Source organism: Lactuca virosa, chromosome 5 (assembly GCF_052849685.1).
Source record: "Lactuca virosa cultivar CGN04683 chromosome 5, Lactuca_virosa_CGN04683_v6, whole genome shotgun sequence".
NCBI classification, from domain to species: Eukaryota; Viridiplantae; Streptophyta; class Magnoliopsida; order Asterales; family Asteraceae; genus Lactuca; species Lactuca virosa.
In genome coordinates, this window is record NC_136430.1 from 179,410,007 (window position 1) to 179,482,095 (window position 72,089).

General features: G+C 34.0%; 1 protein-coding gene and 1 long non-coding RNA gene across 5 annotated transcripts; both read left to right on the plus strand.

The window, feature by feature from the left end:
- The first annotated feature begins 14,305 nt into the window (after positions 1–14,305).
- Positions 14,306–16,545, plus strand: LOC145116239 (uncharacterized). 3 transcript variants are annotated; one of them, XR_013711942.1, is made up of 6 exons: positions 14,308–14,625; positions 14,728–14,854; positions 15,099–15,282; positions 15,416–15,513; positions 15,647–15,808; positions 16,252–16,545. It is a non-coding gene; the product is annotated as an uncharacterized LOC145116239 (long non-coding RNA). The 3 variants fall into 3 exon arrangements; XR_013711940.1 differs by having other exon boundaries at positions 14,306–14,625; positions 14,728–15,282; XR_013711941.1 differs by lacking the exon at positions 15,647–15,808 and having other exon boundaries at positions 14,728–15,282.
- A 7,053-nt stretch (positions 16,546–23,598) lies between these two features.
- LOC145111240 (benzoate carboxyl methyltransferase-like) lies at positions 23,599–29,256 on the plus strand. 2 transcript variants are annotated; one of them, XM_079047538.1, is made up of 4 exons: positions 23,599–23,798; positions 25,203–25,613; positions 28,446–28,700; positions 28,788–29,256. In XM_079047538.1, exons 1-4 carry the CDS (start codon positions 23,628–23,630, stop codon positions 29,154–29,156), a joined length of 1,206 nt encoding a protein of 401 aa, XP_078903664.1. In that variant the 5' UTR covers positions 23,599–23,627; the 3' UTR covers positions 29,157–29,256. The 2 variants fall into 2 exon arrangements, with proteins under 2 accessions (XP_078903664.1, XP_078903665.1); XM_079047539.1 differs by lacking the exon at positions 25,203–25,613.
- Positions 29,257–72,089: the final 42,833 nt, after the last annotated feature.

Sequence of the window (72,089 nt, forward strand, 5' to 3'; positions counted from 1 at the left end):
AACGCAGGATCCTAGAATGTGGCTGGGTGGAATGAAGATCTAGTCAAATTAATTGGTAAAGCTGTTAATACCAGTCAGGATCCTAAATGGCAGTAGTCGATGGTGGGAAAAGAGGTTAAGATCCTGGGTGATGATAACTAGTCTACGGTTTAGGCCTAGTTATGGAAAATATTTTGAATGGTTTTTGTAAGACAATATTTAACTTTCCTTTTTTGTGGGGTTGGCGTGCATCCCTTTTAATCTATGCTTGTTGATGTATATATCTCTTTCCTTGCGTGTTTTATGTGATTATAGTAGTAGGATTTCTGAGGATTTTTAGATGATTAAGATCCTAAAGAGTTCAGGTTTTAAAAGAACTCTTGGGATCTCAATGATCTGTAATATTTAGTTATATGGTGATCTTTAGGCTTTATAACCTTTTACCTTAGGAAAAGTCTTGATTTATGATCCATTTAGTTCCCTATGATCTCTGGAGTTTGCGTAGAGAAGGATCACTATTAGGAGATCTTTGAAGATCCTTACTTTTCTTTCCAATTGGGAAAGATACTATTTAGAAAATGAATGGGGAAGATCCCTGGTGGGGAAGATCCCAAAATAACTGGGGAAAATCTCAATTTAGATAATAACTGGGGAAAATCCCACTTTAGAGAATAACTAGAGAAAATCCCATTTTAGATAATAACAGGGGAAAATCTCAACTCGTAAGATAACATGATAATGTTATAAACCATAGAAATTCACTAGGGAAGATCCCAACTTAGGATAACATGATAATGTTATAAGCCTTAGATTTAAACTTTAGGATCTTAACATATGTTCAGAAATAATAGGGTTGTCAAGTCACTAAAGCGTGAAATGATCCCCTTACTCACATCCCAAAGTTAGATATCGTGCATCCAAGAGAGGTGTAGAAATCTTAAATTATGTGAAAGAGGTTATTAACTCTTTAAACCGTAGAGGGGATTAAGTACTCTTAATAGCAGGAGAGATGTTCAGTCTCTATTCGCGGTTATTAGGATCCTTGGATTCCTGCATGTTGAAAACGTTAGCTAGGGGTGGGCGTTAGCTTGGCTAACACCCCTTCCGATGCTTAAGTCAGTAATGGTATTTGAAAAATTAAATGAAAGAACTAGATAAAAGTAACGGGTAGAGAGTGTGTACCTTGATTTTGTTAGAAAATGATTAATGCAACTTATATGAAGTATTCTTCTATATGTATAACATTCTAGGATCTTGTAAATACGTTTCCTTCAAGGGTAGGTAGCCAATATGCTCCCTTTCCTGCTTCTGAATCGATGCGATATGGTCCTTCCCATTTAGGTGCCAATTTACCTGCATTGGGATCCTTGGTATTTTGGAATTCCTTCCTAAGGACCGAGTCACCTATTTGGAATCTTCTTACTTTAATGTTCTTATTGTATGATTTAGTGATCCTTTATTGATGAGCAGCAATGCGGATCCTAGCAAGATTCCTGAGTTCATCGATAGTGTCAAGATCCTGGGCTAGGATCCTATCATTGTTCTCTTGATCCTGTAATTAGTATCTTGCCGTTGGGATCACCACTTTAGTTGGGATCATGGCTTCTGTTCCAAACACCAAGGAGTATGTAGTTTGGCCAATGATCGTTTTTGAAGTGATCATATCTTCCCATAGGACGAAAGGGAGTTCCTCTGCCCATCTTCCTTTGTTTTTGTCTAATCTTTTCTTCAAATTGTTGCCTATGACTTTCTTGCTAGATTCAGCTTCACCATTAGCTTGAGGATGAACAGGAGTAAACATTACCATTTTGATTCCCCAACTCATGCAAAAGTATCTATTTCGTTTGCTTATGAATTGGGATCCATTGTCATATATGATCTCGGTTGGGATCCCAAACCTGGTTAGGATATTATGTTTGATAAATGAGACTACGTCCTTGTCTCATATTTGAACAAAGGCTTCAACCTCTATCCATTTTGAGAAATAGTATGTCATTACTAGTATGAAGACCTTTCTACCAAGAGCTTTTGGTAACTTTCCAACTATATCCATTTCCCATTTCATGAATGGCCAAGGGGAGATGATAGGATGTAAAGGTTATGTTGGTTGATGAAGGATGTTGCTATACCTTTGATAAGCGTCACATCTTTGTGCGTCCTTAACACTTTGGAGCATAAGGATCTGCCCCCAACATGATTTCCATAATCTCCTTCGTGTATGTCCTTTAGTACTTCGGTATCTTCATGACTTTCCAAGCATCTCAAGTATGGACCAACCATGGTTTCTTGCATAATTTCCCTTGAATCATCACAAATCGTGACACCCTCATCTGGAATGCTCTATCGGTACTCTCTTCTTTTGGAATCATTCCATTATGGATATTCTCCACAGTGGGATGGATCCAGGATCTTGAGCTTTGCGGAGGATCCTAGATGTCGGGATCCTGACGATTAGGATCTTGAAGAAGTGATTGAGGATCAGGATCTTCGATCATTGCTATGTTGGTTCTTTGATCATGGTCATTGGGATTGTTTAGTTTCTTGGATGGATCTTCTATTTCTGGGATCGGTATATGAGTTATAGGGATCCTGATTTCCGGCGGGATCCTGAGGGAAGATCATAGGTTGGCTAATGCGTCTGTCTCGACGTTTTTTTTTTCTCTAGGAACTTGATCTAGGCTAAAACCTTCGAATCCGGAGGCTAATTTTTGAGGATCTGTAGGTATAATGCTAGTCTTTCGCCTTCTACTGCATTGGCCAACTGTAACCCCATGATCAGTGCTTCCTATTCAGCCTCGTTGTTGTTTGCATTGAATTCAAAATTGACTGCCTAGGGTAGGATGTCTTCCTGTGGTGATTTTAGTATGATACCTAGTCCTGTTCCTCTAAAGTTGGAAGATCCATTAGTGAAGAGTATCCATCTTTCCATGCTTTCTTTTTTTGGTGTTTCTTGCTTTTCAATTATGCTTTAGGTTGTAGATCATCACTGAAATCAGCCACAAAGTCTGATGGTTCTTGTGGTTTTATTGTTGATCTTGGTTCATATTTGATGTCATATGTGCTTAGCTTCACGGAACACTTTGCCATCCTTCTTGACATCTTTGATTTTCTCATAACATTCTTAGTGAGGTAATTAGTTCTTATATGTATAGTATGTGTTTCAAAATAGTGTCTTAATTTCATGGAAGCAGTTACTAATGCAAGCATTAGTTTTTCAAGGTGAGAGTACTTGGTCTCAAGATCCAAGATACTTTTACTTACATATTAGACAAGATGTTGGTCCCGGTTAAGATCCTTGGCTAAGACTGCACTTACAACATTAGAGGATATTAAAAGGTAGAGAAGGAGTGGTTCCCCATCTAATGGTTTCTCCAACAAGGGCATTGAACTTAAATATTTTTTAAAGTTCCTGAAAAGCATCTTTGTGCTCTTTAGTCCGTTGAAACCTTTTGTCCTTCCTCAAGATTTCATAGAAAGGTTTACACCTCTCTAACGATCTTGAGATGAACCTGTTTATAGATGCTACTTTTCCTGTTAGTTTTTTAATATCCTTTGTCAAGGATGGGGATCTTAAATCAATGATGACCCTTTATTTTCTCTGGACTTGCTTCTATTCCTCTTTTAGTTACCATGTATCCAAGTAACATGCCTGATCTCATTCCAAAATGGCATTTGGAAGGATTCATCTTCATGTTGTATTTATCTACTATGTTGAAGGCTTCTTCAAGATCCTTGAGGCGTTCTTCAAATTTTTTTGACTTGAACACCACATCATCGATGTAGACTTAAATGGTATCCCCTAGTTTGTCCTTGAACATCCGGTTAACTAGCCTTTGGTATGTTGCACCTATATTTTTAAGACCAAATTGCATAGAAGTATAGCAATATATATACCTATTGGGGTTATAAATGTGATATCCTCTTGGTCAGATGGTTCCATTTGAATTTTTTGGAACCCTGCAGATGCATCCATGATGTTAATAATTCATGACCAGCCGTAGCATTTATCATGTGTGGCAAGGGGGAAAGGACCCTTAGGGAAAGCCTTGTTAAGATTCGTATAGTCAACACATACTCGCCATTTACCATTCTTCTTCTGTACGACGACCACATTGGCTAGCCACCTTGGGAACTTGACCTCCTTAATCATCCCTATCTTAAGAAGTTTTTCCACTTCTTCTTGGACGATGTGATTCCTCTCGGGGTGCAAACTTCCTTCTTTTTTGATGTATGTGTCTGAAAGAAGTATCAATGTTAAGTTTGTGAGTTATCATATTTTTGTCTATACCTGTCATGTCTTCATGCTTCCATGCGAAGGTTTTCCTTATTTCTTTTAGGAACTTTATTATATCTTCTTCTATGTTTTCTAGCAATGAGGATCCCATGAGTACTTTCACATCGGGATCCTTAAGGTCTAGGACACTTCTTTTATATCTTGTTCTTTGGCTTCTAGTACATTTTGTGCCTTTTGCTTTAATTTCTATGCTTGTCTTGGGATTGTGGATGTCTTCATCGAGTTCTTGTAGCACTCCTTGGAATCTTGTTGATCACCTGTGATCTTCATTGTCCCTCATGGAGTGGGCATCTTCACACATTGATGGTATGTTGATGGGAATGACTTCATATCGTGGATCCATGGTCTACCTAATATAAATTATAGGAGGATAATGTATCAATTATGCAAAAGCATTACATGGAGTTTACCCCCTCTATGTTGACATGCAGCTTTATTTCGCCGACCGTATGTTTTGTTTTGCCACTGAATCCTATTAGCATTGAGGATCTTTTGACTATTTCAGACTCTAGGATGTTCATTCTTTTTAAAGCATCCAGAAGTATAATGTTGACTAAGGATCCTCTTGACAAATGGTTGACGATGTAAAGAGTGATCACCAATCCATCGTGGTGGTGATCATGGATGTCTACTCTGTCTGTTTCGTCGAAGGTGATATCCTTCTTGTTCATGATTGACATATTCTTTTGTGTTATTTCTTCTTTTTCTGTTTTTGACACTTTGGCATGCCCTTTTGCGGCAGAATAAGAGGTACCACAAATTTCAGAACCTCCAGAGATAACATTGATTACCTTGGCGTCTGCAGGAGGGGATCCTGGTTTTTCTATGATCTTATGAGGATCCTGATTCTTTTCTTTGGATCTTTCTTTTCTTCTCCCAAGTATCGCTTTGAGGTATCCCTTGCCCAGGAGGTAACTGGTCTCCTTCCTGAGGGCTATGCAATCTTGTGTAATGTGACCAAAGTCTTTGTCGTATGCACACCACTTGGACTTATCTTTCTAATCGATGGACTTTCCTCCCTTTCTTGGCCATCTCGATTTGTCGCCAAGATCCTGCATAGAAAATATTAAACCTAAAACATCCACAGAAAAGCAATATTCAGTGATCTTGGGAAATTCTTCTCCATCGTCTTCATCTTCAATGGAATTAACCATATGATGATCAGGTTTGGAATATGGTTTGACTTATAGGATCTTTGGACCGAGGAGTCGGCCTTCCTATTAAGGTTATCTTATGAGTTTGGTGGGTTGCTCCTCTTTTTGATCTTATTTTCTTCTTCGAGCCTTATGAACCTTAGTGGTCTGTTTCTTACTTCGTCCATTCTTTTTCATGGAGTCATTACAAGGTCATCGTAGAAAGGATAGTCCTTCTTTAAGCCCATTTTGAAGGCTTCTATGGCAGTTTCCATATCGAATGTTATGCTACAAGAAAGTTGATTGTTAAAAATATTAACTAAGTGAGCAAATGAGGTAATAGAGTAAGGATGAACATTAAGAATTCATTTTAAGGTTGATCATGTGAGGGTCGAACCAAAACCCTTGCATAGACAAGCTTCTTTCAAATGTGTGGGAATGGGATGATCTCCATTCCTTCCCTATATTGTGTCACATGTTCTTCAGGATCCGTAGTTCCATCGTAAGGCTTCATGCTGGGAGTTTGGAAGCGCTTTGGGACTTCAGTATCAGCTATCGCAGGAGAAAATCTTGAGATACTATGAATCGTGGGGGATACCTCTGGTATAGGTTGGACCACTCTGGGCACACTTAACATCATCTGCCTTAACTGCTAAAGTTCCTTGGCCATGACCAAGCTCATTCATGTATCAAGGTCCATAGAGTTAGTATTAAAAGTATTATTATTCATAAAGTTATCGGGATCCTTGTTATTGGGAGTGATGAAGATTTCGTCGGGATCGTGGATCACATGGGTTCGCTCGTTTGGAGTTTCACCCCTATTAGGAGTAGGTGTTGGTGTTGAGGATCCTATCTCCCGTCGGTTCCCTAAGGATCCTACATTGTCAAAGTTTAGGATCTTGGGTTGCAAGATTGAGGGTGTTGCTCCTTGGGTTGCAGGATCTTGGGTTCCTGAGGATACTCCCTCATTCTCTCCATTTTCTTGAGCACCATCCTGTTGTCCTCCTCCTGCTGAGTAACTCATTGTTCCAGTCTCTTCATCATAGCAAAAAGCTTGTTGTTGGAAATCACTACAGGAGGATCCTGAAATCCTTAGGTAGTGACCGGAGAGATGTTTTTCTTCGGTGCATCAGAAGTCTTTTTAGGAGCTCCGCTTGGAGGTTGTGAAAGGTTTTTAGAGGAAATGGAAGGAATAGAGGAAGAGGATAAGTTTGGTTTGGTAAACATGATTTCTAAACGATTTTGAACACCACGTCCCCACGGTGGATGCCAAATTGTTTTGGTCAAAAATTGATCAAGTATTATTCAACCAAATTGTATGATAGGTTGTGGTGTTTGAGGTAATGCAAGTATCAAATAATGATCAAAGTGAGACAAGTGAGTTACAAGGAAAGTCCTTGATCCTTTATAGGATCTCTGGCATAAAACCTTGGGACGTGATAATGATCACATGCCTTGTTGTTTTTATTGATTTGAATGTAAGATTATAGAAATGGTGATGGTAATACAAATATAAATACAAATGTTGTGGTAAAGCTAATTTTGTTTGTAGTGTGTGAATTACAGGTGTGTTTATAGTCTAGACTAAACAACAATAAGTCCGATATTTCCAGGATCCTCTTGAATGAGTATATGGTCGTCGTTTGACTTAGTATTCCTGTAAACGATTGTGAACACCACGTCCCCACAGTGGATGCCAAATTGTTTTGGTCAAAAATTGATCAAGTATTATTCAACCAAATTGTATGATAGGTTGTGGTGTTTGAGGTAATGTAAGTATCGAATAATGATCAAAGTGAGACAAGTGAGTTACAAGGAAAGTCTTTGATCCTTTATAGGATCTCTGGCATAAAACCTTGGGACGTGATAATGATCACATGCCTTGTTGTTTTTATTGATTTGAATGTAAGATTATAGAAATGGTGATGGTAATACAAATACAAATGTTGTGGTAAAGCTATTTTTGTTTGTAGTGTGTGAATTACAGGTGTATTTATAGTCTAGACTAAACAACAATAAGTCCGATATTTCCAGGATCCTCTTGAATGAGTATATGGTCGTCGTTTGACTTAGTATTCCTGGGTCTTTAGCCTGGTTGAAGCGATTCTTCATTGAGAATGAGTCTTATTTTGACCACTTCTACACATGCGAGAAAAAGAAATAGAAATATATCCGTTAAAAGTGTTAGGAAATAATAACTATAATGATCAGGATCTTCAGGTATGTTTGAAGATCATGAGGCTTCGTTAACATCAAGGATCCTAAATATGGTTCTGGTATCCTGCCCCTAACATATAGGTTTTAGTTTTTTTTTTTGAACACTCGAATATTATAAACGAAGTCTAACAAAATCACTAGTAGCATAGGAAAAATTATAATAGGTTTTTAGTTGATCAACCCAATTGAAATTACAATTAGGCATCCTCAAATGACTACCATGAGCAAAAAGAGTAAAATTATCAACAATATCGCTCTATTTTATTTTGCATTGTCCAACCATACCGAATTCCCGAAGCTCAATAGCATCCAATACATCATAATCCTCACCACTTCCAATCTTTGTTTATGCCATTACACTATATTCGCATCGCAACAGACAAAAATCTTACCACGATTCGTCTTTGATAAAGGAACACATGACTTTCAAATACAAATCTATGGTTCCAAGTGCCAGTAATGACCCAAACTGTTTTAAAGAAGACAAAAGTGCATATCCAAGAAGCTCTATTCACGCAGAAAGGATAAATTGTGCAACGCTCGTATCAACAACGATCAAACGAATTTTCACATACAACAAATTGTTTTGAAGACAAGCATTCGATCTCATCACCTCTATCCCATAGGATTTCTTTCCAATTTCTTTATATTATTTTATTATTAGTTTTATTCAACGAGAACGTTGTATCATTCAAGTGTGGGGTAGGAGATCGATTATATAGAAATACATGTTTATTGATTAATTTAGAAATACGTGATTAACTAGGCAAAGATTTAAAATTGAACTTAAATGCTAATATGATAGAAAGAATGTTATGAAAATAGTACTTAAGTTGTGTTTAGTCATTTTGAATAGTATTTATGTTCTTTTTAGAATTTCAAGTGAATTTTCAAAATGTAAAATTAGTCATTTGTTAAGTTAGATACCTAAGAGTTTTGCAAAATCAATGTAATGTACCCCTTGAAAATATATTAACCAATATAGGGAGATTTGGGTTTCCAAGTAAAAAGAAAAGAAAGAAAGAAAGGGAAGTTCCAAATGTTAAAATTGTGAAACATGGAAAAATTAAAAATTTTATAGTTGAGCTTAAAAGGAGAAGTCAATCTGTGACATTTGGGCTGAATAATAATTCATATCAAAGATATATAAATCTCTCATACTTTCATGAACTTCGTATAGCCTTTGGAAGGAAAAAGATCACATATCAAAAAAGCTTTTATCGAAAGTCATGAGGTAAAGTTATTAAATTGTTGTTGTGTGCAGTCAAAACACATCATCAAAAAGAAAGTTATGTACCAAGGAAAGTGAAAAGTGGTAGTATCATGGAAATATAATTCAAGGGATAGTATTAAACATCAATAAAAACTTGGAAACTTAGCAATATATCCGTGAGATGAGGAAATAGTTAAAGGATATAATAAATAAGTTGCAAAAATAATTAGTGTCCTATTTAAAAATAATATATCCGTGAGATGAGGAAATAGTTAAAGGTATGCTTGAGGTATTGAAAATACAATATTTATATTCTTGTTTGTTGAACATAATGGAGAATATTTATTTTTTATACATCTTTTTAGTATTGATAATGTAGTGATTGGTCTTATAAAAAAATGTTTAAGTAAACTTAACTACCTAAATGATTAATGATTTGCTTGGGGACAAACAAAAGCTAAGTGAGGTATTTTGATGTGTTCTAAATTATACATATTTTAAAGGATATTTTAGATATTTTCTAGACATTTGTATGATTAAAATAGGACAAAAGATGCCTAATTTCTTTATATTTATGTTTTGCAGCTAAAAACAACATATTGGTGAAACATAAGCTAAAATGATCATTTGGAGCATAGTTTCATCAAGTATTTAACAAGAAAATAGTTGGAAGATATCAAGGAAAGAAATTGGAAGATTCTGAAGAGAAATGTCAAATTGACAGGATCGCTCCACGACATCCTAATCGCATCACGAAATAAACTGGTTCCAAAAATCTATAAAAATATCCCTAATTTCGACCTAAAGAAAAATGTAAGAAAAAAATGGTGAAAAAACATAGAAAATTCAGAGCAAAATAGGAGGCATAAGAATAATTAATTGTATCGGTTTGCATTAATTATGCTTAACATTCAATTTAATTCTTTTTTTTTTCTTTTTTTTATTTATGGGCTAAGTTTCCAATACTTCTGTTTAGATGTAGATGAACTTATTTGATTATGCATTGATTCATTAAAAGGATATTAGAAGTGATTTAATATATTATGTCCATGAGTATTAGTATTGGTATTGTTATGTTTATGTAACTAGTTGCATAATTTAAGATTGATTTCAGACTATGTTTCTTGTATCATATATTGTGGTTGAAAATTAAGAGACAATAACTTGATTAGTTTAGGTGTGTAATGGTGATTAAAGGATGTCACTAGGTTAGACACAATAATATTTATATAATGTTTACGATTGCACTATTGATTTATGCAATTTGAGAGGTTAGCCATTGACGCATGAGACCAATCATAGAAATTAAATCTTGTATAATACGAATTGATATAATGGATCTAGGAAAGTTATCCATACTAATAAATAACTTAGACACATGATTAAAGATATGGAAATTGAATTAATCACTTTAGATATAGGTGAATGATTGAAAATATCTATTGCATTTCATCTTAATCAACCATAATCATTAAGGGATTCAAAAAGGGATTCAAAAATCTAAACAAAACTATATTTTCTTTATTTTTATCAAAAGCATATTTATTATTTATGTTCTCAGTTATATTTAGTAGTATTGCTTTTATTTACATATTAGTTTGAGAATCAAATTCATAATTTACCTTATTATATATATATATATATATATATATATATATATATATATATATATATATATATATATATATATATATATTTTATAATCAAATTCCTATTTTACCTTATTATATATATATATATATATATATATATATATATATATATAATACTTATATATATATAATAAGTATTATATATATATATATATATATATATATATATATATATATATATATATATATTAAAGTTATGAAGAAAAGTAACAGTAAACTTGCCCATTTTTTGTCAATTTTGGTCCCCATACTTATGTTGGTTATTTCTACCAATGTATTTGTCATTTTTTTATTTTTATTTTTCTTCCATCGTTGTTTTTTTGTTAAAGCTGCTTCCTGTCAAATGTTTATGGTTTCCACGTGTAATTATCTACATTGGGATGGACACGTGTTTCTGTTTTCGAACGTATGTCCAGCTCCACCGCCTTTGACTGCTTTCAAACTTTGACATATTCTCGATTCTTCTTCAGTTTTTCTAGCCGTACCATCTCGGATAAACATTCACATTTTCTTCCTTCTTCTATCTAAAAAATTGTTCATTAATCTTCCTAAATCCTTTCATCCTTTCCACTTCCCACCTCTTACCTCCGACCCAACCTTCTCCTCTTTCCTCAACAATTCAACGTATTTCTTTCACTGTCGGTCACTTATAGATTTGGACCGATCGGATACCACCGATCGGAACTGTGTCTGCAACGACTTATAGCCCTAAACAAAGAGGGAAACATCGACTACGATGTACTCCAAGTCTGACGATCGCCAACTTTAATTCCGACTATTCGGAGTGATCCATGGTCCGCGCGTGAACGTTCTTCTTCCACGGATTCCATCATCGCACTAAACAAACTGTAGGTTCCAGTCCGATTTCACATTTCACAGTTCTCTTTTCTGTAAGCCCTACACCCAAAAATGGTCTGTCTTCTCAAAATTAGGGCATTCTTTTTTTTTAGTTGTCGTTAGTTTCTTCATAAGAAGGCACCATTTATGTTTTATAAAATGTTTACAGGCGGAATCTCAATATCATGCAACTTTTTTTTGTTAAAAGGTCATGATATTGCCCTATTGCATTCTAATTTTCAACCTATTATTAATATTGCTTACTTCTTTTTTCTCACTTTTACGGTTTTACCCCTGCAGAACATTCAAAAGATGCTGAAAGATGGTATTGATACATGGGCACCAAAGCTTGTAGTCAAAAGGGCAATTGTTGACTTTCCAGCCACATCCACTTTTAATATATATAATAATGCCAAAATATCAAATATACAGAGCTTGGATTTCAATGATGTATTGGGTTGGACTAATTTACACCAAACTTAACTTAACCTTTCGCAGGTAGAACACAAGAAGTAATTTTCTATTATATTAAGGTTTGTGAAAAGAAGGAGATTGGTAATAAAAGCGGTGGAACGCACATGGATGCCAAAAGTAAGTATCTTGAACTATATTAATTGTTAAAGGTTAATAATAATAGAAATTACTACATTTTGTTCTGAATCTTATGTAGACAGGTAAGTTGATATAACTTCAATTTATGCCTTACAATTTCTAACAACTTTTTAAAACCTTCTAATGCCATTTTCGGTATTTTAGGGTCAACTGTTAGCTTATGTTAGCTTACAGAAAGTAATATGGAGTGAAAAATAAAAGCAAAGTTGAGGTAATGAGAAAGCAAGAAAGATTACAATAAGAGAGGTAATGTAATTGGCCTTAAAAGTCGCAAGAAAGATTACAATAAGAGAAATGCTTGCAGCTTATGTTGTCATACCAATGTACCAATATGGCTTGCAGTTGTTCCATATGTTTTATGAATCTACCATTTAAATACTTTTATAACATACAGAGCGAGAGTCGACGTGGTTGGGCACTTACCTACAAAGCTTTTTAGTAGAACTCCGGAGGATGCAATCCCAACGTATCTGAAACAGCTTCAGCAACAGAAAAGCAACATATCATTCCTTCAGTTTTCTTAATTTTCATAATCTATTATAAAATGTAGACTTGAATAATGCATTGTATTTACATAATATGTGGCCTTTTTCATGTAGGGTTTAGATGGGGTTGGTGTACAAATGAATTTAAATTGAATGCAAAAAAATAATATTTTATGCACGTAAATTTCCTCGGTTAATAACAGGCATGCATTGAGAGCACATATGCTATGATCCAAGGTCTTGATATCCCGAGCGTTGCCCTTCTTTGTGAAGCTGATGTGATTGGTAAGAACTAATTGATCCATTACCGAAAGTGTGTGTATTGTTGATTTGTAGGTATACGAATACTAATACTCAACTGATTTTTAGAAAATTATATTAAAACATTGTCCATATTTTTATACTGCTTATGTTTGTTTTATAGGGTCTTCGTATTGGCCATAAACTAGCCTTACCCATTGCTTTATTTAATATTCGAGAGGTAATACTTTACTTTTTTTTAACAGGGTGTTGCTGCCGCACTTACTATTTACTTAGCAACACAAAGGGGTCATTATATTATAGCATACTACATTATATTTGTGTATTTGTAAATGGGCGAAACGTAGACAATAGCAACATACTTTACTGTATCTACCAATTAGAACAATGTACTATACTTCCACACAAAAGCGACACCTTCCGACCTCCGCAACGCGGGGGTCACCTTTCTAGTTTTAATTAATTTCGTAGTACTAGTACATCCCTAGTCCTTTGAGTTCGACACTCGGTCTTATCGCTCTTATACTACTCACTGATTAAGTATATTGTCTGATGATAACTAGTCTAAGTCATGATAATTCGCAAAATATAAATAAAAGACTTCGTATTTAAAGATCAATCAAAGTTTAACTAGTTTTACGCACATCAATAATTATTTATGAAATTGTACAAAAATCATTCCAAAACCATATTATTTTGTTTGTCATAAAGGTTGGATGTTACAACTATTTGTTATGTGTCCATTATAACTTCCTACTTTCAGCTCTATTTTTAAAATAGAATTGACACTATCGCATTTTATTACCTTTTTATGATTTTTTTTTTTTTATCAAAAAGTCTGATTTTGTGTTAATTGTATCATCCTATTTTTATATACCAGTTTTTTTTTTCTTCCGTATGTTTCACATTCAAATTGATTAAAGCAATGTACTATCCTTCATGTGCTAATTATTAAATTATACTTTTCTGTCTCATTTTGACTATTGTTTGGTTATATTATTAGAACAATGTTCGTTAAAAAATGTACATAATTTGCTTTGACTTTGAATGACATTGCTGGAATTTTAATTGTTTTTCAAACAATGTGTCTTCTACAACATTCTAATGGTTAATATTTATAGGTATTTTCTGTATTTACTCTTTTTTATAGGAGAAAAATAGATGTATTTATATTGATATTTCTTACATTTAAACCAATGATAAACTATCAGACCAATGATAAACTATAAGACGGTTAAATTGATATGCATAACCATGAAATGGTACGAGAGCTTTTTACTTTTATATAATTCAAAGATATTTAGGACAAGTTGTTAAGTTACTTTATATGGGTTTATCCTTCTACTTTAAATACATAAAATACATCTTGGTTTTTAAAAATATTGACATTTTAAATTATTTGTGCATTATACCATCCTCTTTTAATTATTTTTCCTAATTAATCTGACAAAACAATTTATTTTGAAAGAACGTTCCAAGATAATAAAATATCAATACTTACCGGAAAAAGTATGAAAATTTATTTACAAAATCCCCTAATCAAATAAATAAAATCAATTTTGCCACGTGACATTCTTTTAGCCCCCAATTTGATTTTTCCCGCTCAAAATACCAAAATGAATTTCTCCAAATGCCCTTCAGCTTTAATAGTTATGCATTCACGTGAATTGATATACCAAATTATGGACAATCAGTTTCGAATTCCATAACAAGAAATCAGGAATCATAATCATATCCAAACTTAATAAAAAATTCTTGAAGGTAGATTTTCTCTTAAACCCTAATCTCTTCCCTCTCCATCAATGGTTCGTTGCAAGAAACGACGTTCGAAATGAAGCATTAAGTGAAATCAATGGAAATCGGAGAAGGTATCACAAGAAACGGATGATCTTACTACTGAGGTCTGGAACATAAATCGAAAAGTGGAAGGAATATACTCAAGGTTTGCTCTTTTTTTTCATCTTCCAAATCCTCAATTTCATGTTTTTTCTTCTTCTAACCTCTCTTCTTGTCTGTGTCTTCTGCAATCGGCTTTTTATTGCAGAAATAAAAAAGTAGAAGGAATTAACTTGAATTGGTAAGTTTCAATAATTATCACCGATGATATCGTAAAGATGGATCCTTCTTCCCACAGTTTCTTGGATGTGAATTCTCTTAAAAGAGATAATCGGGTAAACCACTCCAGTTACTCTACTTTTCTCTCTCTCTCTCTCTCTCTCTCTTCTCTCTCTCTCTCTCTCTCTCTCTCTCTCTCTCTCTCTCTCTCTCTCAAATGTATGTGTTTGAATCGGCTATTTAACCCTTCAGTCGAACCCTATTTTACCCATCTGTTTCCAACATTGTATATTTTATACATCAGTTTTTGTTAATTTTTAATAGTGTGTCTTTTAATTATTATTTGTCACAATGATGCAGAATTTCCAAGCTTTTAGTTAGAAGTATAAAGCCAAAGTTGAATCAGATGATTGAGAGTGTTATGGGACCTTAAAAGCAACTCTTTCCCACCAAGTGTTTGATAAAATGCTTAAATGAAAAGGCTTGATTCTATATGTTCGTTCTTTGCTTCATGTTCAGCCCTTATTGATTAATTTGAATAGAGGTATGCTCTCTTGCTATTTTATCTTGCTATCTTGTGCTTATTGAGTTAGTTTGAATCCTTATGTAATTTGTGTGTGGCTTTCTAGGAACCAACTATGGTTACTTAAACATAATTCTTTTTATCATAACTTCAGGGACATATGGTGACCTCCCTCCTTCACATCAGAACAAATTTAAAGCTCATGGACCAGTTACTAAGAACACAAGAAATAGTCAAGAACTACGCTTTTTGGTACCACTCCATTCCATTTAATGCAAAATGACATGAAGTTACAGATCCACTATATATATATATATATTATATAGTAAGAAACATATAATTCAGTCATGCATGCTTTTAAGATTTTTCTAATGTCATTTCTTAGGTAAACCTTGTGCTTACTTTCCTTTGCATGTGTATATGGACCCAACTAATGCAAAACATAGTGATCTAATCTTTTTGGGGGGATGTCAATTGTCAAGCCTTCTGTTTACTTTCTTTAAGTTTGTGTCAGAATGGAAGTGAAACTACATTGACTCTATAACGAGTAAGATTTTTTTTTATTTTATTTCCTCTCCATCATAAGATTACTATGAAGTTTACATGAAACATCATACTATTAAGTTTATAATCATAAGTTTATAGCTATAGTTGTCTGGAAAAAGTGAGAATATCTAAACCAATACTTGAGAGTTTGTGTGATATTGATTGTGATCTCATTTCATGAATGCGCTTTGCTTGTGTTCATTTATTTACTCTCTGCTGGTAATATTTCTTTTTTAATCTTATTGACTTATAAATTGTTGTACATATATAATTTCTTTAAACAAACCTACATTACATTCACATCTCTTGGGTCAATTTTTTCTTGATCGAGAATTATAAACCCTTTACTCCAATTTAGATTGCAAAAGGCATCTTCCATCTTATATTTGTATTTAATAAGTTTTCATGATAATATTTAATATGGAGTTTACAATCATTTTGCAGACTCATCTTAGAAGCAAAATTGTAGTTGGGATTTGAGGAGGAGAGCTCCTATAATTGAACCAAATACAACAGATTCTACTGAGTTGTGGCTTAGTGGCCTAAAGATCAAGATTAGGTAAGAGGTAGATGACATGTCACCCTCTATTTGTTAATTGTTATTCCATTCATGAAAAATTGATAGCCCAAAAAAACTTCATTTCTCTTGTACATGGGTTGTTCTTTTTTAAGCCATATGTAGTCACTGAAACTTTTGCAATTGAGTTTTGAGCAAAGGAAAGGGTTTGTTGGTTGGCATTATAGATTCCTGATTTTGATGGGCAACAACTCTCCATGGAACACTTGGATCGTTTCGTTTAACCATTGAAAGTTTTTTGTGAATATAAATTTGATTTTGTATTTTTGTATATTTTGTTGGTTTGTTGGTAAACAAAACATGTTACAGTAAAAAAGTTAGATTTTTTGCTACATTTTTTACGTTCTTGAGTAAAGTTGGTAGATCAATTTATGTTTTTTATTACTTTTTATTTTGATGTCATTTGTTCGTTATACTGGTTATATATGTCTTTCTGATATCTCTCAACACATACAAACTCTCTTACGATATGTAATTCTCTGAAACAATTGAACATCTTAAGTTTTGTTTCTACTTCAATAGTATTAAGATGTTTAGTAGATTATATGGTTGACTTTGTAGTATTATACTACCATGAGTTTTAATAAGTATTTTGATTTCAATTTACCAATTTAACGAAGAAAGTAATTAAAGATTACATCACAAGTCTTGGTAAGGTGGAAGATACAAGCAAGTTGGGTGACTAAAGATATTTATCCCTCTGGTCTTACATATATTGTATTTAAGCCTATTTCATATATTCACAAAAAACTTTATTTTTTGCCCATCAAATTTTTTTTAAAAAATACAATATTACAATTCACAAAGTTTCAATGGTTAAACAATTCACAAAGTTTCAATGGTTAAACGATCCAAGTTTAGGATTTTCTTATCAAATCGTTGAAAATATTACAAATCACAAAGTTTTTTTAAAAAAATACAATATTACAGTTCATAAGTTTTCTAAATTAATGATATATTATTTTAATACATAGTAAAATTTTTAATTCTATTTAAAATTAACGTTTGTGGGTTCTACAGGTTTTAACCTAGTCTCTTTTATAATAGAACATTTGTTTAAAAAAAAACTTTCTAATATTACTTTAGACTTAGTTACATCTTTAGATCCTGGCTGTACTTGCTTCTAGTTTTACTTTAACTTAAGAAATTTTGTTTTTAGCTTTATGATTAAGAAAACATTTGTTTCAACATTTAGTAAAAACAACTATATATTTCAAATAATTTTGTAAAATCAATGAACAAATATGATTAAATACGGTCCAAATTCATCTTTATAAATAATTAGTTGTGAGAACCATGTATTACATGAGTTAATTAAAAAAAACGTTAAGTATAAAGGTCAAGATATTTGAGAACTTTGAATTTATAAGAAAAATAATGAATTATTATAATGAAAATGTTTTTTATCTTTTAAATTTAAACAAATAAATTAAATAAAGAAAAGAAACTAATGAGCTTTAATTTTGAAAATTTTGAAATTAAAAGGTAAGTTTATTAATGAAATTAATATCCATTTATTACTACATTTATTGCAAATATTACATTAAAATATTATGTGAAATTTAATAAAATAGAAAAACTCATAAAATGACATGTCGAAAATAATTAATTCAAAATAACCACAAAATGACATTTGGCAAATTAAAAGAGAGTGTGACAAGTGGCAACAAAACATTCATTTATTAGAGAGGATATGATTTTATTATTATATATTTTTTGTTTGGTTTCTCAACCTTACGACACACTAGTTCAATAAACTAAGTGTATATATATATATATATATATATATATATATATATATATATATATATATATATATATATATATATATAGTGTTCCTTTTCATCATATTTTAGTTAAAATAAATATATACTAAAGTCCTAATATTTTCAACGATTTGATAAGAAAATCCTAAACTTTATTTTTTTGGACAGTAAAGTCCTAACTACAAGCAAGTTTGACACAATTACCTTTTTTTGCCGGATAGTCGGTAATTAGGACTTTACTTTAAAAGAATAAATTTATTACTTTCTTATAAAATCGTTGAAAATATTGGGACTTTAGTGTATGGTCTTGGCTTCCCTAGAAAAAAATAATTTTATCAGCTTCGTGAGACTCAATCTGTAGCCCAAGAACTTTTAGTTGTGATATTCGTCGCAACACTACTATTTTTCTTACCATCATCATCTTACCCTGCTACAATCAGGAAACATATGCAAGAGAGAGAGAGAGAGAGAGAGAGAGAGAGAAGACTTGTAAATCTTTTTTCTTAATTCGCCGCCAAATCTTGAACTGAAAAGAGATGACAGATTATACAAACACAAACAGCACACGCCTTGTTAAAAGGGTGTGAATGTGGAGAAGGGTTAAGAAGGGTAGTTTCATCTTTTTCGGTATCTTAGTTCTTCATTTTTAGGAATGTAAAAAGCCAACACAATCCTGATTCTTTTTTTCTTTCTTGATTATCTCCATTTTTTTTCAATGTCAGTTTTTTTAGATTAAAAGAAACTATTTAACAATAAGCAAACATTAAAGATTTCAATAGGATCAAGCTGATCAGAACAGGTTCCAATAACTCTAATGCTTAAAGACTATCATACCATTAAATTCTTAACCAAAAAAAGGAAAATATACACTAAAGTCCCAATATTTTCATCGATTTAACAAAACGTCCTAAACTTTATTTTTTGACAGTAAAATCCTAATTAACGGTTTGACAAGAAAGTCCTAAACTTTATTTTTTTGATAGTAAAGTCCTAATTACCGGCTAACTGGCAAAAAAAGATAAGTGTGTCAAAAACTACCGGTAGTTAGGACTTTTGTGACATCCCCAAATTCACGGTCATTTTAAAAATTTTATTTATGCTTATTTGAAAATCAGAGTATTTATTTTAAAGAATAATATTGCGGAATTTGTTCCTAGAAAAAATATGATAAATACGTTATCAAAACATTTCCGAAGAAATGTATTTTATTCATTTTTAAAACATTGGGATGTCATTGTCAATACAGAAACATAAGCATAAACAGACCTTACATTCATTAACAATAGTAATTTACATCTCCTTTAATCTCTCAGTGTAATGTAGCTTCATATTGATACCTGTGATACAAATAAACTGAGTGGGTCAGGTTGGGAAACCTGGTGAGTACATAGGGTTTTTAACCCACAATAATAAAGTTATTATATTTTATCATCAAACAATTAACCCAATTACCCATCCTCATTATCTTTTTTATTTCTTAAGGATCTACCCTAAGAATCATCTATCATTCATTCCTAAGGATTTTCCTAAGGAATAGGCACGAAGTCCATCGCTGCCAGGGTTTATACAACAGACACTAAGTCCATAGTTGCCAGGGTACTAAGTCCATAGCTACCAATGTTGATCTATACGGTACTAAATCCATAGCTACCAACGTACATATATAAGGCACTAAGTCCATAGTTGTCAGGGTTTTTAGAGTACACCGGGTGAACATATCGTTCACAACCTACAGATTGCGAGCCTGCTAGTGTTCCACCGGACCGTCTAGAATGGTCCGTGGTTGTCATCTATACCTTGCTAGATGACGGGGCCAATGCATGGGTCAACGCTTCTCATTACTTGTCACCTCTCACCCTCATCTCGTGATCTATATATATTATCTTTCATCTCTCATCATTTAACTACCCATGTTCTACCCAACATATTTGTAGATATAAAATACATATACACAGTTTAGATCTGAAAAAAGAAGTTTAAATCTTTCATCCAGCACAGATCTCAAGATATAAAATACATATATAGTTTAGATTTGAAAAAAAAAAGTTTAAATCTTTCATCCAACACAGATCTCAAGATATAAAATAAATATACAGTTTAGATCTTAAAAAAAAAAGAAATTTAAATCTTTCATCCAACATAGATCTCAAGATATACATATAATATGCACACATATCACGTATATTAAATAAAATACTTCATATCTATGTGTAAGATGAAAGTAACTATACATTCACTTGATATGGTGGTGATTCTAACTGGAACAACGCTTCGCTTCGACGAAACCAGGTGGTTTGCTTGAAAACCGGGTTCTGCGGGGGCAAAGTTTTTGAACCGAAAAACTCTTTTTATCGGAGCCTCCGGGCACTCCGGGGCTTTCTTCAAGTGCTAGGGAAGTTTTCAAGGCTTTTGGGGGTGTTTTGGGAGGTTTGGAGAGTGGGTAGAGAGAGAAAGAGATGGCTAATGGTGTGAAAAATGAAGGAACTCTCGGGTGGTATTTATAGGCTGAAAAAAGTGATGAACTCGACGAGTTCTAGCCCAACTCGTCGAGTTTTTGGCCCCTAAACTCGTCGAGTTTCTAGTCAACTCGTCGAGTTGGTGCCACGTTTCTTCATCAAGTGGGGAGAAAGCAATGGCTCAGATTGCGTCACGTCACCCACTTCGCTGCAACACCCTTCCGACTTCTAAATCCTGTAACATTCGTATACGAGCTCCGTTTTCGACGTTCTTTATATCCACGCGTAGGTATTGACAAGATCTACAACTCTCCTTTTGACTCCATTGGCTCATTCTCGCTCGATTTTAAATTTAACAGTATGAGAAGATTACACTTTTAACAACCGTGTGAAACTCATAACTTCTACATACAAACTCCGTTTTCGATTGTCTTTTTATCGTTGAACTCCTATTAATGAGATATTCAATTCTTATTTAGGTTGTGTCGGCTAAAAATCGATCGATCTAAAATTCGAACTCCGGGCTGCACACTATTATGTCAAATCTTAGAAAATTCATAACTTCCTGATATAAAGTCAGATTTGGACGTTCTTTTTATGCACACTCTCGGTTTAACGTATACTACGAATTTTGTTTAGATCTCTAAGGCTAAAAAACACTTTATCGTAAACTCACTTTTTACGTCACACTACGCCGTGCCGGTTTTATCGTGAAACTTCGACAGGTCATAACTTCTTCGTTATAACTCGGATTACGGCGTTCTTTATATATACGGAACCCTTGAGACATATGCTATAAATTGGTTAAAGTTATTTACTCTAAATAATCTTCTATGAAAAAGTTATTATTAATGTTCATTGTCTCTAAATTGACTAGCCCGAATCTGCGGGTGTTACAACTTTACTGTCGAAAAAATAAAATTTATGACTTTCTTACCAAATTGTTGAAATATTAAGATTTTAGTGTATATATCTCTTTAATTAATTAACCAATATTTATGCATATTTTTCATTAATTTTATTTTTTTGTTAAAATTAGTTGACAGTCTCGTCCTTTTGGGACACGTTTTTTTGTTGGTTAAAAACTGGTTTCTTTTTTTATCAGATTTAATTGACATTAACTATCAAATTATGTTATAAATTAGGGTAAATAGTACAAAAGACACTAAGTTTACAAAAATTCTAATTTGACACTTTTTTTTGTCTCAAATTTGACAATGTGTTTTCCAATTTTTACAATTCTGACCACTTGACCGGTCAACCCGGTTATCTGCTGATGTGGCATGATGACATGTCAATTTTGCTGACATGACATCCTGATGTGTTAAAATTGAATTTTTTTTCCCATAAAAGACACTAAGGTTTCATTTTTTTTTTTCGATTTTGACGTTAAGTTTAATTTTTTTCTTTCAATTTTGACATTATGTTTTTCTATTCCAAATTGAAAATCATTTTTTCTAATTTTGTTCAATGTTGACAATTTTTCATTTGAAATTGTATAAATATTTTTCTTAATACATTTCAAACTATATAAATATTTTTTTTTTCATTTAGATACCATATTTTTATATAAATACAAGGGTTTATTTATTTATTTATTTATTTACATTCAACCCATAAGTTATGTATAAATTTGTATTAGTTATATAAAAAACATATTTTATATTAAATATGCAACTTTAAAATGATTTGAAGGTTTAGAGGTGTGTATCCGATCAATACCCAGATGTCAGGTTTGCAACCCGTAAAATTTTTACATATTATTCGAAGTTTATGGTTAGTTTGGTTTTTGTGATATACGTAATGCATATTTATGCATAACATTATGCTTTAAATGTAAAAAAAAAACAAAAACAAAAAAAACATTTTTTGTATAAAGATATGGTTTTTAAGCGAAAAAAATGTATTTATACGGTTTATAATGTAATAAAAAAATATATTTATACGGTTTCAAATGAAAATGACAACATTAGACAAAATCGGAAAAAATGATGTTCGATTTGGAACAAAAAACAGAGTGTTAAAATTGAAATAAAAGAATTAAACTTAGTATCAAAATCGAAAAAAATAAAAACTTAGTGTCTTTTGTGGAAAAAAAAAATCAATTTTAACATGTTAGCATGTCATGTCATCATGTCACATCAGCAGGTATTCGGGTTGACCGGTTAAGTGGTCAGAATTATAAAAAATTGAAAAACATAATATTAAATTTGAGGAAAAAAAACACAATATCAAATTAGAATTTTAATGTAAACTTAATATTTTTTTGTATAATTTATTTAAAAAATATTGCTGAAAATAATGAATTTAAATATGATTTTCTATTATATTTTGCACAAAATATCTAGGCCTGTGGGTTGTCCTTGAAGGTACTATGCGTTATTGGACCACAAATTTGTCATTTAGCGTCGGCATGATGTGGCGCTGCTTGTTATACTACGAGCCAAATTTAAGTGGGTGAAATTTTTTGAGCAACCATTTGTGGTGACAGAGAAAAGCTAACTTCTCGTTTCTGCTGATCATGAGATGATTCTATTATTATTGAGCAACCGTTAATTTTATTAATAAAATGACAATTGTATTTTTTTTGTTGCATTTAATTTGATTATAATTACATTTAATTTCATGGTAATTAACCGAAGGGTATTTTAGTGAAAATGATTTATTTTTAAAAGTAGAGGATTATTTTAAAACAAATCAAAAATAAAACATAAACTAATAATATGGACCGTAGAAATAATAAACAATGGAGTGTCAAGGGATATTCCTGCCTCGAATCTGCAAACTGAATGTTACCGGCTACTTAATTAATTCGTTACAGATTAATTTGAGCATCTCTGTACACAATAATGTTGTAAAGCTACACGATTAAACTAACAGCGGTAAAATGGCTGATGGGAATAGTCATTTACTTTAGGGAACTGGAAATAAAAGACTAGAATGGCTTTTAATTGAAGTCACATATTCCATGTCTTTCTAGAATAATGTGAGACTGTTGTAAACAGTGAAAAACGTGTTAAAATGCTCAAGATGTCTTATTCCCTTTTGGGAGAGGCCTATTTAAAGCAATCAAACGAAGTAGAGGCATCTGCAAAACACATGCAAGAAAAGATAGCCATGGAAGCAAAAAGCATCCTACACATGAACAACGGCAATGGGGAATCAAGCTATGCCAGCAACTCGACTGTTGCAGTATATCTCTTACTATTTTTGTCATGATTAGTTGCACATATTAAAAAAAATGGTTGTTTTAAATCCTACTTCTCTCCCTAATCATATATATATATATATATATATATATATATATATATATATATATATATATATATATATATATATATATATATATATATATATATATATATATATGCACATCCTATCTAATAAATAAAAAACTTTTTGCCACATTTCCTGTTTTTTTTATTTAGACACATGATATTTTCTAAAATTTTTAAATTTTCTATTTTCTACTTGTGATTTTATCATTTTATTGTATTTTTTATTTTATTAAATTAAAATTCCACATTTAATATGTAACGTAATATATATGTAAGGTATTTATTAGAAATGATTTATATATGTACGTAATGTATTCAATACATTAAAGCCTCTTTAATTTTAATAATTCAAAAAATTTCTCAATTTTCTTATAAATTCAACTTTTCAAATTGTTAAAATATCATATCTAATTTTTTTTAAATAAACTCATGTAATACATGAGTCTCACACCTACTGTATTAATATGGAAAGACAATACTTAAATCTTCCGGTTATATTTGACTTTCACAACTTAACTTATTTTATTAGTTTTTTTAGGTTGTGTTTGTAAAGCCAAAAAAACCATTACATTAAACGATTTTTGGAAATTCTTTTAATTTTTCCCTTTAAAATAAAATGCATATATACACTGCCGAAAAAAAAGACCGTCACCAAGATTTGTAGTTTAATTTGTGCTAGTTTACGTGAATATCTTTCTATATAAAGCTCTTAAATTTTTTATTTTTGTATTTTTTGTGCTTCTTTGCTTGGATTTTTTTATTTTTTATTTTTCTCAAATTTGTAAGATAACATGTTGAAAGCAAAAAAAATCATTTAAACATATTTATGGACTTTCAATCTGATTAAATCTTATATATATATTCATGAAGGCTAAATAATTTGATTTTTTTATCAATTTGAAGATTTAAGAAATTTTATTTAAACATAAATAATATGAATATAATATGAGATGCAAGATATTTATGATAATATTATGAATATAATATGAGGTACAAGTAATTTTACATAAACTCAATATAAATATTCTGAGAATTATTAGTTAATACTTACCGTAACATAATAAAATATATTATATATCTGTTTTATAATACTGAATAACAATTGCACATGCTTTTTTTTTTAATTTTATATTTTCTCAAAACTTTATTAGCTAGTTTTATCCTTCGTTATTTTTTTATTAGTTAGGTTATCATCTAGCTAGCACATAGATTTTTAGCCATCATTTAGTTTTTCAGCTAACATTTATCTTTTATCTACGTTTCCAATCATAGTCTTATACATGAGTGTGTGATGCTATGTTGATATATTTTTTTCTAGGAAAGTGCAATGCGGAAAGCTCTGCCAATTTTAAATAATACAATCAAGGAAATGGCTAGTCGTGACATCATCTTCATACATTGTTTCAAAATGGCAGATCTAGGATGCTCCTCAAGCACAAATTCACTACTTGTTGCATCTAATGTTATCAATATAATTCATGGCCTATGCGAAGAAAAAAATCGTAGAACACCTCAATTTGAATTGTACTTAAATGACCTTTTCGAAAACGATTTCAATACCCTTTTCAAAATGTTACCAAAATTTTATTCGGACCTTAAGAAAGAGAATGGAGAACACTTTGGCCATTGTTTTGTTTCAGCTACTCCTGGTTCATTCTATGGTAGATTATTTCCAAGCAAAAGTTTGCACCTTGTTCGTTCGACTTACGGTGTTCATTGGCTTTCCGAGGTTTGCATAATATCCACCTTTATAATCCTAACAATTTTGACATACACACACACACACACACACACACATATATATATATATATATATATATATATATATATATAGACACACACACACGCGCACGATACCATAAAAATTTTGAAAGACAAAGAGACGTGTTTTGACCATACATTTTCATGTGTCAAAACATTTAAAAATAATATGAAATAAACGAAAAAAATGATATTCAACCAAAAAATATAAAAATAAAATAAAACTATTAAAAAATAAAATAAAACAAAACTATTAAAAAAATCAATGCCTTATTTAATATTATATATATCGAAAACTCTGTGTAGAATATTAGTCATGAAAATATATTATGTTTTAAAATATGTAGAATATTACATATGATATATTGAAAGAATAAGATTATACATAAATGATGTTAGAATATATAAAATATTATACATAGATGAAGAATTTTGAGACAAATAGATGTGTCCCTAATCGTACATTTTTAGGTGTCAAAAAAATTTAAAAATAATACAAAATAGATTATTTATATTTTTCGAAACATTTTAGTAATAAAAAAGTTAAATATTAAATAAACAAACGATTTTTTTTAAATCAATAGCCATGAGTAAAAATATAGGATATTACATACATATGTGTAGAATATTACTTACAAAAATATTTCACGTGTTAAAATATATAGAATATTATATACATATATTTTTATGAGTAAATATACAAACCAAGTTAGAATATATAAAATAATAAATTAGGACAATGATTTTTGTAATTTATTCTTTTGAAATAAAATCTTTCGAATAAAATAAATAGATATATTTATTTACATTTATTTATTTTTAACTTTTGACATTCGAGGCTTGTCGATAACACCTTTGTCCATAATCACCTTATTTGTTTAACAAAATCTCAATATTCTCTCTCTCTCTCTCTCTCTCTCTCTCTCTATATATATATATATATATATATATATATATATATATATATATAAACAAGGTCAAAATAAGAAAATAAAATTTGGTAAAAAGGTAATAAATTTTTTATATAAATATTTTTTAACATACAAACGAAATAAATCATTAGATGATTCAAAAATAAAATGATTTACAATAAATTTTTTTCAAAAGTAAAAATTTTGTGTTGAAAGGTAATAAATTTTTGGTAGGAAGGTAATAAATTTTTTATATACTTATTTTTTTTGTATACAAATGAAGTGAATCATTAGATGATTCAAAAGTAAAATAATTTACAAGAAATATTTTTTCAAAAAAACACATTCGTAATTCATTTTTAAGTAAATTAAGAATAATTCACATTTATGACAATTTTAGTAAATATTAACAAAATCATCGTAAAAATGAATCATCAAAATATTTTTCGGGATTTTTTTTTTGAATCATGTTATTTTTTATTCGTTTAAAAATTCAATTGTTTTGTTCTCCGAAAAATTATGCCGAAAAAAATTTCTTACATTCCTACAAAAAACATTTCTTACCATATATATATATATATATATATATATATATATATATATATATATATATATATATATATATATATATATTACAAAAAGTACATCATTTATATGTAATTAAACCTAATACTAATACAAGAGGCAAAGGGTATAGATTGAGATTTGTGTCTTTGTTTTTTAAATCCTCTTTAATTTCATTTTTGTTTTAGTCATTAATATTATAGTTAATTTTTTTAATTATTTGATAAATCTACAAACCAAACAAAATATTCATCTCATCTCAACCAAATACATAATAGATTCAAATTGGTTTCAATTTCAATTCGTTTGATAGATTTTATTCCTTCCAATATTATTTTGCAACTAAACAACATAAAATGTTCGTATTAATAGAGTATATTTTTCAATTTAGACATTCATCAATGACCATATTGACATGTGTTGGTTTGTAGAAATTGTCATTTGTTTGTAAAGATCAGTTTGTGTGTATTTATAGACTTCTTTTTTAGGGTTTAAGTCATTTTTAGTCATTTAATTTTTTGACTTTTTGATAGTTTGGTTATTTAACTCATTTTAAGTTTTAAAAAGTCACTAGATTTTTGGTTTTTTGCTTATTTAGTCACCTAACTTTTCGTTTGATCACTTAGTTTTTGGTTTTGTGCTCATTTCGTTATCTAACTTTTAAAAATTGTGTTCATTTAGTTATGTACCTTTTAAAATTGTGCTAGTTTTATAACTTTATTTTAAAAGTTTAATATCTAAATGAGCACAAAGCCAAAAATTAAGGGACTAAATGAGCACAAGCCAAAAGTTAAGTGAACAAACCTAAAATTAGATAATTAAATAAGTAGAAAACCAAAAGTTAAATGACCAAATTTTTTTATTTTTATTTACAACCATTCGATTGTCACTTCAACCAATAAAGTATAATACTATATTTGCAACCGAATTGTTCTGAATTGTAGGTACAGATTATTAAACTTAAAGCATATATACATTCTCAATGTTCTCTTTATGATGGGTTTTCATTAGTATTTATTTAAATTATTACATGGCATTGTCGTTACTAAAACTACCAATATTTTTTTACCACCAAGGAAATCAGAAATGAAATACGTAAGATCGATTAGCCTTTACAATAATTTCCCATTCTAAATTAAAAAATCCATTTATAATCCATATAAAGTTGTTCGAAGAAATACGGTTGCATACATTTGTTTGTAGGTTTCGTATCCAACTGACCAATTAAGATCATTTTTAGGTTATCTGATGCACTTACATGTATTTTATTCAAACTACTTTGAATATTGAGTTATAATTAATCACCTTAATGCCTGATACGATAGGTTCCTGTTGGCGTTGAAAACAACACATTCAATATATACATTGCCAAATCAAGTCCACCAAATGTGCTTAAAGCATATCAAAATCAATTTGATACTGACTTTAGAACCTTTTTACAACTGCGATCTGAAGAAGTAATAAAGGGTGGATGCATGGTATTAACAATTCTTGGCCGGAGTATTAATGATCCAACCAGTGATGATTGTTGCAGTTTTTGGGAGTTACTAGCACAATCACTTGTGGATATGCTCAAAGAGGTATAGCTTTCTTAAATGCACTAATGAGTTATTTAGATTTGTAATTCAGTAATTAACTATTAGTATTTGCTTAAACAAACACTTCAGGGTTTCATCCAGGAATCAGAATTGAACTCATTTAATGTGCCATATTATAGTCCATGTGAGGATGAAGTTAGGAATGTCGTACATAATGAAGGATCATTTTTCCTTGATAACTTGAGTGTTTTTCAAATCAACTGGGATCCACATGACACAGATTATACAAATATAAAAGATTTTGAGGAGACCAGCCACATCCATGGCAAAACCACTGCAAAAATCATGAGAGCTGTTATGGAACCACTGTTGACATCTCATTTTGGAAATTCCATAATTGATGTCCTGTTTGAGAAGTATGAAAATCGTGTGGCACTACATCTTGAAAACAAAAAACCAAGGCACTTTAATATAGTCATTTCATTGTCTAGAAAATAACATTATTTATTTGGTCATTTCAACTTTTCTTATTGTAATCTATTAAAAATAAGCATAATCCACCTTCTTCGAAATTATATTTACCTTGATCATGTTGCCATCGTATGCTGTAATGGGAAAATGACGGTGTACAGTAATGTTGTAATAAGTAACTAGTGAAGCAATAACTATCTTAAAACCAATTTGTTTAATTAAGGTTAAAATGTGATGTGGTTATAACCATACTGATTGACGAGTGTTTAACACGACGACCTGCTGGCGTCGAAACTGATGTGACATTTGTCACCCCTTGGCTTATCTGCCGGACTGTAGCTAACAGTTGGGATGTGGGATTGTCAGTCCCGTATAGATCTATACACACAATGCCCGCTCTCCCTCCAGGAGACTCTGGTTACAAAATGCGACATAACAAGTATATTGCTATTCCGTGAAGTAGTGGTTTCACATTAATGTTATCTTATTCTTGTAAAAGGATGTATGTTCCTTTCTGTTCTTGTTATTGTATGTTCCTTTCTGTTCTTGTTATTGTATGTTTGAATTGACTCATGTATGAACTGACTCATGTAAGAACTAACTCATGTAATAACCAACTCATGTAATAACTAACTCATGTAAGTACTGATTCATGTAAGTTTCATTGTTCTAGAAATAGTAAGTAGTAATCCTTTAAACGATACCTATTATAGTTTACTAGTATGTTTATTTTGTAATTGACTTGTAGAAAAGACTCAATTGCTTAGCGTGTACAATTGAGTTAAGTATAACTTTAAAGATAAGATTTAATATTCATTTATGCATTTAACATGTATAATTATGAGTTAATCGACAGTCGGACTAGTGTATCCTACCCTAAGCCCACAACCAAACAAGGAACATGAGTCAAGGTCATTAATATTAGTCCTAAGTCCATTAAAGCATACTTATACTTAAATATATAAAGGAATATGGTTTGAAATTAAAAGAGTTTAAAAGCAGTTTGAAAGTAATTTTAGAAACAGTTTGAATAAGCTTTTGAAAATGATGATTAACAGTATTTTGAAAACAGTATCTGTCTAATGTTTTGTAAGTTGTTCAAATGTATATAATAATAAAACATAGTAATCGTGTTCAACTTGTATTCCCCTAAAGAGCATTTAAAACAGTAAAAAGGTTGATTGTAGGGGTATGAACTCACCTGTTAGTGAGTGATTGAAATGAGAGATAAATATAGGATGCTTGAGATCACAAATGAAGTCCCGAAGCACAAATGGATCCTATTAGGCATATAATCACATATATAGGCATACAATTAGTGTTTATAACAACTAACATGTAAGGGAAAACACCTTAGGAACTAGGAAACACTTTCAATGAAGTGTTAAAATCATAAATGATTGGTTGAAAGGTGTTCACGGCCAAACTCTAGGAGTTCACGGCCTTAAGAGGGTTCACGACCCAAGATTCTATGAAGGGTTCACGGCCGTGAACCCTTGAAGATCTTGAATGTGACAACCCGAAATTTTTTTACTTTTAAAGCCCAGTCAATCAACCCAGCTGAGTGTCAGACTCATTGGAAATGAGTTCTAGCTCGCTTTAAGGTCATTCTAAGGAGTTTTAGCCTAGTACACTTAAGGAATGAGTGTTAGAATGTACCTGCTAGTGACACTGTGCAAGAAATCAAACCTTAACCTCATCAAAATGAGTTCATGGCCACAAGGCAATGAGTTTACGGCTGTAAACTCATGTGGCCGTAAACTCAAGTGTATATATATGGTCCTTGGCCATTTTTCTCATTCTTTCCTTTCCTTGGCTGATTTTCTTCAAATCCTCTCAAGTATCATCAAGATTTCCGTCCTAGATCTTCAAAAGATATCTTCAAGTTTCACCAAGAACACCAAGAACACACACTAGTGTTCTTGGCCAAAACCGACCATTTCAAGCTTCTAGATTGTAAGTACTCTTCCCTATACTTCTTATCTAGTTAGTATCCTTGCTTAGAGACTTGAAAACATCAAGAACACAAGGACAAAAGGAGTTTACGGCCAAGCCATCTCCCAAGGCCGTAAACCCCTTTAAGGTTGCCATTTTGGCCATAAACCCTCCTTGATGCAAAGCTAGTGACCTAGGACCCTTCATGGATGAGATTAGGACCTTAAACTACTCTCAAGTGCATGCATCCTTACACGCATACCTGTTTGAATCACCCACATCAGGTGAGTTCATACCCCGTAATGAATCTTTTAAACTGCTTTAAATGCTTTTAAGGGGGGGGGGGGAATACAAGTTGAACACAATGATAATTGTGTAATTGTTTGTTATAAACATCTTCCAAAGGGTTGCTTATGTCTTTTATAAGTGATCAAAACATTTCAAAAACTCTTTTAAAGTTATGTTACTTCATAGTTTAGCAAAACTCCGTTTTTAAAGTACAAGCATAACTTAGTAGATAAATGAGTCTTTTCAACAACAGTTCAAGTAAAAAATTAGTAAACTATAATGGGTATAGTTTAGAGATTCAGTTCATACTAGATACAATACATGATAACAGAACGAACATACTATGATGAGAAACAAACAGAACAAACATATTAAGTTGCTATAGCATGGAACTACTACAGGATCTAATTATACCAATGAATCACTAACTCATTGTTCTAAACAAAAGGTGATAGTTATATTGGGTATACATGATCATATAACTTTAATGTGAATTACACGGCGTAGCAACTGGTTTGCTAAAAAGTCGCGTTTGGTTCCCTTAATCTCTAGACAGGGAGAGCATATAGTAGGGGTACTAGCCTTCACATTTTGACCAGTATAAAATAAACATGTTTTAAGGTCATCAGTACATCCGTATGTCATTTTACAAACGACAAACAGAACAGTCGAGTCTAGTACATTCAGTAGAAAGGGGCCATAATGCTAACCTTATGATTCCTTAATGTATACATCAAAGGATATATATATAACAATAGGATCCGACAGATAATAGGATGTGTGCTCTCTGCTTCATTTCCTGTTCCTTGTTTGGTTGTGGGCTTGGAACGGATTCACCCAATCTATTATCTATTCGATTTTAGATATATATATATATATATATATATATATATATATATATATATATATATATGTTCAGTATACATTAAGTCATCATAAGGGTACCAGGTATGGGTCAAGTCATAGGACACAAAGTCAATGCACAGTTTTCTAGTACAAAACATACTTTCCAAATCAGAACTTTTGGTATACAAAACTAGAAACTTCCCAGTAAAGGGTTTAATCCATTTTATTAAACCAGTATAAACTTAAAGGACTTTAAGTGATTAACTCTATAATACCTTAGTTTATACATCATGGTTATATATCATTAATACCCAACAGGTAGTTGGATGTGTGCTTTCCGCCTTACTTCCTGTTCCTTGTTTGGTTGTGGGCTTAGGGCAGATTCACCCAATTAACTATCTATTCGATATTAGATCATATATAGCCAATATAAACTAAGTGATTATAAAAGTAATCACTGTGGTCACCATTTTATTATAAGAAATAAGGGTTTTCTTAAAGAATCTTTTCATTTAATATAAAGGAACTATTACAATTAACTCCATGAGTAACAAGTGAATACGCCAGGGTTATATACAACAATGATCTAACAAACAATGGGATGTGTGCTATCCACCTTATTTCCTGTTCCTTGTTTGGTTGTGGGCTTAGGCAGATGCGCACAGTCGATTGTTTGTTTACTCTGAGTCTTATATAACTTGTATCCATTTAGTACTCATAGAAAGGGGTGTAAAGTCATTTTTACTTATCTTTCATTAAAGTAGGAAATATAGGATTTTCTAGAGGAACAGGAGAACTTTTCTAAACAGAACTTACAACTTACTACATCTTTCAAATACATTTTACAACAACATTTTACAACTTACTTACATCACTAAAATCTTATGAACTCACCAGCTTAATTGCTGATCAACTATTTCAAATAACTTGTATTCTCAGGAGACTAATAGACATGTACTCGTGATGGGAATTCAGAAGATGGAGCATAATAGCTTCAAGTCTTGTTTTGTTATTTGCCTATGAATTCTATGTTTTGTGAACACACACATTGTAAACACTTTCTTTCTAATGAAATGGTTGTTTATTACTTTCTTACTATAATGCATATCTTGTGATACTAAACATGACGTCCTCCACCCCCGAACGTTTCCGACGTTCCAGTTTTGGGGTGTGACATTGAAGATGATGATGAAAGTGATGAATCAATGGTGTAATCAAAGGAGGTTTCAAGCATAAACAAGAATAGGGATGAGATGCTTACGTTTTGGAGTGAAAAGTGAGCCTTCACTTGATGATACTTGAGAGAGAATGGGTAGTTCACGGCTGGAGCTTGGAGAAATGAATAAAAAATGAAGCAATCTCATGTATATATATATATATATATATATATATATATATATATATATATATATATATATATATATATATATATATGGGAGAGATCACGGCCAAAAGAGTATTCACGACTGTGAACAGGGTTTGCGGCTGTGAACCTCATATGTTGGGTTTTCTGGTTTGGGTGCAGCCTTCTGATCTCGAGCTAATACCTCATAACACTCAATCCTTAAGTGTACAAGGATTAAAAACCTATGTATGACCTTTAACATAGCTAGAAGATAGCAGAAACAAAGCTAAACTTTTGATGGATTTGGTTGACTTACAAGATAGGAATTTCGGGTTGTCACAGCTTATTCCAACTGACTTCTGAAGAAAAGGCAAGTTGAGGAGAAGGCAGAAAGCTTAGAGGTAGGAGCCATCCGACGAGGAGACATAAGCAAACAAGGTAGTAGAAGAAGCTGAGGTAAGAGCTCTAGTTTGATGTCAGCGACTGTTTTATTATTTAGGATGAGAAAAAAACAAATCAAAGGAATATGAAGCATAATGAAGACACATTCGACGACTATTAGAGAAGATTGCCGAAGATGGAGGGTGGCAGCTACGGGTTGTGGTCAAAAGTAAGGTTTTAACCTACAACTCTGATACCATGTAAGATAAGAGATTTCTTGATTGATAAATAGTGAGGTTAAACCGCATATAAATAGGGATACATAAAAGACCTAATCTGAACCTTAAAGGGATTGAGCCTAAACCCTAATCACTAATAATCCAGAACAATAAGTTTTCGTGTTCTATATTTTCTGGACGTGTTGACACATAGATAAAAAACTTAGTTGCTTATTTTTTCTACATGATTATTTAAATTAATGCACGGAAGTTCTAAATTTACGTCGAATATGTCGAAACATTGACAACTTTGAATTTATACCAACATATAAATAATAATAAGCACGTAAAAATTAGTTTTTTTACGTGATCCGACTCCTTCATAAAACATGTACCTAAAATTAAGCAAAAAAACATAAAACAATTACGTGGAAACATAGACAAATGCGAATATAATACATTTTTTTAAGTGAACGAACATAATTTATTATATGTGACCCGAATCATATGTACGAAACTTATAAAAAAATTAAGCACAAAAACGTAAAAAAAAAGTTATTTCGAAACGTAGACAATGTCGAATTTAAACCGACATGTGCATATAAAAATACGTTTTTTCAATAAAAAAATAATAATTAATGAACAAAATTTCTAAATTCACATCGAAACATTGACTACTTTTAATTTATACCAAAACATATATAAAATAACAACGTAAAAAAATAGTTTTTATTTTTTTTTATTTTTTTTTATTTTTAATTTTAACAAACAAAAGGTATTAATCAAAATTTAATTCTATATATTACAGGGGATAAACATGAAAGTTTAAAAATTGAGGGGTAAAAATAACATTTTATAAGTTTAAAATGAATGGTCAAAATGACATTTTAAAAACTAATATGATGGAAAAGCTAAAAACTCATAAATATAAAATATTGGCAAAATTATATAAATGACCCCTATGGTTTACCCATAATCATAACTCAGTCTCTCCTATTTAAAAAGAACAAATTACTCTCACACCAATGGACAAAAAGTAACAGTGTTAACAAAACGGACCATTCACATAAGTTTTGAAAACCACAAAGACCATGTTCGTCAAAAAATTTAGCAATGATTGAGTTTGTGACCTTTAGTCAACCACATAAACTATTTATGTAATTTTGTCTTTATTTAACTTTATTTGAAACTAAATGTGAGACCCGTGTACTATACGAGTTGTTTAAAAAATTGAACCGTTGACAATTTGTAAATAATTGTTATGAATCATAAATTTTGCAAAATATTTTTTAATAGAAAATTAGATATCATATTGTTAAGTTTACAGTCATTTTCTAAAATTAATATTTTTAATCTATTTAAGCTTAACTTGGACAATACAACATACACAACTGACATGAGTGAATATTGGTTGCATAAAAAACAACACCACCTTTGATTGCGACTGTCCTTGACTCATGTTTATTGTCATCACAAAACATATAGCCAGTAAAAATTGTCTTATTTGAAATGTGAAAAGAACTCTTTTATCTGAGTGCGTCAAAGACATTCTTGGAATAAACATATGGTTTCCTATGATACTTCTCGAAATCATCTTTGTTTCTATAACATCGTTACCCAATGCCATATCTCGTAGCCTATTTATTTTTTTATTCATGCTTATTTTTTAATGTTTCGACATAACTTTTATCAATACAATCATCAGTACGTCGAAGCTTAAAAAAACACACATACATAAAATAAAAATGAAAACATAAAAAAAAATTACGTCCAGACGTAGACGACCTTGAATTCATTTCAACACGTACATAAAAAAAACAAATAAGTTTTTTGTAAAATTAACAATTTACAACGAAACGTTGACAACCTTGAATTTACACCGACACATACATAAAATTAAGCACGGAAAAATTAGTATTTTTAAGTTAACGAATGAAAATAATTAGGGTTAATGTCACTAGAACCCAAAGAACTATTGATTTTTGATTTAAAAGGTCCTTGATGTATTTTTTTAGTAGTCTAAGTCATTAAACTATAACCTGTTAGTTATACCAATGATCTATCTTTTACCCGGTTTTACCGGTTCCCAGCAATGAAACAGTTTAGAAAAAGATTGGGAATTTTTATTAAAAGTTTATTATTTTTCACAATTTTATGATGTTTTTAAGGAATTAAATGTTGGAAAAATAGTTAAACATATTTAAAAATCATGAAAAATTACAAGAGGGTTCTAAATTATAGTTAAACTGAAATGTAAAGTTTGGAAATTTTTAGAACTGATTTGATTTAGTTTTGGATTTTTAGCTTGTAAAGCCCTTCCAAAAGTGCTAAAATGCATTTCAAACAATAACACAAAATGAGATTTGTCACTTGCAAATGTTAATAAGTCAATTGGTATATGGAAATCTAAATTTTCAGAAAAGTATTTGCAACTTTTACAAAACCTAACTTTGACACAATATTGGCATAATTCTATTGTAGAAGTTAAGTATACTAGTATTAGATTTTGATTAGAGACTCATTAGTGTGTAACATCGTTGTAGGAATCGGTAGTGGTACAAGTGGAACTTAGTTCAACACAACATTTGTATCATCTCAAAGCATTGTGAGTATTCACGACTCCCCTATTTTCGGTTTTTAAATGTTTTGGGGTGGAAAAGCATGTCCAAAACTGTTTATTGTTTGTTGTATTTATTTGACTTGTATCAAACGTGGTTGCTATATTTTGTTGTGTATGTGTATTCTATTGTTAATTCATGAGGCCTTATTGCATTTAAGTCCCTGGAATCAGTTCACACAACTCATTAACTCATTTGAGCCCATGGTCATGATGGATAGTGCTATTAGGAGGTAGACAACTCCTTACTCGCACGATTCGCTTGAGTGCATTTTACCATATTTCTCCCTATGTTAGCGATAGAAATAGCATTCAAGAGGGCATTCGGTCTTAGGCTTGGGTTGTGAACTCATAATTTGATCACTATGCACATACAAACTTTGTTTCTCTTGTTGATAACAGACTTTGTTTCTCTTGTTGATAACGGACTTTGTTTCTCAGTATAGCAACAAACTTTTATTACTGGAAACTTATTTACTTGTCTTCACAATGAACTTGTTTGCTCCTTGTAGCAATGAATTTGATTTCTCATTATAGCAATGAAACTTGTTTACTCGTTTTATCAACGAACTTTATTTCCCATGAGGATATGAACGTTACATCTCATTTGGGCAACGTACTTTATTTCTCATGATGACAACGAAATTTGTTTATGCAAACTTATATACTCATTTTAGCAATGAGCTTCTATTCATGAAAATTTATTTACTTATTTTAGCAATGAACATTCGTTTATGGAAATTGTTATCAATCTTTTGATTTTCATGACTTCAAACTATATTATGTTATAAACCTTTGAGTACTCACCAACTATTTTGGTAGTTGACCGCTCATTTTACATGCTTTTTCAGGAACTCGTCTATAAGATGGCACATAGGGACACATCACTTTTAGGAGCATTTGCATGTGTTGTTTTTCAATTGCATTGTAATTTCTTTTAAAATATGTTCAAATATATTGTAAATTGTAATGCTTTTAATACTATGGTTTGTGTTGTCTTTTAACTTTTGCTATGAGACCCTTTATACTGTTGCGCCTTGTGTTTCTTCTTTGGCGGGGTGTGACATTTGGCCAAAATAATCCACACTCAAGAACTTTCTCAAAGTTCGATTAGGCCCGAAGTGTCCCCCACAAGCAAATTCGTGACAAAATTCCAAAATGGATTGATGCTCTTGTTGGGGCACACATCTCCTAATGATTTGATTGGGACAATGTTTCCATAAATAAGGTTCATCCCACACATTGTATTTTACATCACTTTTCAATTTTTCTTTTTGGGCACACGTGAATGAGTCAGGATACCTTTTGTTGACCAAAAAGTTAACTATATCGGCATACCAAGGAATAGATTGAGTAAGGGAAAAGATATTCTCATCCGGAAACTCGTCCCCGCAATGGGAAAGGAGTTTCATTTGATGTAATTCGGCTTAGATGGTCGGCAACAAGGTTTTCACATTTGCACTTGTCCCGATTTCCAAATCAAATTCTTGCAATAGTAAGATCCACTGGATGAGTCTTGGGTTTGCATATTTCTTGTCATCAAGTACTTGAGAGCTGCATGATCCGAATACATTATGACTTTGGTACCAAATAGATATTGCCTAAACTTCTCCAAAGAAAACACCATGGCTAATAGCTCATTCTCAATGGTGGAGTAGTTGCTTTGAGCATTGTCTATTGTTCTTGAAGCATAATAGATCACATGGGAGGTTCTTCCATTCTTTTGACCAAAACGGGCGCCTATAGCATAGTTTCTTGCATCACACATGATCTCAAAGGGGAGATCCCAATTTGGTGCTTGTATGATGGGGGCGGATGTAAGCAACTCCTTGAGCTTGTCAAAAGCCTCTTTGCATGCCTCATTGAACTCGAAATCAACTTCCTTTTGCAAAAGTTGGCACATTGGTCTTGTTATCTTCGAAAAGTCTTTGATGAACCTTCAGTAGAAACCCATATGACCTAAAAAAGAACGAACTTCCCGAACACAAGTGGAGTAAGGTAAGCTTTGAATAACATCAAGTTTAGCCTTATCTACCTCGATTCCTTTCTTTGACATAATGTGACCCAAAATAAGACCTTAACTCACCATAAAATGACATTTTTCAAAATTCAAAACTAAATTTGTGTTAATGCATCTTTTCAAAATCTTTGTGAGTTTGGTCAAACACTCTTGAAAGGAGTTTCCATATAGCGTAAAATCATCCATAAAAACTTCAATTATGTTTTCAACATATTCTAAGAAAATACTAACCATACAACGTTAGAAAGTGTTCAGGGCATTGCACAATCCAATGTCATTCTCCGGTATGCAAAAGTGCCAAATGGACATGTAAAGGTTGTCTTTTCGTGGTCTTCCGGTGCCACTGGGATTTGGTGAAAACCAGAATACCCGTCTAGATAACAGTAATGAGATTTCCTGGCCAACCTTTCTAACATTTTATCAATGAAAGTTAATGGGAAATGTTCTTCTCTTGTGCTTTTGTTGAGTTTTTGGTAGTCAATACATACTCTCCACCCGTTTTGCACACGGGTGGGGACCATAATACCTTTGTTGTTCTCGACCACTGTGATTCCCGTCTTCTTTGGTACCACTTGTACCGAGCTTACCCATAGGCTGATTCAATCTTCTTTGTGCATCTCGACTTAGCTTGCATTCCTCCTCCATCAAAATATTATGTATACAAGTGGAAGGGCTCAATCCATGGATATACACAATTGTCCAACCCATGGCTTCTTTGTGTTCCTTCAACGCCTTGAGGAGTTTCTTTTTTTCGAATTTGGTTAGGTGAGTGGAAATGATAATCGGAAGAGTCTCATTCTGTCCCAAGTATGCATACTTCAAGTGTTGAGGTAGGACCTTCAATTCCAATTTCAGTGTTCAACAATGGAAGGTGGCAACTAAAGGGTTTTGAGCACTATAACAACCTTAAGGTGCTCATGCAACCCTAGATGCTTTGGATCTAAGTTTTCTCTGATTATACATGCAATTTGTTTTCCAAAGCATTCATCATAACTAGCATACAAAGCATAGGTAATTGAACAACACAACTAGTTAGATAACTTACCTCTTGTTGTAGCTTGTTAACTTGAACCTTTAAGAGCCTAGCACCTCAAATGTGATGCCTGAAATGCTTCACAAAACACCACCAAGAATGGAGGACTTGAGAGAGAATATCTTGCACACAAAATCGGCTATGACTCTTCTAAAGAACACGTGGGGCTGATTTTGGTGACTTAGGGACTACTTTTATAGTGTGGCAAAACTAGGGTTACATTTATGCAAACCCTAATTCACCATGACCTTTCATATTACTTAGGCTACATGGCTTAAACCTCCATGGATTATCTATGGACTACTATATTGGTTTAGCCCATCCTAAATAACCATTGGCCCACACTATAAGAATCATTGATTTACTTAATCAGTCCCCGTATATTTAATTAGTCTCTTTTGATCACTAAATTAATTCCAAATTAATTCTTGAACAATACTAATTAAATAATATGATTTCATATTAATATATTATACTTATAACATATTAATAAATCACAAGTAACCTCTTTCTCAAATGTCCATCCTATCAGATTGTTCTGGTGAAATGCAACGCAAATGGACCATGCTAATTTCGGGTCAAGTGCATACCAATTATAGTTATGGACTTAGACACCTTATCCAATAGTCTCCCACTTGGATAAGTCTAATAACTATAGTTACAAGTACGACTTCAGGAACCGACTAGCAATCGTAGCTCTTAAAAGCCTCTATCGAACTTTGACACACCATTTTAGATAAGGGATCATATAATCCTCTGTTCTTCAAGATATCAGCCAGATAAATACATGGAACAATGTCATACTTATTCTCCAGCATTTTGTTTCCTGATTTCCTATTTCTTTGACAAAGAACTTAATTGAACACATCAATTGAGTCCTGACCGGGCCCGTCACATAAGTCAAAACAAAATCATCGAGGGGCCCAAGATATCGCTTTTAGTCCTACAATAATTAAAAGGAACATATAAACTTTGACATTATATGCTTGTACTAACTATTCGTTAAATCATACACAACAGTGCGTTTTTAACATCAAGTTACTGATGCATTTTCACACTATCAATGTACAACCAACTTATAGTGAAAAACTCATATATCTTGGTTTGAAGACTTATATGATATTATCGTCTCATGATCACTCGTGATAAATTCCATGAAGTGATTCAAGTTAGTGTGGGTTTAATCCAATACTCAGACCTTATGAGCACTCATGAATGTTGTAGCAAACTTTTTGCTATGTCTAAACACTCCAAACATCTACAAGCCATATTCATGACAATCTTGCCTCAATACCTACTTCCAAAGTATGATCGAATGTGGACAGTTTGAATAATCTTATTATTCTGGAAGTCAAAACATGCAAAATGAAACAATAGTAAACAATTGACACAAGATAGTAACTTTACTCATAAATAAAACACCTTTATTTAATCATCAAATGTCAATTACATTTTATCTATTACAAGTTTCTAAATAGCTATCTAATCATTAAAACTAATATCATCCTTCATCCTGATGCTCCTCGCATGTTGAAAATGCTTAACCCTACTCAGTCCCTTTGTCAGGGGATCTGCTGGGTTCTCATACGATGATACCCTCTTTACCACGAGGAGTCCTTCTTTTATCCGATGTCCTATGAAGTGATATTTTATGTCGATGTGTCTGGATCTGCCATGATCCCTTGGCTCCTTCGTTAAGGCAACCACACTCTCTGTTGGATTAGTGTCTAAGTCCATAACTATAATTGGTATGTACTTGACCCGATTTGGCATGGTCCATTTGGGTTGCATGTCATCGGAACAATTGGATAGACAAAATGAGAAAAAGGATACTTATGATTTATATTAATATATTATAAGTTCTAATATATTAATATGAAATCATATTATTTAATTAGTATTGATCAATAATTAATTTAGAATTAATTTAGTGATCAAAAGGAACTAATTAAGTATGGACTCTTATATATATATATATATATATATATATATATATATATATATATATATATATATATATATATATATATATAGGATGGGCCAAGCTCATTTAGGTTAGGCTAAGCTTTCATGGATAGTCCATGGAGTCTTTAAACCATGGATCCTATGGAAATGAAAGGTCATGGGTATTAGGGTTTACATGAATGTAAGCCCAATACTTCACACTATATAAAGACTTCTATGGTTCATAAAATGTGGGCTAAGCACTATTGTATAGTACACAAGAAGGCAAAACCGATTTGGTGCAAGTATCCTTATTCTCAAGTTATTCCAAGGGTTCTTGGTGTTGTGTGAACCATTTGAGGTGCAACACTTGGGGCACTAGGCTCTTAAAGGTTCAAGACTTCAAGCCCCATCAAAAGGTATGTCATCTACTAGATTCTTGTAGTGTAGTTGCTGTACATTATGCTAGTTAGTATGAAACCTTGGAATATTGAATATTTGCATGTATAATAGAGAAAACATAGATCCAAGGTTTATAGGGTTGCATGTACACCATAGGAGTGTTAGAATGCTCAAAACCCATCACTCTCGCTGTCACAGAAAATCTCCATAGGCTCCTTTACAGCTAGTACAACTCCAAGATCTCCGATGAAGTTCTTCAGCCATATCTTCTCCTTTGACGCTTCACTTTCTGCTATGTACTCTCATTCGCACGTTGAATCAGCCACAGTCTCCTGTTTGGAACTTTTCCAAGTTATTGCTCCTCCATTCAGGGTAAATACCCAGCCCGCCTGAGAGCGGAAATTATCTCTGTCGGTCTGAAAGCTGGCGTTACTATACCCCATCACTCTTAAGTCATCACTCCCACCGAGGGTAAGGACCCAATCCTTAGTCCTGCGTAGGTACTTAAGAATGTTCTTTAGCGTAGACCAGTGACCTTTACCATGATTCTGTTCATATATGCTGACCATTCTCAATGCAATGGCCACATCAGGGCGAGTACAAGTCATAGTATACATGATCGAGCCAACCGCGGAAACATATGGCACTCGACTCATCTCAGCTATCTCGACTGAAAAATCAACGAGTTCTTGCCAAAAACTCGATGAGTTCATGAGTTAAAGCATGAAATCGACGAGTTCCTTATAGAACTCGACGAGTTGGCCTTCCAGTTTGCGGATTTTCGATGTTTTTGGCTGAAATTGGACTAGAATCATTACCCTAAGCTGTTTTTTGAACTTATAAACCTGTTTTTGATGTGGTAATGATTATGGTAAACCAATTTCAAGGTTATTATCAAAATTTCAAGTTTATGTGTGTTTATGTAATTCTTGAAATTGTTGATATGATTGTTCATACACTTATGAGTTATGGTAGATCATAGGAATTATTTGCAAGTTGTTGTTAGTTAATTCTTGATCTAAATGTGTTTTAATGGAGTCCATAATTTGTCCTCAAGTTATGGATTACCAAAAGTCATTTCTTTTAAAGATCCATTAAAAAGCCATAGGTTACATAATTGAAGAGTCTTTTCTCATAAATAGTTTTATGGACTCCATAACCTGTCCTCAAGTTATGGATGTTCAAGAGTCATTAAAAGTTTTAAAAACCTTAAATAAATTCATAACTTCTGAAAATCAAAAGGTTTTTGAATTGTTCAAAACGTTCCCTCAAGTTTTGGAATTTGTAAAGTTTCCCCTCATGAATACTCTAATTCCAAGTTAAACCCTTATAATTTTAAAAGTTAAAATTCAATCCTTATACTATTATAATATTAATAGTTAATAATTATATATATATGTATAAGAACAAAGTCAGTCTTACCGTTAGTAGGCCTCATTCACGAAGCCGGTCTATAAGGGGGTATAAGGTTACTGCGTATAAAATGGCAGTTTAATGTGTGTCCACTCTCACCCACCGCTTCCTTGACTGGTGGAGGGTCGTTAGCCGAACGGGTTTGACAGGACTCCAATTCTCCCTTCATTATAAGTATAATGATAAATATAAAGTAACTAAACCTTTTATCAATTACCAATCTTAGTTACTTTAGGAAAATGTGAATTTGGTGTTAACCCATGAAATTACACTTTGCACTTTGCTTAAGTCGTTAGTGGAGCGCGTGTGGTTAACCGGCACATCGATCAGGTGATAAAAATTAAGAGTACCAAGTATATTTGCATGTTTATTCACACCTTGTTTTGTGATCCTCGGCATCCCAGTCACAATACTTGAGAGGGCACAATCGAGATTGAAACATGCCAGTGAAAAGTTCAATGAATTTCAAAAGATCTAGGAGTTTCAAATCCAATTAAAACCTAATAAATTATTTCGTTTTTCATGGTGGAAATTGGTGAATCGTCATTCGCCTACCTTCAAATATTTTATAGCTTGGATTACGGCATCCCTCTTCCATGTTATAAAATATTGTGTTGGCTCCTAGCCTTAATATTTCATATTGGGTGTTCTATTAAGGACTTAAATCAACTAACTTGAATTTCTCCCATTGTAGATGTCTGGTTCAGACAACTATGATCTTCCCAAATCTCTTGGAACAAGCTTTCCTACTGAAGATGATGTCCCACGATTGAATCATGGAAATCATACTTCTCTTCCTCCACCTCCTCCAATTATTCTCCCGGACCCACAAGCTCGTAGACTTGAAAACTTCAAGATCACTCAAGCCCTGTTTGCAATGAAACATAAAGATGGAAGACCTGTGTGCACTCATGTCTTAGGAATGAAGTCACACATTGACAGGTTGAGAATGTTGGGTGTCGTTGTCCCAAGGAAGTTGGCTATTGACTGGGTTCTTCAGTCACTTCCTGAGTCATATAGTGAGTTCATTAAGAACTATTATGTGACAGATCACGACATGACCCTAATAGATCTATCTTATTTGCTTACTGCTGCTGATTCATAAATGATTTGGCGTAATGGTCAAGAAAATATGGGTGGAAGGTCTATTTCTCTAACTTCCATGGACGTTGACAATGGTAACAATGGAAGTCTAGAAAAGCTTTCTCTTCCCAATGGAAAGGGATCGGCCTTGGTCAACCCAGTTGACAAAAGGTAAAGGGAAAGGCTAAGTCTGTGATAGCCCCGTGTACCATTCCCAAAGAGTCTATATCTTTTCATTTTCGAGAGAAGGGGCATTGGTTGTGAAGCTACCCTGGCTACTTGAAAGATCTGAGAGAAGGAAGAATCAAAAAGCTTGACTCTTCTTCAGGTAAGTCCACTATCTAACTTTGTTAAGTTCCTAATTGATGATTCTTAATACAAAATGTGACCCGGTTACATTTTGATGTTTGGCAGGATCAAGCAAAGGGAAGGAAACTTAAAGGAAGAGTATGCTGAATCTGATCGCAAAGATGGATTTCAATCGCATGGTTCAAAGATCGGATTCTTGAGCTACTACTTAGGAGTTATGATAGATTGCTAGAAAATATGTAATAGCATTGTTTTCATTTAAAGTTGCATTGTAAGAAAAAAGTTTTTTGTCGGCATTTTATAAATAAATAAAATTTTGTTTTATTTTATTATATCTCCTTGCAATGGGATTTATGAAAAATTCATGTCTGTATGTTTCTAGCAATATTGGAAATATGAATTTGATTCTTTCTTTTATGGTAGTGTCTAAATTTACCAAATAAGGAAAGATTCTCATCACCCAAGTTTCAATTGGACAGAAACTTGGAATCATGCAAGTCGTATGATGAATGAGAATTTTCATCTTCGGAACATTAAGACTAATTCCTTGTTCACATGTATATGTGAGTCAAGTGAAGGACTAATGGATCGAGTACACATTCTTGTGCACTGGTCAAAGTCCACCACAAAAGATCGATAAGACTATTCGTCATGATTTACTAAAGCTTAGTAAATATGGTTATACTTACAAGTTTAAGTATAATTCTGAAACATTGGAAAAGTTTCGATGTATGGCAGAACGAATGAGAAGAATCAAATTAGGCAGAAAGATAAAAGTTTCTCAAATTTGAAAAGATGGAAGAGTACTTTAGTATCATGTTCTGTGATCATCTTAATGATTAAGAAACCATATCACAATTCATCCTCTAAGGAAATCTTAGTGCATTCATATAGCTAAGAAGAGGAGTCATGAATTGTTGAAGTGGTTAAATCAAGAAGATGAGTCATACTTCATTCCAAAAAAAGTCTTGGAGTCATACTCCAAGATTGTAACTTGAGTGATATATATTAAAGAAAGGTTTATAACACTTTTCAAATGTAAGAGTAAAATGTGCTCTACTCTTGTATATTTGAAATTAGTAAGTTGTGATGTTTTGGATAAAACAAAGACCAACTGAGGCCAATTGTGTGAAGTGTTTGTCTTGATAAAGAATCCGCACTATCTCTTGAATATTTGTCTGTCAAGGAGTGGCTCTTGGCAAGAGAGTCTTATATGTCAAGAGGACAGTGGGAGTCTAAAAGATCCTGAAAGAGTTTCAAGATCTAATCAAGGATAAACCTGTAGTTTATCACTAGCACACGACTTGAGGTTTATAACCTATCGTTTTGACATATTCCTATTTCTGTGCCCATTCCAGTTAAAGTTGGCTTTGCATATGGGTTCTGAGAGTTCTCAATTGGTTGCATAACAACTTGGAAGCAATGACAAGCCCTTGTGCTGACAGGTGGCAAGAAGTTAAGACTGCACAAGTTCAGTCCATATGAGTTTGGATTTGTCACTAACCTTGTCTTGTGATTATGGTTTTGACAAATTCACATGGATAGGAACACATACACCATAAAATCTAAGTGTCAAAAGGTTTCTCTCCGATTCATGAAAATGATGGTGAGGAAACGCTTTCACTGAGTAGATTTTAAGTAGATAGCAATTGTGATATTTGCATTCTCAAAAGTCGTTAGTGGAGCGTGTGAGGTTAACCGACACACTAACATGGACTTGTGAGAAATGGCAAAGATCTAAACAATTGAGACTATGATTACGACATCCCTTTTCATAGTTTTAAAAGTTGTTTAGACACACATGTGAGCTATCTAAGGAAAGGTGTATGATTTTGATATAGTTTTATCAAAGCATCTTGTATCAGAAATCTGAACTTTGGTAAGAAAGTCAATAAAGTATTGATTTCTAGAAGTCTAGCTGATTTCTGAGTATATGTCAAAGCTAGTGGGAGCATAAGTGTTATGCTAATAATCATCATGTTAGTGGGAGGATGATAATTATGGTAAGTGTTGCAAGTTAGCAATGTTAATTATAGAAAACAAAAGTTTCAATTGGGAAAAGTTGTTTTGCTATAATTAAAGGAGAGGAAATTATATTTCATTTCAATTCTAAAAGCTTAGATTGAGATTTTAATCATCTTTAGTCAAGGATATATATATATATATATATATATATATATATATATATATATATATATATATATATATATATATGAATTTTATGTTGGAATGGTTCAACACAAGGAAATTCTATATATATTGCGTTCTCAAAATTCGATTATGATTACGACATCCCTCTTCATAGTCGAATTATGAAAACATGGCAAATAAAAAATATTGTAGCAAAAGACTGATCTAGAATCATGTCTTTATGTGAGACATCATGAATCGTGTCCCATATGCTTCGGATATAGGATCGATTGCATGTGCTATAATATTCATTTGTTCTAAATTCTTCCAAATGCCTATGGCATTAAGAGCGAAAAAGTACTAGAACTGGATATGACTAAAGTGATTAAGCAATTGTCGAGGACAATCTAAGGTTTACCAAAGATTGGTTGCTCATGGACAGTTGGAAGTATGGTGTAAATTTTTGGAAAGGACCATATTGACATATTCTGAAAAGAGGCAACTCTTGTTCAGAAGTGATAGTCAAAATGGGAATATGGAAATGTTTCCATAGATGGAAGTTATTCATTAAATCTGTGTAAGATTAGGAAACTTAATGCAAGAAGGATGTTCAAAGCAATGTACTTTGAATTTAAGACTTCGTTTCCATGTAATGATCTCCATTGGAATACTTTGTAATGTCTGTTGCTAAGTCTTTGTGACTTTGTGCATAGTCATTACGAGAGGATCAATGCATATAAGTTTTGAATCTAACAGATTTCAGTAATTAGCAGGAATTTGGAATTCTTACGTTTACGGTAAGGATTTGGGATTGTGAAATGAGAATCATTGGAATTATGTTCAATTGATCTATTCCACCAAGTAAGGATCATAGAAAACCATAGTGTGCATACTTGGTGTATGACATAACTATAGTTTGGATAAACTTAGTGTGCATGCTTAGAGCATGGCATGACTATTGTTTTGATTCGAGTATAAAGTTGATGATTTGAAACATTATGCAATGAATAATGTGTAATCAATATGGTGATAAATAAAAGGTGTTCTATTTATATTCATAAGTTCTAAGACCATATTGGATTCGATTATTCTTGTGTTTCACTTTGCATGTTTTGACTTCCAGAATAACTAGGTCATTCTTCCCGAATGACTAAGTGCTCATAGATGTCTAAGGAGCTGGACATAGCAAGAGTTGCTATAACATTCATGAGTGCTCATAAGTTCTGAGTATTGGATTAAACCCACGCTCATTTGAATCACTTCATGGATTTTATCACGAGTGATCATGAGACGATAAGATCTTATATTCTTCAAACCTAGAGATATGAGTTGTTGACTATGAGTTGGTTATACATTGATTCTACGAAAACGCATTGGTAAATCGATGTTATAAAACATACCTTTGTGTATGATTCAACAAGTAGTAGAACAAGCATATGAGTCGAAGTTTATCCATTCCTTTTACCCTTGAAGGAATAAAAGCGATATATGTGGGCCCCTCGATGATTTAGTGATGACACCCCTAAGTGCTTGGCCAAGCCTGGACTGATTTGATTTGTTCAATTAGTCAGTCGTCATAAATCGGAAATCGGGAAACAACAAATGGACAGAGAGAATGCTTATAATCCATGTCTCAGTTCATATGATATCTAGAATGGAGGAATATATGATCCCTTATCTAATGGACACGTCATTTGACTAGGTCAGAGTTCGACAACGGCTTTAAGAGCTACGATTGTTAGTCGGATTTTGGAGTCATACGCAATAATAGTTTTAGACTTATCCAAGTAGGAGACTGTTGGATTAGTGTCTAAGTCCATAACTATAATTGGTATGTACTTGACCCGATTTGGCATGGTCCATTTAGGTTGCATGGCATCAGAACAATTGGATAGACAAAATGAGAAAAAGGATACTTATGATTTATATTAATATATTATAAGTTCTAATATATTAATATGAAACATATTATTTAATTAGCATTGCTCAAGAATTAATTTTGAATTAATTTAGTGATCAAAAGGAACTAATTAAGTATGGACTCTTATATATATATATATATATATATATATATATATATATATATATATATATAGAATGGGCCAAGTTCATTTAGGTTGGGCTAAGCTTTCATGTATAGTCCATGGAGTGTTTAACCCATGGATCCTATGGAAATGAAATGTCATGGGTATTAGGGTTTACATGAATGTAACCCTAATCCTCCAGACTATATAAAGAGGTCTATGGTTCATAAAATGTGGGCTAAGCACTAGTGTATAGTACACAAGAGGTCAAAACCGATTTGGTGCAAGTATCCTTATTCTCAAGTTATTCCAAGGGTTCTTGGTGTTGTGTGAACCATTTGAGGTGCAAAACTTGGGGCACTAGGCTCTTAAAGGTTCAAGACTTCAAGCTCCATCAAAAGGTATGTCATTCTACTAGATTCTTGTAGTGTAGTTGCTTCATATTATGCTAGTTAGGATGAAACCTTGGAATATTGAATATTTGCATGTATAATAGAGAACACATAGATCCAAGGTTTATAGGGTTGCATGTACACCGTAGGAGTGTTAGAATGCTCAAAACCCATCACTCTCGCTGTTACAGAAAATCTCCATTGGCTCCTTTACAGCTGGTACAACTCCAAGATCTCCAATGAAGTTCTTCAACCATATCGCCTCCTTTGACGCTTCACTTGCTGCTATGTACTCTGATTCGCACGTGAATCAGCCACAGTCTCATGTTTGGAACTTTTCCAAGTTATTGCTCTTCCATTCATGGTAAATACCCAGCCCTCCTGAGGGCGGAAATTATCTCTGTCGGTCTGAAAGTTGGCGTCACTATACCCCATCACTCTTAAGTCATCACTCCCACCGAGGGTAAGGACCCAGTCCTTAGTCCTGCGTAGGTACTTAAGAATGTTCTTTAGCATAGACCAGTGAGCTTTACCATGATTCCTTTCATATATGCTGACCATGCTCAATGCAAAGGCCACATCAGGGCGAGTACAAGTCATAACATACATGATCGAGCCAACCGCGGAAGCATATGTCACTCGACTCATCTCAACTATCTCGACTGAAAACTCGACGAGTTCTGGCCAAAAACTCAACGAGTTCTTGAGTTAAAGCATGAACTCGACGAGTTCCTTATAGAACTCGACGAGTTGGCCTTCCAGTTTGCAGATTTTCGATGTTTTTGGCTAAAATTGGACTAGAATCATTACCCTAAGCTGTTTTTTGAACTTATAAACATGTTTTTGATGTGGTAATGATTATGGTAAACCAATTTCGAGGTTATTATCAAAATTTCAAGTTTATGTGTGTTTATGTAATTCTTGAAATTGTTGATATGATTGTTCATACACTTATGAGTTATGGTAGATCACAGGAATTATTTGCAAATTGTTGTTATCTAATTCTTGATCTAAATGTGTTTTAATGGAGTCCATAATTTGTCCTCAAGTTATGGATTAGGAAAAGTCATTTCTTTTAAAGATCCATTAAAAAGCCATAGGTTACATAATTGAAGAGTCTTTTCTCATAAATAGTTTTATGGACTCCATAACTTGTCCTCAAGTTATGGATGTTCAAGAGTCTCTTCATTAAAAGTTGTAAAAACCTTAAATAAACTCATAAGTTATGAAAATCAAAAGGTTTTTGAATTGTTCAAAATTTTCCCTCAAGTTTTGAATTTGTAAAGTTTCCCCTCATGAATACTCTAATTCCAAGTTAAACCCTTAGCATTTTAAAAGTTAAAATTCAACCCTTATACTATTATAATATTAATAGTTAATAATTATATATATGTATAAGAACAAAGTCAGTCTTACCGTTAGTAGGCCTCATTCACGAAGCCGGTCTATAAGGGGGTTATAAGGTTACTGCCTATAAAATGGGAGTTTAATGGGTATCCACTCTCAACCACCGTTTCCTTGACTGGTGGAGGGTCATTAGCCGAACGGGTTTGACCGAACTCCAATTCTCCCTTCATTATAAGTATAATGATAAATATAAAGTAACTAAACCTTTTATAAATTCCTAATCTTAGTTACCTTTGGAAAATGTGATTTTGGTGCTAACCCATGAAATTACACTTTGCACTTTGCTTAAGTCGTTAGTGGAGCGCGTTTGGTTAACCGGCACATTAACCTGGATTTAACAAGGTTGGAAAAGGGTGGCTTAAGCTTTATCATAGATCGGTGGAGCGCGTGTGGTTAACCGGCACATCGATCAGGTGATAAAAATTAAGAGTACCAAGTATATTTGCATGGTTATTCACACCTTGTTTTGTGATCCTCGGCATCCCAGTCACAATACTTGAGAGGGCACAATCGAGATTGAAACATGCCATTGAAAAGTTCAATGAATCTCAAAAGATCTAGGAGTTTCAAATCCAATTAAAACCTAATAAATTATTTCGTTTTTCATGGTGGAAAGTGGTGAATTGTCATTCGCCTACCTTCAAATATTTTATAGCTTTGATTACGGCATCCCTCTTCCAAGGTATAAAATATTGTGTTGGGTCCTAGCCTTAATATTTCATATTGGGTGTTCTATTAAGGACTTAAATCAACTAACTTAAATTTCTCCCATTGTAGATGTCTGGTTCAGACAACTATGATCTTCCCAAATATCATTGTTGGGTCAAAATTATGGTTTATACTTTGCTTTTCTAGGCAACTGTATTTTTCTGTAATGTTTTATGAATTTACAGTCAGGTTTTCGGTCAGGGAGGTGTTTACGGCCGTAAACAGGTTTACGGCCGTAAACCCATTTACGGCCCATGTTTCTCATGTATTTATATAGGGTGAGGGTGTGAGGAACAGTGTGTGAATAGAGGAATAAGAGAGAAAGAGAGATTGAAAGGAGCTTAAGTGTGTGTATTCCAAGGTGTACTAGAGAGAGAATCTAGAGAGAAGTTTTGTGTGTGTGAATCTCTTGTATCTGGAACTTCATTCTAATCAAATCATACAAGATTCATATTATTCTTCTTCTCCTTCTCTTCTAATTTGATCTGACATCATCCGTATGATCGGGACTCCGCACTGTGACAACCCGAAACTTTTATCCTATGCGATTGGTCTGTATATCAATATTAAACTCGATTTTATCACCTTTTAACGCCATTTAAGAGTTAGTTTAAGTGTTCTAAGCTTGAGTACAGTCGGGAATGAGATTAGAAATGAGTCAACAAGTCGTATAGAAACAATACCGGGCCATACACCCTCCTGAGAGGTGTGTACGGCCGCACACATGGGTGTGCGGCCGCACACCCACCCTCCAGCCGCACACTCACCTTTATATATATAAGGTGACCCCTTCACTCATTCCTTTCAAATGGCTGCACTTTACTTTCTCTCTCTACTTTCTCTCTCTAAAAACTTCATCCAAGAACACTCTAAAGGCCTCAAAAACGTGAACTACTTCATCATTCAGCTTGTTATATTGGTAAAACACTTGAATCTAAGCCTAAAACTCATAGTGTTCTTCATCCCTTGAAGGTGTACGGCCGCACACCTTCATGAGGTGGCCGCACACACCTTAAGACTCTCCAAAGTGAAGAGTTTGGCCTCCGTTTGCTAGTTGGACTTGGTATTAGCACTAGAACACCTCAAAATCGACATTTCGGGCATAAATGAGGAGTGTACGGTTGCACACCCCTGTGTACGGCCGCACACGCCCCCTGTATGGCCGCACACTCCTGTGTGCAACCGCACACATAGGCTGACCGCACACCCTGGCCGTACACCTCCCTTGTTTGATCATATAGGGTCCAGACAAGCATTTCCAAGTCTTTAGGGTGGTTTCCCATCATGTTTAGTCATGAAACACCCTAATTCTAACACACATATGTGTTATCACATGTTAATAGGATCCACTTGCGTACGAAACATCGGTTGACACTCAGCATTCGTAATCGATCATTGACCTAGATCCTACGTCAAACGGTGAGTTCATACCCCTATGCTTTTCTGAGTTTTCATGTTTTTAGGGGGGGGGGGGGAATACAAGCAAAAGTACAAGGAAACTTGTGCTCAAGTATTATTATTTTGTTTAAAATAATTATATGTTTAGTATGCTCTTAACACAGAAAACAGTTTTACCAATTGATTAAGAAATCAACTAATAGAAACAACTTTCAAAACTAAAGCAAGGAAATTGTGAATCTTGCCATAAAATGCTATAATTTGCAAAGGATTCCTACAAAACGTAAACAGGATTTTCAGTATTATTACTTGTAAATTTGTTAGGCTAAGTTTTAAGACACGTCCTTGGTAACACTCCACCGGATACGAGAGTGTATGACTAATCCGTGTAACCAGAATCTCTTGGAGGGAGAGCGTGACTATTGTGTATAGATCTATATGGGACTGACTATCCCGCACCTTCGCTGCTAGCTACAGCGGGACCGTTAGGTTCAGGGGTGACAAAGTCATAAAAAGATACCGGCCCCCGGTACGTGCCATATCCAGTCTAAGTACGGTTATGACACTCACAACCTAGATAACGAGAATTTACTTTTGTAATAATGAAACAAGTGAACTAACCTCAAAGTAATAACTGATTTGATTACTAGAGGGCATTAGTAATATCCTTAGGATCTAGTTCACTACTTATTTATTAGTTTTATTTATGTAATAAGGCTAATACACCTCACTGAGAGCAAACAGGGTTTTTCAGGAAACTACATCTAACGATACAAGTATGGTAGATACTTGTACACTTCATTCCAGAACTGTTAACCAACTATCAAATTTTAAGGAAAATATAGGATTTTCCTGGGATAACTCAACCTTACATAAACAGGCTGTTAAACAAATAACGAATGGATAATCAAACATCTTTCATAAGAAAATATAGGATTTTCTTGGGAAATACTTTTCAAAGGATCAAAGAAACATTTCTTTCACCAGAACTAAACGCTTATGAACTCACCAGCTTTATGCTGATATTTTCAAAACTGCTTGTATTCTCAGGGCAACATTAGACAGGTACTCTTGTCAACTTTTGGAGAAGACGGAGCGTTTTGGAGTCACGTCTTTTACTTTTGTTATATACTGTTATGTATAAACCATATTTTCAAACAATGTAAATATTCTTATTATAATGTAATGGCTGTGTTTACTTCGCTTACTATGATACAACTGTTGTGATACTACACATGACGTCCTCCGCCCAGGAACGTTTCCGCCTTCGGTTTCGGGGTGTGACACGCACCATCAAACGGATCTGATTGATACACAGGCATTTTGGGGACTTACAATTAATATCAGAGCTTGGATTGTATCACTCATTTTTGTCAGATCTGGAGCTTATTTGATTGTATTTTTGAAAGAGTTTTGCGTTTTGGATAGATCTTGGCAAATTAAGGGGGGTTTGTTCTTCGCGTTTTTGATAAAAACGAGTTTTTGATCGAGTTTTGGAGCAAAAAGGGGTGAAAAATGCTGTTTTTCACGTAATCTGCGAAGAGTTTACGGCCGGAAACAGTTTACGGACCGAGTTTACGGCCGGAGTTTACGGTCGCCGGAGTTTGCGGCCGGAGTTTACGGTCGCCGGAGTTTACGGCCGGCGGTTTACGGCGGCTGTTGCGGCTCGTACGTCTGCGGCTCGGCTTGGTGGATTGCGGCTCGGTGGACGGCTTGGTGGATAGCTTGATGGCTTTCAGCTCAGTAGCAGCGCCCATCTAAAAAAATTGCAAAAGCATTGGGGGTGCCGGGGATCGAACCCGGGTCTCCTCCAAACTCAAGCAGCGGCTCTTCCAACTCATCTAGGCTGCTAGTTGATACTACACTTCCGATTTTAACTGAAAAACACACCTTTTCGAACCCAGTTTCGTAATTTTGTCATTTTTAGCCCAAAATTCAAAATCTTTTATTTTAAAATTCCATTTTCACCCAAAATTTTTAGTTTTTAAATTTTGACTTTTATTTTTGACTTTTTACTTAAAATTTTAACTTTGACTTTTAAAATTTGACCTTTGACTTTAAACTTTGATTTTCTCGTTTGACTTTTAAATTTTCAAATTTAGATTTTCGGTTTGACTTTTAAGTTTGACTTTTAAGACATGAAAGAGAGTCAGGATATGTTAAAACAAAAATTCAACATGTTCAACTATATCCCTGGAGAAACCCTGGAAGCTCAGCTGCAGCGATTTACTACACTTACTACTGAGATGAATACAACTGGGATCTTCTTAACTAAATATGAGATAAACAAAAAGCTGCTGAATGCACTTCCGAAGTCATGGGATATGAACGTGGCTGTCATCAAGAAGACAAAAGATCTCAATCGTCTTAGTCTTGCTGCTGTAATTGAAGAACTTGACGCTTTGAAGTGTGGGAAAACAATGAGTTCCGCAAACATTCCGGTCAATGAAGTTTCATGTACTCCATCTTGTGAAGATACGATTAAAATTCTTCGTGAACATAATGATTTGCTAAAAAGGGAAGTCGAGGACCTAAAATACGAAGGATATCAACTTAGGAAAGGACAGAAACCCCTGAAGGCTGAATTAGAAGCAAAAACCAAAGACTTTAGGAAGCTTCAGGAAGAGTATAGTAATAAATGTGAAAATTATGACTATGTTAAGAGACAACTTGCTGAATTAACTGCTGAGCTTGACACATTAAAAAGCAAATTTGAAAATGCAGATTTTGATTTTAGAAAATTTGATGTGTCAAGCGAAGTAGTTGCGAACATGATAGACCATTGCATGCATTTTAAACATAACCAACAAAAGGGTTTAGGATACGGTAAAGTTCCTCCTCCTTTCAATCACACATATCAGTATCACCATTTGACTAAAGAAGAGATTGCCAACGAACCATTCATGGTTTATGGCAAACCAGCTGGTTTTGTATCAGGAGGCATTATTAATGTTGAAAATACTAATGTTTCTACTTCCTATGCAGATCAATCCTTAAACCAATCCAAGCAAGCAGCTAAAGAGAGTGTGTCTGATAGTAAAGTAGCAGAAGATGAGAACAAGGAGAAAACCATTGAACAAACCAACATCTCCTTGAGCTCTGAATCTGTTGCATCGAACTCAGTTGCTTCTGATCAACCTGCTGTTGAGAAATACAGGCCACCAATTCCAGTGAAACAGAGTGCCTGTTGTAATTGTGCTTGTGGGAAAAATAAGAGACAAGGCAAGGATACGCCACCAGGGGCAGGAAGAAACAACTTCACAGTGAAGAAAAAGACATTTTTCACTGTGGAACACCTGGACACATTGCCAGAAATTGTCCTAATCGCGCATATGTTCCCTACTATGCACAAGGGTGGCAGAACGCGCCAAGAGGGAAATACTCCAAAAGAAACCCCTCAAGGTCACGTTCAGACAATGGTGACTGGAACGCGCAGAAGGCCAAGAATCAAACCCACAAGGCCAAGAATCCGAATCCCAAGGGCAAGAAGGGAATGCCAGCCAAGAAGTCAAATCCAAGAGATGCTCCAGCGAAACCAAGACCGGCTAGGTCAAAGTCATCTCGGCGATCAACATTAAGATCAAAAGCAAGTACTGAGCCACCCATCAAATCGAAAAAGAAATGGGTCAAACTCAACTACAAATGGGTTCCGAAAGCTCAATCTCCCAAATCAACTAATGACTCTAATATTTCTACATCTTCTGTTTGTGATAAACATGACATGTCATGGGAGAATGTATCTTGCGTAGATGACAAAGGTCGACCCAGTTTCAAAATGGACTGGGTTCCAAAGGCCTACTGATCCCGCTCTATGTTGAAGCAGCTATGGAGGCATATCATCAGACTTCGGTTTGTTGATAGTGGCTGTTCCAGGCACATGATAGGAGGCATCTCTCAACTCTACAACACTCAGAACATTATTTGAGAGTATGTGTCCTTTGCGGGAAGGGAAGAAGGGAAGGGATCACTCATGGGGTTAGTGCTTAACGATGTGAAGAATTTTTGGATCTGTTCTGAGATTACGCGTGCTGTTCTCAGACCTTCTGGATGCAAATTCAATCGGTGACTTACGGTTTGAGTTTTCTTCTCTATACTCCTGAGTTTTTCTTAAGATGATTCGCTCTAAAGACTAATTTTTGTTTTAGGATAGTTTAAATTTGCGCATTTACTTTCGTTTCTCTCCTATGCACAAATTTAGGGGGAGAAATAAAAACAAAACAAACATTTAAAAATTAAAAAAAAATCCAAAAACATTAGTAAATCAGAAAATCCAAAAATATGGTGTTAATGAAATGTGCTTGAGGGAGATATTTTGGGAAGTGATATAATCATGTGATAACAGGCAATCTGAATCTGTGTAAGGGACTGAATCTGAATTGTCTAGGCTCTGTGTTCGATGCACTGGTAGGCACGGAAGATTAAAATGGACTTGAATAGGCATTAATGAACTTAAGGAATCTAGAGACTTGAAAAATCTTGACCTAGATAGATCCATTTAGCCTGACAATACGACGCTCAGATAGGTTGAGCAGGGAGATATACATGATAATCCACCGGTCACACTAAAATAATCTGTATCTAGAACCGTGGTTTAACTCTTCCTCGATGTACGGACTTTGTCCTTAATTCCGGTATTGATGGGGCGACTGGGGAATTCCGATAAAGTAGGTCTGTAGGAAATTATTTTCTTGCTTTCTTTCTGTTAGTCATATGTTGCCTCCTCTGCGTGATTGAAATACATCCGACCTGGACTGCAACATATGCAATTCTATTTCTCTGCATCTTCTATCTATGCAATTCTTCTGGTCTGTTAGTCATATGTTGTCTCCTTTGCGTGATTGAAATACATCCGACCTGGTACACAGCATATGCACCATTCTACTTCTCAATCCATCTAAATCTGGTTAGTCATATGTTTCACCCTCTGCGAGATTGGAAGAGATCCGACCTAGGTGTATAGCATCTTCATTCTAAATTTGACATACCCCAATAATCAGGAACTTCCAAAGTACTCCTTACTTTAGGTGAGCAGAAAATTATTATGAGAGAAGTTAAAAACAAAACAAAAATTAGAAAATTAAAAAAAATTATGGTGTTAATGAAATGTGCTTGAGGGAGATGTTTTGGGAAGTGATATCAAGAAAGTGATAACGGGCAGTGTAAAACCAATGTAAGGGACTGAATCTGAATTGTCTAGACTCTGTGTTCAATACGCTGGTAGGCACGAGAGATTAAAATGGACTTGACTAGGCATTAATGAACTTAAGGAATCTAGAGACTTGAAAAATCTTGACCTAGATAGATCAATTTAGCCTGACAATACGACGCTCAGATAGGTTGAGCAGGGAGATATACATGATAATCCACCGGTCACACTAAATTAATCTGTATCTAGAACCGTGGTTTAACTCTTCCTCGATGTACGGACTTTGTCCTTAATTCCGGTATTGATGGGGCGACTGGGGAATTCCGATAAAGTAGGTCTGTAGGAAATTATTTTCTTGCTTTCTTTCTGTTAGTCATATGTTGCCTCCTCTGCGTGATTGAAATACATCCGACCTGGACTGCAACATATGCAATTCTATCTCTCTGCATCTTCTATCAATGCAATTCTTCCTGTCTGTTAGTCATATGCTGTCTCCTTTGCGTGATTGAAATACATCCGACCTGGTACACAACATATACACCATTCTACTTCTCAATCCCTCTAAATCTGGTTAGTCATATGTTTCACCCTCTGCGAGATTGGAAGAGATCCGACCTGGGTGTATAGCATATGAATTGTAAATCTGACTTCTCTCATAATAATTGTCTGCTCACCTAAAGTAAGGAGTACTTTGGAAGTTCCTGATTATTGGGGTATGTCAGGAAGCGGGAAACATGTTCTAGTACTTTTAAAATTGAGCAACACTAGGTTGTCTGTAGATCTCGCTGCTCAATTTAGGTGGATAACAATATCTTTGGTCGTCGTCAGCTGAATGGTCCTTAAGGAATATTATCTAGGTACTTAGGATCCCATTGTCTTGTCACTTATAGTATGTCCTAATTTTGTCACAATCTCTCGTGTTTAAGCGGACCACAATACCGGCGATTGACTAGATCTATTCATGAAGGGAGAGGTACTGATAAACGGATAAAGGCTGTCTAAAAACTTTGATCCCAAATCACTCTTAAAGTTAGATATCATTTTTATTTTTGTTAAATTTGTTCATAGTTTTCTTCTAATTTAAATATTAGGGGAGAATTAAAAATTTTGAAAACCAAACAAAAATAAAAAAAAATTAAAATATTTATGTTTTATTTCTTTTTCAGAAAATATGAAAAACCCAAAAATATTGTGTGCTAAATTTTCTTTTAGTTTTGTTTTGTCTTGAAAAGTGAATTCAGGTGAAGATGAAACTCATGGAGTTTGTGTCGAAGATTTCTGAGCCAAGGCTTCATCCGTGATCATCGAAGAATTCTCATTCGAAGGAGCAAGAAATGAAGATTATTCTTTTAACATTCAATCTTTCAACCCCAGAAGCAAGGTGAAGCCGCACTTGAAGATTATGTGACGGATTGCATTGAAGCCTCCTCAATCATTCTGCTACTATCTTGAACCTGCTGAAGTGATCCAGAAGATTTGTTCTCTATGATGTTCTCTCTAAAGATTCTCAAGCTGAAAGCGCTATCTTTCAAGAATCAGTACATCAAGCCTCCTCACCCAATGTGCGTTCAGAGTCAAATCTTGAAGAAATGCCCAACTGCTCAAGATGAAGTCAATTATTGAAGATTCATCACGTTTATCTTGAAGTCGTGAAGAATTTGAAGATTAATGATGAAGCCAAGCTCTCGATGAATATTGACAAGAAAAGCCAGCTACTTTTTAGGGGGAGCTTGTTGGGTCAATTAAGAAAAGAAAGCTATAAACCAAGGGGGAGATTGTTGGGTCAAAATTATGGTTTATACTTTGCTTTTCTAGGCAACTGTATTTTTCTGTAATGTTTTATGAGTTTACGGTCAGGTTTACGGCCAGGGAGGTGTTTACGGCCGTAAACAGGTTTACGGCCGTAAACAGGTTTACGGCCGTAAACCCATTTACGGCCCATGTTTCTCATGTATTTATATAGGATGAGGGGTGTGAGGAACAGTGTGTGAATAGATGAATAAGAGAGAAAGAGAGATTGAAAGGAGCTTAAGTGTGTGTATTCCAAGGTGTACTAGAGAGAGAATCTAGAGAGAAGTTTTGTGTGTGTGAATCTCTTGTATCTAGAACTTCATTCTAATCAAATCATACAAGATTCATATTATTCTTCTTCTCCATCTCTTCTAATTTGATCTGACATCATCCGTTTGATCGGGACTCCGCACCATCAAACGGATCTGATTGATACACAAGCATTTTGGGGACTTACAATCTTGGAACAAGCTTTCCTAATGAAGATGATGTCCCACGATTGAATCATGGAAATCATACTTCTCTTCCTCCACCTCCTCCAATTATTCTCCCTGACCCACAAGCTCGAAGACTTGAAAAGTTCAAGATCACTCAAGCCCTGCTTGCAATGAAACATAAAGATGGAAGTCCTGTGTGCACTCATGTCTTAGGAATAAAGTCACACATTGATAGGTTGAGAATGTTAGGTGTCGTTGTCCCAAGGAAGTTGGCTATTGACTGGGTTCTTCAGTCACTTCTTGAGTCAAATAGTGAATTAAGAACTACTATGTGACAGATCACGACATGACCCTAATAGATCTATCTTATTTGCTTGTTGCTGCTGAGTCAGAAATGATTTTGCGCAATGGTCAAGTAAATATGGGTGGAAGGTCTATTTCTCAAACTTCCATGGACATTGACAATGGTAACATTGGAAGTCCAGAAAAGCTTTCTCTTCCCAATGGAAAGGGATCGGCCTTGGTCAACCCGGTTGACCAAAGGGTAAAGGGGAAGGCTAAGTCTGTGATATCCCCGTGTACCATTCCCAAAGAGTCTATATGTTTTCATTGTCGAGAGAAAGGGCATTCGTTGTGAAGCTGCCCTGGCTACCTGAAAGATCTGAGAGAAGGAAGAATCAAAAAGCTTGACTATGCTTCAGGTAAGTACACTATCTAACTCTATTAAGTTCCTAATTGATGATTCTTAATACAAAATGTGACTCAGCTACATTTTAATGTTTGGCAGGATCAAGCAAAGGGAAGGAAACTTAAAGGAAGAGTATGCTGAATCTGATCGTGAAGATGGATTTCAATCGCATGGTTCAAATATAGGATTCTTGAGCTACTACTTAGGAGTTATGATAGATTGCTAGAAAATATGTAATAGCATTGTTTTCATTTAAAGTTGCATTGTAAGAAAAAAGTTTTTTTCCGCATTTTATAAATAAATAAAATTTTATTTTATTTTATTATATCTCCTTGTAATGGTATTTATGAAAAATTCATGTCTGTATGTTTCTAGCAATATTGGAAATATGAATTTGATTCTTTCTTTTGTGGTAGTGTCTAAATTTACCAAATAAGGAAAGATTCTCATCACCCAAGTTTCAATTGGACAGAAACTTGGAATCATGCAAGTCGTATGATGAATGAGAATTTTCATCTTTGGAAAAATTAAGACTAATTCCTTATTCACATGTATATGTGAGTGTAACACCAGTCAAAATAGGTCAACATAATCACATGTGATTATGTCAAATAAGTAATATAATAAACTTATTATGTAGTTCACAATAAATTCTAATACAAGTACGAACTTTTATGATACAACTCAAAGTATACGTCCATACGATTCCAAAAATATAGAGAGCGTCTAAATCTGACTTCGCGTGAAGAAGTTATGATAAAACGAACACTATAAATCTCTATAATAAGAGGAATTTAAAATAGACTTAGAATTAGCTATTAGATTCTAAAAGAGAGTTGTAGTACTCGTAAATACCTACGCGTGGATATAAAGAACGTCAAAAATGGAGTTCGTATGCAAAAGTTACAACCTTCCGAAGATATCGTTGTTAGAAACCCTAATTTGACGGGACTCACGACGTGAGCCTTATTTCTCACGATATGAGAGTCAACAGACACTAATCGGAGCTAGAAAACACGCGTTAAGGCTACGGGATGACTCATGGAAGTTCACAACGTGAACCTATCATGTTCACGACGTGAATGGCCCCAGAACACCCTATAAATAGCAAGTTGGACTCATTCAATCCTTACACCAATTCTTTTCTCTCTCTCTCTCTCTCTCTCTCTCTTTTGTTTCCGAAGGCCATTTTCCTTCCCGAGCCTGACAACGATGAGCCTCTGACCGTTTAGATTCTATAGATCACACTACTAGGGTGAGTTTCATGGCCCCACTTTCTAATGTTTTCGGGGGAAAACGCATGCTAAATATTGTATTTAAGTTAATATTATGTCTATATGATAGTATATTTATATCAACATAGGTAGTTATATTAACCGAGATATAGTTGTTTTGTCACATATATACCTAAAATATATATGATATTTTGAAATCATACAACTATCTTAAACTTGTTAGCATGTTATTATAGAAGTATACAAATATATACCCGGAGTTATACTCAGGAATTATATATATATATATATATATATATATATATATATATATATATATATATATATATATATATATATATATTATATGTGATGTAGCTTATGAGTTATACTCGGGAGTTCTATATACTATGTTGTGTGATAGACCCAAAGTTATACTCGGAAGTTATATATATCATTTGTTAAGTATGTTATATGCTATTATTGTGGGTTTTATGTCAAGATAAAACCTGATTTTACCTCAAGTTATAGCTGTTATACTGCCTAAATATTATGAAATTAGGAGTAATGTTTAAAAGCATTGTCTAGTAACTTAGGGTTTTAGACACGAATATGCTTTGTTGTTAGAGTTATAGGAAGCCGACAAAGTCTACATGAGCTACCTCATTCATCAACTAAGATTGGGAATCTTAGTGTAAATCCTCTGACCTGTAACCGTTAATCCCGTGTGAGCGAGGAAATTGTGTATGGATCTATGTGGGTTAACGCCCCATCCATGGTTGTTGGCAACAACCCAATCAGTTTTACGGTGGACTATAGATCTATGCGGGTTGACGACTCCACCCGTGGTTGCTAGCTACAACCCAACGGTTTGCGGGTGATGAACTGTCCTGTTGATTGTTATGGACCCGACGTCGATGAAGCGTACGGGGGAAGTATTTACCTTGGTGGAATCCTTTATGGCACCAATGGCGGTTTTATTGTGGCACCAATGGAGGAACCATTGGTGGGATATCTTTTAGTCAGAGGTTTGTATGTCTAGCAGCGGTTACGGACTCATGGTAGCAGAACTTTAGAAGCATTATACTTTGTCGATATACAAGTATGAATGTTAAGTATAAGTTTCCCAAAGACTTATACTATAAGTACAAGGAACTTGTAGGTATACTACTTGCTCATTAAGTAGACAAATATACCTAGCACACTTACTCGTATAGAATTGAACTAGATTTATATGTAGCGGTTTTACTCCTATAGAATTGAAATAGATTTATAGGTAGCGGTTTTACTCGTATAGAATTGAAATGGATTTATACGTAGTGGTTTTACTCGTATTGAATTGAAATAGATTTATATGTAGCGGTTTTACTCGTATAGAATTGAAATAAAATTTATACGTAGCAACCTTAGTTTGTATGGGATTACATTCATTTATTCATAATATGTGAAACTTATAGGTATATCACTTATTTAATACGTAAACCATTATACCTAATATATATACTAAATGTTGGAGAGTCAAAATGATACTTTCAAAACTAAACTTTTGAACTTAGAAGAAGTATTATTTTCATATGGAGTCAAAACCTGTGAACTCACCAACGTTATGTTGACGTATTTTAAAATGCATGTGTTTTCAGGAAATTGATAACTATGATATAAGAAATGACGTTACACTGCCCGGTGTTTCCGCCGACGGCCGGGGTGTGACAGTGAGTCAAGTGAAGGACTAAGGGATCGAGTACACATTCTTGTGCACTGGTCAAAGTCCACCACAAAAGATTGATAAGACTATTCGTCATGATTTACTAAAGCTTAGTAAATATGGTTATACTTACAAGTTTAAGTATAATTCTGAAACATTAGAAAAGTTTCGATGTATGGCAGAACGAATGAGAAGAATCAAATTAGGCAGAAAGAAAAAAGTTTCTCAAATTTGAAAAGATGGAAGAGTACTTTAGTATCATGTTCTGTGATCATCTTAATGATTAAGAAACCATATCACAATTCATCCTCTAAGGAAATCTTAGTGCATTCATATAGCTAAGAAGAGGAGTCATGAATTGTTGAAGTGGTTAAATCAAGAAGATGAGTCATACTTCATTCCAAAAAAAGTCTTGGAGTCATACTCCAAGATTGTAACTTGAGTGATATATATTAAAGAAATGTTTATAACACTTTTCAAATGTAAGAGTAAAATGTGCTCTACTCTTGTATATTTGAAATTAGTCCAACTGAGGCCAATTGTGTGAAGTGTTTGTCTTGATAAAGAATCCGCACTATCTCTTGAATATTTGTCTGTCAAGGAGTGGCTCTTGGCAAGAGAGTCTTATATGTCAAGAGGACAGTGGGAGTCTAAAAGATCCTGAAAGAGTTTCAAGATCTAATCAAGGATAAACCTGTAGTTTATCACTAGCACACGACTTGAGGTTTATAACCTATCGTTTTGACATATTCCTATTTCTGTGCCCATTCCAGTTAAAGTTGGCTTTGCATATGGGTTCTGAGAGTTCTCAATTGGTTGCATAACAACTTGGAAGCAATGACAAGCCCTTGTGCTGACAGGTGGCAAGAAGTTAAGACAACACAAGTTCAGTCCATATGAGTTTGGATTCGTCACTAACCTTGTCTTGTGATTATGGTTTTGACAAATTCACATGGATAGGAACACATACACCATAAAATCTAAGTGTCAAAAGGTTTCTCTCCGATTCATGAAAATGATGGTGAGGAAACGCTTTCACTGAGTAGATTTTAAGTAGATAGCAATTGTGATATTTGCATTCTTAAAAGTCGTTAGTGGAGTGTGTGTGGTTAACCGGCACACTAACATGGCCTTGTGAGAAATGGAAAAGGTCTAAACAATTGAGACTATGATTACGACATCCCTTTTCATAGTTCTAAAAATTGTTTAGACACACATGTGAGCTATCTAAGGAAAGGTGTATGATTTTGATAAAGTTTTATCAAAGCATCTAGTATCAGAAATCTGAACTTTGGTAAGAAAGTCAATAAAGTATTGATTTCTAGAAGTCTAGATGATTTCTGAGTATATGTCAAAGCTAGTGGGAGCATAAGTGTTATGCTAATAATCATCATGTTAGTGGGAACATGATAATTATGGTAAGTCTTGCAAGTTAGCAATGTTAATTATAGAAAACAAAAGTTTCAATTGGGAAAAGTTGATTTGCTATAATTAAGGGAGAGGAAATTATACTTCATTTCAATTCTAAAAGCTTAGATTGAGATTTTAATCATCTTTAGTCAAGGATATATATATATATATATATATATATATATATATATATATATATATATATATATATATATATATATATGAATTTTATGTTGGAATGGTTCAACATAAGGAAATTCTATATATATTGCTTTCTCAAAATTTGATTATGATTACGGCATCCCTCTTCATAGTCGAATTATGAAAACATGGGAAATAAAAAATATTGTAGCAAAAGACTGATCTAGAATCATGTCTTTACGTGAGACATCATGAATCGTGTCCCATATGCTTCGGATATAGGATTGATTGCATGTGTGCTATAATATTCATCTGTTCTAAATTCTTCCAAATGTCTATGGCATTAAGAGGGAAAAAGTACTAGAACTGGATATGAATAAAGTGATTAAGCAATTGTCGAGGACAATCTAAGGTTTACCAAAGATTGGTTGCTCATGGACAGTTGGAAGTATGGTGTAAATTTTTGGAAAGGACCATATTGACATATTCTGAAAAGAGGCAACTCTTGTTCAGAAGTGATAGTCAAAATGGGAATATGGAAATGTTTCCATATGTGGAAGTTATTCATTAAAGTTGTGTAAGATTAGGAAACTTAATGCAAGAAGGATGTTCAAAGCAATGTACTTTGAATTTGAGACTTCGTTTCCATGGAATGATCTCCAATGGAATACTTTGTAATGTCTGTTGCCAAGTCTTTGTGACTATGTGCATAGTCATTGCGAGAGGATCAATGCATATAAGTTTAGAATCTAAGAGATTTCGGTAATTGGCAAGAATTTGGAATTCTTACATTTACGGTAAGGATTTGTGATTGTGAAAGGAGAATCATTGGAATTATGTTCAATTGATCTATTCCACAAAGTAAAGATCATAGAAAACCATAGTGTGCATACTTGGTGTATGGCATAACTATAGTTTGGACAAACTTAGTGTGCATGGCATGACTATTGTTTTGATTCAAGTATAAAGTTGATGATTTGAAACATTATGCAATGAATAATGTGTAATCAATATGGTGATAAATAAAAGGTGTTCTATTTATATTCATAAGGTCTAAGACCATATTGGATTCGATTATTCTTGTGTTTCACTTTGCATGTTTTGACTTCCAAACTAACTAGGTCATTCTTCCCGAATGACTAAGTTATTCAAACCATCCACAGTCGATAATACGTTGGAAGTAGGTATTAAGGTAAGACTGTCATGAGGCTGGCTTGTAGATGTCTAAGGTGTTGGACATAGCAAGAGTTGCTACAACATTCATGAGTGCTCAGAAGTTCTAAGTATTGGATTAAACCCACGCTCATTTGAATCATTTCATGGATTTTATCACGAGTGATCATGAGACGATAATATCTTATATTCTTCAAACCTAGAGATATGAGTTGTTGACTATGAGTTGGTTATACATTGATTGTACGAAAACGCATTGGTAACTTGATGTTATAAAACGTACCTTTGTGTATGATTCAACAACTAGTAGAAGAAGCATATGAGTCGAAGTTTATCCGTTCCTTTTACCCTTGAAGGGATAAAAGCAATATTTGTGGGCCCCTCGATGATTTAGTGATGAAACCCCTAAGTGCTTGGCCAAGCCTGGACTAATTTGATTTGTTCATTTAGTCAGTCGTCATAAATCGGAAATCGAGAAACAACAAATGGACATAGAGAATGATTATAATCCATGTCTCAGTCCATATGATATCTAGAATGGAGGAATATATGATCCCTTATCTAATGGACACGTCATTTGACTAGGTCAGAGTTCGACAGCGGGTTTAAGAGCTACGATTGTTTGTCGGGTTTTGGCGTCATATGCAATAATAGTTTTAGACTTATCCAAGTGGGAGACTGTTGGATTAGTGTCTAATTCCATAACTATAATTTGTATGTACTTGACCCGATTTGGCATGATCCATTTGGGTTGCATGTCATCGGAACAATTGGATAGACAAAATGAGAAAAAGGATACTTATGATTTATATTAATATATTATAAGTTCTAATATATTAATATGAAATCATATTATTTAATTAGTATTGATCAAGAATTAATTTAGAATTAATTTAGTGATCCAAAGGAACTAATTAAGTATGGAAACTTATATATATAGGATCGGCCAAGTTCATTTAGGTTGGGCTAAGCTTTCATGGATAGTCCACGGAGTGTTTAACCCATGGATCCTATGGAAATGAAATGTCATGGGTATTAGGGTTTACATGAATGTAACCCTAATCCTCCACACTATATAAAGAGGTCTATGGTTCATAAAATGTGGGCTAAGCACTAGTGTATAGTACACAAGAGGGCAAAATTGATTTGGTGCAAGTATCCTTATTCTCAAGTTATTCCAAGGGTTCTTGGTGTTGTGTGAACCATTTGATGTGCAAAACTTGGGGCACTAGGCTCTTAAAGGTTTAAGACTTCAAGCTCCATCAAAAGGTATGTCATTCTACTAGATTCTTGTAGTGTAGTTGCTTCATATTATGCTAGTTAGGATGAAACCTTGGAATATTGAATATTTGCATGTATAATAGAGAAAACATAGATCCAAGGTTTATAGGGTTGCATGTACACCATAGGAGTGTTAGAATGCTCAAAACCCATCACTCTCGATGTCACAGAAAATCTCCATTGGCTCCTTTACAACTGGTACAACTCCAAGATCTCCGATGAAGTTCTTCAACCATATCGCCTCCTTTGACGCTTCACTTGCTGCTATATACTCTGATTCACATGTTGAATCAACCACATTCTCCTGTTTGGAACTTTTCCAAGTTATTGCTCGTCCATTCAGGGTAAATACCCAGCCCCCCTGAGAGCGGAAATTATCTCTGTCGGTCTGAAAGCCGGCGTCACTATACCCCATCACTCTTAAGTCTTCACTCCCACCGAGGGTAAGGACCCAGTCCTTAGTCCTGCGTAGGTACTTAAGAATGTTCTTTACCGCAGTCCAGTGAGCTTTACCATGATTCCCTTCATATATGCTAACCATGCTCAATGCAAAGGCCAGATCAGGGCGAGTACAAGTCATAGCATACATGATCGAGCCAACCGCAGAAGCATATGGCACTCGACTCATCTCAATATCTCAGCCTCTATACTCGGACTCTGAGTCTTACTCAGTTTGGTATTTCTTTGGATGGGTAAATCACCTTTCTTGGAATTCTCCATGTTGAACCTTTTCAACACCTTGTCCAAGTAGTTACTTTGACTAAGTCCAATTAGTCTTTTAATCCCGTTTCTAAATATCCTTATCCCTAGGATATAGGCAGCTTCTCCAAGGTCCTTCATAGCGAAACACTTCCCAAGCCAGGACTTAACCTCCTGCAAGGTTGGGATGTCATTTCCTATGAGTAGTATGTCATCCACATACAACACCAGAAAGCTAACTATACACCCACTAGCTTTGACATATACACAAGACTCATCCTCGCTTCTCGAAAATCCAAACTCTTTGACTTTCACATCAAAACACAGATTCCATCTGCGAGATGCTTGTTTCAATCCATAAATGGATTTCTCAAGCTTACACACTCTATTAGGGTACTTTGCATTGACAAAACCCTCTGACTGACTCATGTAAACATCTTCAGCCAACTTCCCATTAAGGAAAGCGGTTTTGACATCCATTTGCCATATTTCATAGTCATGAAATGCAGCTATGGCTAACATAACCCTAATAGATTTAATCTTCGCTACTGGTCAGAAGGTCTCATCATAGTCAACTACATGAGTTTGAGTAAATCCCTTCGCAACCAGTCGCGCCTTATATGCGTGTACTTTCCCATCCATGTTGGTCTTCTTCTTGAAGATCCATTTGCACCTGACTGTCTTACGACCCGATACATTTTCAACCAAGTTCCAAACTTGATTATCATACATGGACTGAATCTCGCTGTCCATAGCCTCTTTCCACTTTGCAGACTCGGGGACTGCCATGGATTCCTCGTAGTTGTTAGGTTCATCCAAATTTACCGGTGTGCTATCACTGATAAATGTATCACCTTCTGTTCTAATATGGAAACCATAAAACTCAGGTGGAATTCTAACTCTACTAGAACGCCTCAGAGGCACGGACTCGTCAATTGGTTTAACAGGAATTTCCTCCTCAGGTTGATCGCTAGTGTTTGAGGTTCCTTTACCGCTTGACTCTTAAAGCTCTTTAAGGTCAACTTGCCTCCCACTATCTCCTTGGCACATGAGTTCTCTCTCACAAAAGACTCCTCTCCTCGCAACGAAGACAACATTTTCACTCGATCAATAGAAGAGATATGAAAAGGATTTCTGTGGGTAGCCGATGAAAATACACCGCTCACTACGAGGTTCAAGCTTTTCGTGAGTCTCACATCTCATGAGAGCCTCGCAACCCCAAACTTTGATGTGTACTAACGAGGGAACCTTCCCTGTCCACATCTCGTGAGGTGTTTTGGCAACCTTCTTAGTTCGGACTAGATTAAGGATATGGGCGGCAGTCTCTAAGGCATACCTCTAACATGAGATAAGTAACAAAGCTTAACTCATCATGGAGTGAACCATGTCCAACAAGGTTCGATTGCGCCTCTCAGCCACACCATTAAGCTGTGGTGTCCTAGGTGGCGTCAATTGTGAAACAATTCCACATTCCTTAAGATAATCAAGGAACTCGATACTAAGATACTCACCACCCTGATCGGATCGGAGCATTTTTATCTTCCTGCCTAGCTGATTCTCCAGTCATTGTTTACAATCTTTGAACTTTTCAAAGGTTTCTGACTTGTGCTCGATTAAGTAGATATAACCATATCTGCTGTAATCATCAGTGAAAGTTACATAGAAGACGGTAGCATCCCTTGTGCCGATTCTGAAGGGTCCACACACATCTTTGTTTATGAGATCCAACAAACCCTCACCCCTTTCACAAGTACCAGTGAAGGGTGACTTGGCCATCTTTCCAAGCAAACAAGATTCGCAAGTGTCATCCGAATTTAAGTCGAATGACTCCAAGAATACAGCCTTTTGGAGTTGGCCTATGCGCTTCTTGTTGACATGTCCAAGACGGCAATGCCACAAGGATGCTTTATCCAAACTTTTGGAAGAATCAATATTCAATACATTATTTCCTAAGTTGTCTACAACCAACACAGTTTCATATACACCATTACAAGGTAATGCTTTAAAATAAAATAAACCATTATAAAAGAACATTAATAGCACCAATTTCATTATCAAATGAAAAACTAAAACCTTGTTTGTACAGACCATGAAAGGAATTAATATTTCTTGCCATATCAAATGAGTAGAAACAATTATTCAAATCTATTTCTAAGCCACTACTAAGCAATAAAGAATAAACTCCAATCTTGGTGACAGGTGAAACTTTCCTATTCCCCATGATCAAGTTCATCTTCCTGTGCTCCACAACCCTACTTCTTTTTAGTCCCTGCAAATCAGAACAAATGTCAAATCCACAACCTGTATCGAGGACCCAAGAGTTAGCATGTGATGAGTTATTAGACAAAATAGTGTAAATACTTGCACGAGTGGGTTTCACTTTCCCATCCTTAACATCCTGCAAGTACTTGGGGCAGCTTCGCTTCCAGTGCCCCTTTTCATGACAATAGAAGGACTCTTCTTCTTTTGGGTTGGTCGAGGGAGTGGCAGAACCAACTTTGGTTCCACTTGAAGAGGATCCATCATGGGACTTTCCCGTGTGACCCTTAGTAGGGGTTTTCCTCTTCTTCCCTTTCACATGCCCAATTGCTAGAACAGGGGCAGTAGCAGTTGGAGTAGAAACAACATTTTTACCTTTGAGACTACTTTCAGCAGTCCTCAAAAGTCCCTGAAGCTTGCTAGGAGTGACCTCCTCCTTGTTCATATGATAAGTCTTACAAAACTGATCATAACAGGGAGGTAAAGAGTGTAGAATGATATATATGGCCAACTCTTCATCGGAGTTGACATTTAACTTCAGCAGACGGTCCATAAACCTTTGCATTTTCTGCAAGTGGCCCATGATGGACTCTCTATCCTTCATTTTTGTTGTTATCATGGAGGCGATGATTTCATACCTGTCTTGACGAGCACTTTGATGGTATCTTTCCATCAAATCCTGGTGCATCTCAAAAGGGTAAAAGTCCTCATAGGACTTTTGGAGTTCAGCTGTCATAGTGGCCAACATGAGACAAGACACCTTAGTGACATCCTTCTCATGAGTCCTATACTCAGCAATCTCCTCAGGAGTAGCAGAAGACTCATCAATTTCCTTAAGCTCCTTGTCAAGGACATATTCCTTGTCCTCATAGCGAGTGACCATCCTGATGTTCCTAATCCAGTCATTGAAGTTGGTACCATCAAAGATGACTCTCCCACACAAGTTCATGAGAGAGAAGGAGCCATAAGCGTTTGAGCCAGAAGCATTGTTGGAAGACATCTGAAAAAGAAAGACAAAGTTTAGATTAGATAAGAGTCCTTGATATAGCACCCAAATGAAATATTAAGGCTAGGACCCAACACAATATTTTACAACTTGGAAGAGGGTTGCCGTAATCCAATT

Bases quoted from the DNA above. Each gene is read 5' to 3' on its own strand.
- LOC145111240 (XM_079047538.1), top strand. From the start codon at position 23,628: ATGCTCAAGATGTCTTATTCCCTTTTGGGAGAGGCCTATTTAAAGCAA. The intron at 23,799-25,202 runs GTATATCTCTTA...ATTTTTTTCTAG, and splicing joins CCAGCAACTCGACTGTTGCA to GAAAGTGCAATGCGGAAAGC. The intron at 28,701-28,787 runs GTATAGCTTTCT...CAAACACTTCAG, and splicing joins TTGTGGATATGCTCAAAGAG to GGTTTCATCCAGGAATCAGA.